Here is a 72089-nt window from a genome sequence, read left to right on the forward strand (position 1 = left end):
AGTTAGCTAATGAGTTAAATACTTGGGCAATAATCATGTGTAAATCTAATGTTTCATTTGATAACCACTTACCATCTAATCCTTTATTGTCTTTTTGGTCATTGCATCCTGTAATTTTTCCAAAAATGACAAGAAAAACACCTATCATGAATGCTCCAAATATATTCTCTGATGGGTCAAATAATGGTACAGCAGCAGTAGTTACCCCTGATCAAACTTTTACATTTTTAGTACCCAAACAATCAGCTCAAAAGGTAGAGCTTAATGCAGTTTTACAAGCTTTTGTGATGTTTAAAGATTCTGTATTTAATTTATTTTCTGATAGTCAGTATGTAGTTAATGCGATAGTATCTCTTGAAGATGCTGGTAGGATTTCCCCTTCTTCTACTGTTTTCTCTTTGCTTTCCACTATACAAAGTCTAATCTGGGACAGAAAAGATCCATTCTTTATAGGACATATCAGGGCACATACAGGATTGCCTGGAGCCCTTAGTTTGGGCAATGATTTAGCAGATAAAACTACACATGACATACATATTTTCTCTACACTAGAAGAAGCTATAAATTTTCATAAAAAGTTCCATGTCAATGCTAATACTTTACAAAAGCATTTTAAAATAACTAAGGAACAAGCTAGACAAATAATAAAACAATGTCAAAATTGTGTGACCTTTTTACCACAAGTTAATCTTGGAGTCAATCCTAGAGGATTGATACCTAACCATATTTGGCAGATGGACGTCACACACTTGCCAGAATTTGGAAAATTAAAATATTTGCATGTTACTGTTGATACTTCTTCTGGATTTTTGATGGGCTCCCTTCATGCCGGAGAAAAAACTAAAGATGTTATAGCTCATTGCTTACAAAATTTTGCCACTGTGGGTGTTCCAAAACAGTTAAAAACAGATAATGCCCCTGGTTATACTTCTACCTCTTTTAAACAATTTTGCTCAACATTTGGCATTACTCATATAACAGGAATCCCATACAATCCACAGGGACAAGGCATAGTTGAAAGAGCTCATCAAACTATTAAAATGTACTTATTAAAGCAAAAAGAAGGAATTGGGAAGGGGTATATATTCCCCAAAGATAAACTTAAAATAACCCTTTTTACTCTAAACTTTTTAAATTTGGATTCATCAGGACTTAGTGCTGCGGAAAGGCATATGTGTCCAAAAAATGTACATAAGCCCAAGGTACTTTGGAAGGATATTCTAACAGGACAATGGAAAGGTCCTGACCCAGTAATTGTCTGGAGTCGGGGGTCTGTTTGTGTGTTTCCACAGGGAGAACAGCAGCCGATTTGGATTCCAGAGAGATTAACCAAGGTCCTGACCCAGTGATTGTCTGGAGTCGGGGGTCTGTTTATGTGTTTCCACAGGGAGAACAGCAGCTGATTTGGATTCCAGAAAGATTAACTAAAGCGATTTCTACAGACCAAAAAGAAGATGATTTGGCTCAAATCCATAACAACTGATATCCAAAACTGCAGTTTGGCTATTCTTACATCTGCAACAGAACCAGGATGCGTTTTTCAATATCTATTTTATTATTGCCCTTTGCCATATCATGAAGTTCTATTTTGTTTTTTGAGCTCATACAGACCTAGGTTAATGTTTTGCCGATCAGTTCTATTTTTTGACTATAGAGTTTTTAAACATTGCAATGGAGATTTCACCTGTAAAAAGTTATAAGGCCTTTACTATAATGTTATGTGTTGTATGTATTATATTATGTGTGCACACTTGTGTTTTGTGTTATATGTTTGAATGTACGTATGTCCATATATCATATATGATGAGCGCTCATGATAAAATGGATCCAAATATTTTTTTCACGTGATTTATATGGTTCAATTTAAATTGGGTGAACAACTGTTGAGGATTGTTTTAATATGTAAACAAAAAAGAAGGTTAACAGATCTGTTTGTTTACTTTCACCTTTCCTTTTCATTATATTTAATAATTCTCTTAAAGATAATGTAAATTGTTAAGAAAATTGTTTTCTTTTAGTGCCTTCTGTAATGTTACATAATTTTTTCTTTAGCCATTATTGCCAGAATTCCTATCTTCATCCCAGTGCCGGTGAAGACAATGTAAATTGTTAAGAAAATTGTTTTCTTTTAGTGCCTTTTGTAATGTTACATAATTTTTTCTTTAGCCATTATTGCCAGAATTCCTATCTTCATCCCAGTTCTGGTGAAGTCAAAGATAAAACCAATCTACAGCTTCTACAATAGCCATCACTGAACTGCTTGCAGAACTTGCCTGGACACATTGTGAGCTCACCTGTATGCATTGTGAACTATCTGTTGGTACAGCGAATTGTGGTAGTGCTGGAGTATTTTTGCTGATGGTGTCACCGGTGGTACAATTTTTCAAAGGAGCCCTCAATTGGCTTAATGTCATGGCATTTTGCATCCTCCTCTACTAGTGATGGTCTAAAATTTGGGGGCCAACAGAGGTGAGGCAAAGAACCTCACCCCCCCCACAGGTGCAAAGGCCTATCCACAAGTATGGCTGTATGCTGGACCGGTAGTCAGTGACGGGTATGATCCAATTGCAGTGGTACCAACCTAAGACAGGAGGCTGATGCCTAGAGGTCAGTTCATCCGATGACGGGTAAGGACCATATGTTGAATTGGACTGCCTAACAGGCACGGTCCCTAAGCCACATGCTTGTTGTTTAAACAGAGAGGGGGAGATGTTGAGAGCCACAGCCAAAGGGGCCCCAGCAAACTTCCAGCTGCCAGCAAACTTCCAGCTGCTGGCTGATGATTGGCTCACAGCGGCCCCAGCAACATCTAGCTGATTGGCTCCTCGGCCCCAGCAACATCTAGCTGATTGGCTCCTCTGCGGTGATGCTCATTGGGCTGTTTCCCTGCCCTTTCAGACCACGGAGCTGCTCATTGGGGGACTTTTTTGGCTCCGCCCACGTGACCCAGCCAATCGGCCTCAAGAGCAGGAGGATTGTGGGAGGTGGGGAGAAGCTTGTGTGGGAGAGAGAGGCTTGTGGAAAGCTGGTGGTGGCAGTTGGGGCTCTGAGGGTTTTTCCTGAGAGGCTGTTTTGTTTGGCATGTGTGGTTCTAAAAATAAAGTTAGTTTCTTTTGACAAGTGGCTCCTGATTGTGCCCAGCCAGACTGCAGCAGCCAGGAAAATCCTTCCTTCATAGGTGAAAACAACTCCCTCCAGACATTGCAAATGGTCCCCAGGGGTGGAAAGTTCTGGCAGTAGGTGGGCTCTAGTGAGAACTTTGTTCTGTGACCTGATCCAACACAGGAAGGTCACTGGGTGGAGGGGGAAAGGGAAGGATTCATGGAAAGGGGACTGGGAAACACCTGAACAGGCAGAGAGTGAGATATGGTGTTAGGAGTTTGTAAAGTTCAGCAGGTGTGGGGAGCTCACCTGTAGACCCAGGGACATTTCAGGCTGAGGGAGGAGAATCATAACTTCAAGATCAGCCTGGGGATCTTTGGGAGAACCTGTCTCCAAATAAGACACATAAAACCTAGAATGGACGTCAAGGGTGGAGCACCCTGGATTCAATCCCCAATAAGGAAATGAAAAATCCATACAGTTCACTTACAGGCGCTGTTCAGGAAACGTCCCTGAAATTTACTCTTCATCTGCAAAATTGCCTGGTCTGTGCTGAGAGAATTCCAGACAAGCAAGACCTAGAGAAGAATCACCTCACAGAGGGTCTGGTGGAGGAGGGACCTCGAGAATCTGCAGGCAAGGGGGAGTCAGGGGGTGCTGGGTGGGCAGGGACCTCAGGGCGTGAGCTGAGCTGCTCCCTCCTCCCTCTGCACCTGCTCCTGGCTGACCTGAGCTCCCTGTGTACTGAGCGCTCCCTGCTGGCCCTGGGTACCCTGCAGGGAGGTTTGTGTCAGGCCTCACACTGAGGTCCCCTCACTGTGTCTCTGGCACAGTAATAGGTGGCAGTGTCCTCGACTCTCAGACTGCTCATTTGCAGGTACAGTGTGTTCTTGGAGTTGTCTCTGGAGATGGTGAATTGGCCCTTCACGGAGTTGGCATAGTTTATGTCACTGCTACCACCACTAATGTATGAGACCCACTCCAGCCCCTTCCCTGGAGCCTGGCAGACCCAGTGCATGTAGTAATCACTGAAGGTGAATCCAGAGGCTGCACAGGAGAGTCTCAGGGTTGGGCTCCTGTGCAGAGCTGCAGGGTCAGGTGCACCAGATTGCACCAGGCCTCCCCCAGACTCCACCAGCTGCACCACACACTGGACACCTGCAAACACAGAGGCAGCCTGATCAGGACAGTGTCACTCATCCACTCTTTCTCTCACTCCTGTCCACTCACACACTCAGGATCTCTGGTTCTCCATTCATTACCTTTGAAAACAGCCACCAGGAAAACCCAGCTGAGCACACTCTCCATGGTGAGCAGCTGTGTTCAGTCCTGATCACTGAGTGGGCTGAGCTGGGAGTCCAGGGCTGGGCTCCTGTGCAGAGCTTCAGGGTCAGGTGGGCTGGTTTTCATGAGCAGAGGGAGGCCCTATTTGCATGTCCTCCTGCTATATAGCAGCTCTGGGTGGAGGCCCAGGTAGAGCAGTTCTGAGAGTAGATGAGAGTGTCATGGGCAGCATGGTGGACAGAACAGCATTCAGGAGGGGAGAATTTCTTCTAATTTGATTTTAGAGTCCACTATCTTAGTTTATTTAATGTAATCACATAATCATATGGTGGAGGTGTCTGTGCTAACTCCCTGGGGCAGATGTAAAATCACACAGAAGCATGAGTGCTGGTTCACTGTCAAACAGCTCATGTGTGGTGAGAGTGACTGGTTACCTGGTCTTTTGCTCTCACCCTGGACACGACTGCTGCCCTGACCCTCCTCCAGCTCCCAGGTGCACACACCAGGTGAGGTCCTCAGAACCGTCCTGCATTGGAAATGTGCTGTGTGTCTTCTCCCCTCTGCTGCCACCTGCTCTCCAGGGAGGCGTCCAGCTGAGGGCCTCAGAGGCTCCCTACAGGGCAAAGGCTGTGCCTCCCTGTGAGGGCCTCCTTCAGCTCAGGAGCATCCAGTTGGCACAGAGCCCTCATCTGCACATGCTGCTGCCATCTATGGTGGGCACAGGGCACAAGTGTGGGCAGGGAGAAACCCAGTCTCTGTCCTCTCTTTCACTTGGATGAGCTGAGTCCACTGGGGGCCACATGTATCCACCTCTTGTAAGGGGCCTGGGAGAAGGACCAGCCACCATCCCCATGGGATGGTGCTGTGTCAAAGGTCAGAACTAATTTATTCTATTTCAATATTTACATGGTATCTATCTATCAATCTATCTAATCTATCACCTGTCATCTAGGCATCCTCTCCTCCTCCTGTGTCCTGTAGACCTGGGGGAGGCAGGGACTCTCTGTGTCTGGATCAAGTGTCTTGGAATCCTCCTGGAGGCACAGCCACATGCCCTCAGTACTGGTGCCCTGTCACTCTTCACATGTCCACGTGGTCCCAGAAGGTAGAGGACAGCTGACACCCTGGTCCTGGCCACCTGTGTTCCCCCAGGGCTGGTAGAGCCTTCCTGGCACCCTGAGCCCCAGTGGGACCCCAGTACCACTCAGGGGTCCAGCCCTGTCTGCCTCTCTTTGCCTCCTGCCTCCTGCCATGTGGTGCTGCAGCCTCAGGAGTCCTGGTCAGGAGCAGCACCTGGGTGTTTGCACCCTGGTCTCCAGAACCTGCTGCAGCACAGCTCTCTCCTTGTGAACCTTCAGCCTCAGGAGCTGCTCAGAGCAGCACAGACTGGACTCAACCACACTGGTGCTGGGGCCTGAGGTGGTCATAGTGAGCATCTAAAGAGGTGGACAAAGCCCTGGGACTGGGTCAAGGGTTGGTGTGTTCCAATTCTCATTTGGGAGCTGGATTAGTCACAAGGAGCTAACCTGGCAGCACCCATGAAGCTCACCCTGCAGGCACACAGGTGCCAGAGTGTGGAGGTGGGTCATCTCCTCCTGCCTTCCAGGGGATGCCCTGGGTAGGCCTCAGTTCAGGCAGAACTTTGTAGGTGTGGCCCCTACAGTACACATATGCAGTGCTAGAGGAGCATGGAAGCATGACCTTTAAGGCCCAGCAGTGTTGGTCTGCCAGCTGCAGGGCCAGTGTGGAGAGTAGCAGTCAGGGAGCCCACCATGTGCAGTGTGGCCTGAGGCCAGCAGAGACATGGTGTGGGACAGCCTGAGGCTTGGGGACAAGACCTCTGCCCAGTGTGCACATCAGGTAGGAAGTGGAGTTCATGAGTCTTGTCCTTAATTAAAGTTCCATGAGTGTTGAGGACCTTTTCATGATCACCACGTTGTCCTTTAAAGGAGATGTGGATAATATGCTGTCCACAGGGGAAGAATAAAGATAGTCAACAAGAATGGCATCCTCTCCCTGCTGGCCCTGGGCATGGCCCTGGAGCACATGGACCTAGCTGAAATGGGTCAGGCAGAGGGAGACCATCACCACACCATCCCTCATGTGGGGAAGCTGCTGCAGCAGGTCCTGGAAAGAGAGAGGACAGTGGCCCCTGGAGATGGGAAGGTACAGGGAGGGCTGGGGTGAAGGTGGGTGGTGAGGGCCACATGCAGAAAGGGCCTTGTCCTGGGGCTCTGCAGCTCACAGGGCACCTGTGGCCAACAGCCAGGCTGTGCTTCACAGTGACTGGGGCAGTGCAGCTGGTGGGCTCCCCACACCCAGGAGGGACAGGTGATGGACAGCTGGGTGTGCACAGCCTGGGACCCACCATGGGGCCTGGCACTCCTGTGTCAGGGTGCTGTCCTCTGCCCCAGAACATCTAGGTTTCACTGAAAGTATGAAAGTACAGTTGGAATGGCCAGCTGTGTGTCTGAATGTGTGGGCTTTCTTTCTCCAGCCATGGGGTCCAACGACCAAGCTAGAGGAGAGTGTGTCTTCAGAGTTGCTAATTAAGACCTCAGAACACCAAGCAGGAAGCAGGTCAGATTTTATTGTGCAGTTACTGTGTATATATATTCAGGCAGTACCTAAGCAGATTACAGGCAGCCACCAATGCAGTTTCTGCTAACTGTCCTTGCAGCGACCAATCAAGGAGTGGCCCATGGAGCAAGCACAGGGATTACACACAAGGTCTCAAGCCTCGGGCTGTGTCTATGGGGTAAGTGGCCAGCTGCCCACACTCCTAGCACAAGGGGAGTGGCCTGCCACTCAGACACCCTTAACATATGCCATGTATGCAGTACTCCATGCACCTGTCCCCACATCTCCCCCTCTGACTGTGCCACAAGGACTTCAGGCAGCATTGATTTTTTTCATTTGGTGGCCCTTACATGGCTACATAAACATATAAAAACACAAGAAAAATTATCGCTATTATAAACAGTAGGGCCAGGGTAATAGCATTATAAGGATTAGTTAATTTAGCTATCAGGGTTTCAGTTAATCCCTGGAAGAAAGTAGAGGTTGTCAAAATAGACACCTTAGTCTCACTGATTTGACAATGTCTTTTGCATAGCCATAACACAGTTAGCTTCCCAAGTGCCCATAATATACTGAGAAAAACTGGAGAAGTGTAATGTTACATTTTAAGATACAGCATATTGGGTGACACAAATTCCATGAAACTCAGGGTCACAGTGACCCTTGCACATAAACAGAATATCTAGTTGTTCCTGGTGGAGGTCTGTTTCTTGCTGATTGACTAAAATAGCACCTCAGGACATTTCACTTAAGTCATTTTGAATTACAAATGTTTCTGCTGTGGCAGTAGACACATTGTTCACAGTCTGAGCAGTCTGGATACTCTTAGTGAGTGAAGCAGTGGCAGTGGGCTGTGGCGGTGATGGTGGCTACCAGGTCGATAATTCCAGCAATGATGAGGCTAATTGCACACCTTGTCTGGCGCAGGATGTCATTCAGAAGACTCTTCATCTCCCTGGCCCAAGGTCTCTTCCACTCTCTGGACAGGATCACTGGAAGCCAGATTACTGGGGGCAGTTTAAGGGTAAAAAATACATTTAGCTTTCATATCAGGGGTTAGACAATTTGTGAGCCAGCAGGATGTGGTGACTGCACAAGGGACCTCTGTATGAATGCTATTTATGCCATCAGTATCATTGATTATAAGCATGGCAAAGGGTGGTGTAACACAAGCTTGTGCCTAGAGGGTATGGGCATAATTTGGAACGATGGCAAATCCATGGTCAGAGTCTGGACTCAATATTGACCCATTCATCCAGCCATCTGCTGCCCATTTGATGGGCCTAGCAGCCAGCAATATTGGCGTGATATCCATCATCCATACTGAGTTCCTGCATACCGGTTGGTAATGGCTTGTCCTGTGTAGCAGGTACTGCAGTGGCCCATGTGGTTTTTGGGCACATCAGTTACATTTCAGGGAGCTGCAGCCACCTAGGCACATAGGTGTTATTCTTCCCCAGAGAAATTCCTCTTATCAAGGAGATAAGGTATGGCAGTGACACATTATTCCATGGGATGATATCATTATCTGAGGGAGGCTTTCCAAAAAGCATTGTTGAGCATGTTGGTAGCAATGGTTTCTTGCATTACCATGGGGGAGTCTGTGGCTATAGGTAGTATTACCTAAACCTCTAAGGTCAGAGAGAGACAGCCCAACATATGACTTATTATACTTATCTACAATAGTTTCATTGGCAAGAGCAAAACAGAGTGGACTCTCTGAATTATAGGTTTTGTTGTCTACTATGCAGAAAAAAAATAGGCACAGTGTAAATGCTGATATTGTAGGGGACAGTTACCTCCTGGATGGATAAATCAGAATCAATAAGGTTGGAATTATTGGAAAAGAGCTTGGGTAAAGCCTGTCCCAATTAGCAATAGCCAGAAGGGGTGGTCTAGTGGTCAGGGCCCAATTTACCTGATGGGAGGCTTCACTGTTAGCAGTGAGCATTGCACACAGTAGGACCACCATCATAGGCCCAGGATGGAGTTGCCACCAGGCAAAGGGGCCAATATGGTGGCTTGGTCAACAAGACCTTTAAGGTCACCCCAGTTACTTTACGTGAGGTCTGCTTGTGTTGTTGAGGTCTTTGCCTGTGAGGTTTTTCCTCCAGAGTTAGTTCCTTCATCTCCTTGGTTGGTGGTTCTGGGGGTCCAGGGCTTGACTTTTTGGCAGGCACCAGCTGGGGTGAGGCTCCTTTAACATATGCAAACCCTCCACTCATGGTTAGGAGAGACCTCAGACCATCCCATGCACTTGTTATGGGATCCCTCCATGAGACCATAGGTAGAGGGAGGGCCCCGTGAGGGGGGCCTATGTTTATAGGCTGCTGTGTCTGTAGAATATTTTGAAATTGAAAGAAAATTTGAAGCAGTAAGATTCTTTTCAAGGCATCATGAGGTGACTTGGTATAGCTTCCCCCTCTGTTTTGTAGCATGGTCTTTAATTCCTTGTGTGTTATTTCTATGATGCCTTGAGCCTAAGTGTTGTAGGGGATCCCAGTTAAGTGCTGTATATGCCAATCACTGCAAACTGCCTGAAATGCCTTGCAAGTACAGTCTGGCCCATTGTCAGCTCTAATAGAAATGGGAACATTTGTGATTCCAAAACATTGAAGATGATGGGTGATGACCAATTTTTTTTTTTTTTGGTTTCTCCTGTGGGGACTTTGGCCATTACATAGCCTGAATAGATATCAATGATTATACAAATGTATTTTAAATTTTCAAAGGTGCATAATGAGAGACATCCATTTGCCATAATGCACTATATGTTAACCCTCAGGGATTCACTCCAGCAGGTTGTAAAGGGCCAATGGGGAGAAAAGGTGCACATTTCTTGCAATCTCTGACTAGCTGTCTGCAAGCCTCCTTAGTCCTGCTTTCATGTAACTGCCATGGCTGAAGCCAGCAAAGAGGCTTGAGCTGCTTGTGTCCCTGTATCCTGGGTGACCAAAATCCAGTCATCCAGTGTGCCATTATGTGCTGGTGCTACTCCTGCTCTGTGTTCCTTCTTTAGTCCATCCCAGATCAACTCCTTGGCTAAGGCTGCCCTAGGTCCTTCATGAGACACCTTCCCTTCTACACCTTGTTTACTCTCTCAATAAACTGGCAAGTCCTCCATGGCTCTCTGCCTTAAGCCCTGTATAGGGACAGTACCTGCCCCAGCTGGTGACTTCCCCAGGCTCTCAGAGCACAGAGCCACACCTGGTCACAATGCTTTTTTGGGACAATTTATTGATCTTCAAAAGGATCTCTGCCTCCTGGAATGGGTTTCTGGGAGACCATGGCTTGGGCCTGCCTGGTGGCCTGGTCATTTCTAAGCTGCCATAGTCCCTTGCTGGCTTGGACATTGCCCCATAAGGAGGCAGTTGCCATGGACTCAGGGAAGGATATAACCTTTGCCTGTCAGTAGAAGGTGCCCCTGCACATTTGTGGCCACCTCTTCCTGCACATGAAGGCCAGCAGCACCATGTCCTGCCTTTCTCCCTCCTGCAGCTGTGGGGTTGCTGGCTGTGAAGTAGATTCTCACCCCTTTCCTGTGCCTGCTGTGGGTGCTTGCTTTGAGGTAGATTGCCACCCCACCTTTTTCCTCTTGCCTGTGTGTTTTCTTGATCAGTCTCACCAAAGATTTGTCCATTTTATTGATCTTTAAAATGACAGAGATTTTTTTCATTGATATTTTGTACTGTTGGTTTTATTCTGTTTCATTTATGTCCACTTTATATCAACAAGACTTCTATATTTTTAATATTTTATTTGATCAGCTCAATTATATATAATTATTTGGCATATTAAAAATAAAAAATGCATAAACAAAATGTTATGAGTCATTTCTTCCTGCCTGTATTTTCCATATGAAATTTCTTTGTCATAACCCTCTCAAATTATTATCTGTTCTTCATACCAAATGCAAATACAGTGATTTTCCTTTGCCTTATGTCTCTAATATCATTATATATCTAATTAATAATCATATTGTGTAAAATACCTTTTCATAAGTGAACAAACATGATATTGCAACTGATAAACAGAGTTTTCCCAATTGTTTACTTTCCCAGTGGATTAGTTTCTGTCTCCTGTGCTTCACTGAAACCTCAGGACTTGCTCTGGGGGCCTCACTCAGCTCCTTCCAGAGCTCAGTTGGATGCTGGGATCTCTTTCCCTAAACATGATCCCTCACTTGCCCACAGTCTGTATTTGATTGCTTAGGCCTGCTTTATTTCTAGGGGTGGGTTTCAGGGGTTCTTGAGCACTGAGCCACATCCCCCACTGTTTTGTATGTTATTTAGAGGTAGGAACTTATTGAGTTTCTTAGTGCCTTGCCTTTTCTGAGGCTGGCTTTGCATTTACGATCCCCCTGCCTCAGTCTCCCTAGGCACTGGGAGTACAGGTATGTGCCATTGTACCCTGCGTATGCCTGCTTCTATGAGTACAATATTTGGACTTATTTATATGAATTAAATTCAGAGATTTGACAGTTGAAAACCTTTTATTATTTGTTTTTCTTCTAATTTGCTATATATGACAGCAAAATGAATGACAATTTATATTACAGATAGAGAACACAAGTTTTTCATATCTCTGGTTGTACTCAAAGTATAGTCACACCATTCATGTCTTTATACATGTACTTAGGATAATGATATCTGTCTCATTCCACTGCCTTTTCTACCCCCATAGGCCTCACTTCCCCTCCCACCTATTTGCCCTGCCTAGAGTCCCTCCAGTGCTCCAATGCAATTATGAACCAGCATCATTACATCACAGAAAACATTCAGCTTTTTGTATTTTGGGATAGACTAACTTCATGTAACATTGTATTCTCCAACTCCATCCATTTACCTGCAAATGCTATGATTCTATTCATTTTTAATGCTGAATAATATTCCATTGTGTATATATGTCATATTTTCTTTTTCCATTTACATACTGAAAGGTATCTATGTTAATGCCACCATTTAGCTATTGTGAATTGTGCTGCTATAAACAATGATGTGGCTGTGTCTCTGTAGTATGACATTTTTAAATCCTTTGTATACAGTCCAAAGTGAGGGATAGCTGGGTCAAATGGTGGTTCCATTCCCAGATTTCCAAGGAATCTCCATACTGCTTTCCATATTGGCTGCACCAATTTGCAGTCCCACCAGCAATGTATGAGTGTGACTTTCCCCCCACATGCTCCCCAACACTTAATGTTGTTTGTATTCTTGATAACTGCCATTCTGACTGGAGTGAGATGAAATCTTAGAGTAGTTTTGATTTGCATTTCTCTACTAGCTAGAGATGTGGAACATTTTTCCATGTTTGTTGATTGATTTTATATACTCTCCTGAGAAATGTCTGTTCACTTCCTGAGCCCCTTTATTGATTGGGTTATTTGTTTCTTTGGTGTTTAGATCTTTGGGTTCTTCATATATCCTAGGCATTTTATTATAATGTGTATTGCATGGATCTGTTGTGATTTGTACATTTGGCATTCTGTAAGTCTCTTGTATTTGGTTTTCCAATTCATTCTTCATGTTTGGAAACTTTCTCTTATTATTTTATTGAATAGATTGTTCATTCCTTTGTTTTGGAACTCTATGCCTTCCTCTATCCCAATAACTTTTAAATTCAGACTTTTTATGCTATCCATATTTCTTGAATGTTCTGCTCATGGTTTCTTACCATTTTCCCTGTGTGGTCTACATTCTTTACAAGATTATATATTTTGTCTTCATTGTCTGACATTCTGTCTTCCATGTGGTCTAACCTGTTGGTGATGCTTTCAATTGGAGGTTTAATTTGGTTTATTGTTTCTTTCATTTCAAGGATTTCTGTTTGGTAATTTCTTAGAACCTCTATCTCTCCATTGAAGTAATATTTTCTTCCTGTATTTGCTCATGTAACTCTCTATCAAAATGATCATATGCTTCCTGTAGTTGTTCTCTTATATTATCCATTAATCCACAGAACATTTTAATTATGTGCATCCTGAACTCCCTCACTGTGATTCTTCTGTGGTGCTGGCCATGGATTCTAATAATGTCATATCTTGATTTGTTTGGGTTACTTTCTTCCCTGCTCTTTTTATGTTGATTGTGTGTCTTCCCTTCTAGCACTGTGGATCTATGGCATTAACATTTTAACCCTATTGGTTTATAGTGCCCCTTCAGGGTTCCAATATCTCTTGTTTAAGGGGAAGGACAATGATAACAGATCCCATTAGGAACAGTATACAACATTAAGTTGTATTCAACCTCAAATTGTTGCTATTAAGATGTTAATAGTTTGGTCACCATGTACAGAAATGGTGAATTCTATTATTATCTACAATGTAATCAGTAGGTTTGCAAAAGGGCTTACAGGTTGTGATGGTGGACAAAGAACCAGAGGTGAGGTGTAGGATGTTATGCCTACAGGACTAATGAAACATTGTGGTTATTTTAGCAAGGATGTTCCTTCATTCCCAGGAGCTGCTGGGCCTGAGGAAGAGGTCAAGGCTGATAAGACTCTAGCATGGAGGACATTTCCATAGCAACCAGGCATTCTATGCCTTTGCACAGAAAATTCCCAATCACCAAGTATGCCACAGCCATGAAGTCATCAGGAACCCCAATATCAGAAACTGGTCTCCCAGTAACTGTTACCACTCCCCATGCTTTATCCTGGTGCTCTGCAGCTCACAGGGCACCTGTGGCCCACAGCCAGGCTGTGCTTCACAGTGACTGGGGCAGAGCAGCTGGTGGGCTCCCCACACCCAGGAGGGACAGGTGATGGACAGCTGGGTGTGCACAGCTGGCACCCCTGTGTCAGGGTGCTGACCTCTGCCTCACTAGAGCTAGGTTTCAGTGTAAGTATGAAATTATATCTGGAATTACCAGCTGAGTGTCTGATGGAGAGAGATGCTGACATTTTTAATCATATTAACAATGAAACACCATCACACATAAAAGAAAACAAAATACGACATATTAATTTATAATCTGTTTTTTAAAATATATTCAACTGTCAATTCCTAAATCTCATTTACTTACCTGAGTACAATTGTTATAGTCAGAAATCTGAGATTAAGCAATCAAACACAGGGTCTCTGCAAGTGAGGGGCACAGTGTTAGAGGAGATAATCCCTGCATCCACTGAGCTCAGGCATGGGCTAAACAAGGCCCCCAGAGCAAGTCCTGAGGTCTCAATGAGACAAAGCAGATAGAAAATAGAGCACTGCAGAAGATAGATATTGGGACAATTCTGTCTTTATTTAGATGAAATATCCCTTTTGTTCACTAAATTACAATAAATTGTACAATGTAAACTATTACTCAGGTTTGTCACAGGTCATCAGAGGTATACAACAAAGGAACATCAGTGTATTTGTACTTATTATGAAGAAAAATAGAGAGTAAATTGCAGAGATGATAACAGGCAGGAAAATTTCAGGTAGGAAATAGGGACAGGAAGCAAGTACTCTGCTATAAAATTTTGCTTATTTATCTATAAGTTTATCAAAATGAACCACACATTTTGCACAATTATATCCAAAATACAATATTAAAATATAGAGAAACTTGGAAGTATCATTGACAGAAATATAAGTGGCACAAGTTGTTATAAAACATAACACTCTAACTTGGCAAATTACAAATTTATTATGCAAAATCAATACTAAAGCTCTAAACACATATTTTGAAAATACACAAGTGATTAATTCTGTGGAGTGAACAAAGACTAATTTAGGACAGTCTGGGATATAAATATTGCCACTGCTCATCCTCACCCAGACTGTAGCTGGGATCTAGGACAGGGTGGGCACTTGATATGAGCTGGTACAGGACCCAGGTTGTCCCTGTCTGTGACCCTGCAATGCAGCCACAGGGGCTGGAAACCCAGGCAGGCTCCAAGCTGCCTCTCCCCAGCAGCCAGCTGTCCTGGGGCTTCTCAGGCTCAGGGTCACCTCACAGGAAGATGGGGTCAGAGTGGTCCTGGGCACAGCATTTCTTGAGAGTCCTTAGGCCAGGGGCAGAGCTGACCCACAGTCAGACCTAGAAAAGAAACACCTCCATGCACATCTGACCACCCTCTCTCCTGGGTCTTTGCAAATGGAGATCCTGTCTCTCCAAGACCTTGTTCAGGTCAACCCTGTCCACAGGGCATGCACAGCTTCATGATGAGTGGGAGTATCCACACTTTGGAGCCCTGGGTGTGAGGTGTGGGTGTCATAGAGGCTCAACATGAGGGGCAGACAGCTCCCACACACCAAGGTTCACTCTGAATATACACATTTCTATGCATTCTAATAAGTTTAAGATTTTTGGTCAACATTTCTAGCTCAGTCCATGGATATTTGTGTCAGATAATTCCTTTCTGTGGTCTCTAAAAACTAGAAGCCAGGACAATTCATCCTTAACATGTGAAAACAACTTCCTCCAGACATTGCCAATTGTCCCAAGGGGTAGAAAGTTATGGCACTAAGTGGGCTCCAATAAGAAGTGTACATGTGACCTGATCAAAGGAAGGACAGTAGAAGATGTGGGAATGGGAAGGAGTCATGGGAAGGGGACAGGGGATCCACCTGAACAGGCAGGGACCAAGACATGGCGTCAGGAGTTTGTAAAGTTCAGCAGGTGTGGGGGAACTCACCTGGAGCCCCAGGGACACTGAGGGCTGAGGCAGGAGAATCATAACTTCAAGGTCAGTCTGGGCATCTTAGGGAGAACCTATCTCAAAATAAGATACAAATAAGCCAGGAATGGAGCTCAAGGGTGGAGCTCCTTGGATTCAATACCCGGGTGCTGAAAAGAAAAATCTTTAAACTTCACTTGAAAGACACTGCTCAGGAAATGTCCCTGAAAATTAATCTCCATCTGCAAAATTGCCTGGTCTGTGCTGAGAGAATTCCAGAGAAGACTTAGAGACGAATCACCTCACAGAGGGTCTGGCAGAGGAGGGACCTTGAGAATCTGCAGGCAAGGTGGAGTCAGGAGGTGCTGGTGGGCAGGGACCTCAGGGCCTGAGCTGAGCTGCTCCCTCCTCCCTCTGCACCTGCTCCTGGGTGACCCTGAGTTCCCTGTGTGCTGAGCGCCCCCTGCTGGCCCTGAGGGCCCTGCAGAAGGTTTGTGTCTGGCTAAAACTGAGGTGAGCCCTGTGGGTAAAGCAGAGGATGCCAGGTGCCCAGGTGCTGGACACGGAGCTACAGGACCTGCTTGTTCAGCTGGACTTTGGTCTCACTTTGCTCCCATCCCTTTATTCTATGCCTCATTTCTAACTTTCAAATTGGAGATGTTGACTCTGCACCTTTAGGTATCAGACACCTGTAATTTGGTTTTGAACTTTACTCCCACAGTGAGGAGTTTCCATTGGGCCTCAGAAGAGATTTTGTGCCTGGACTTTGGGTGACCTTGGGGCTGTTAAGACAGTGCTGACCCTTGAAGGTGGGCTGAGTGAGTTTTGAAATGTGAGATGGGCATGAACATTGGGGGCCTGGGGAAGAACACTAAGATTTAGAAATGGAGTGTCCCCAAAAGATCCTGTGCCAATGCAATGATTTGTAGAGGTGGAAAGATTAGATCATGAGCATTGGAACCTAACAAGTGGACTCATGCACGTATGTGTATCACCTGGGTGGCAACCAAATGTAGGAAGGCTGTGTTGGTAGAGGTAGGTCACTGGGCGTGTGCTTTGGGGGTTGTAATTGTGTCCCTGGTAAGCAGAGCTCTCTCTAAGCTTCCTTGTTACCATATGCTGAGCTGATTACCCTTCTGCCATGATGGTCTCCCTAACCTAGGACCAGAGCTGTGGAGTCAGCTGACTGTGCACTGAGACATATGGAGGTCTTAAAGGACCTCAGGATGGACAGAGTGGGCTCCAGCTCCCACAGGAGTGTGGCCTTGCCCTGTTGGGCACCTGTGTCTGCTGTGGGCCCTCTACTCTTTCCCAGGTGCACACTCAGGTCACTCTCCCCACACTCCAGGGACACAGGGCTGAGGAGTGGAGCCAGTGCCCTCTGTGCACACTGAGGCCAGGTGAGCTGAGGGTGTCCAGGTCAGTTAGTGAGTCACAGCCAAGTCACTTTGTGGGGTGAACTGAGATGAGGCTTAAGGTGGGCACAGGGTTCCTGAGCCTGGCAGAACTGGCATTTGGGCTCTGAGATTGTGAGGTGGGAGGCAGCAGGGAGCTCTCTACCACCCAGGGCCAGGAGAGGCCCACTGACCTGCAGACACCCAGACTGACTCCAGACACTGCCATGGTCCCTGGGGTGGAGCCCAGCAGCAGCAGGACCCGTGGACACCACATCCACATGCAGGATGCCACCTGCCCAGGGAAAGGCTCAGGCAACCCATGAACCAGGGTGGAGAGGTCACCAGGGAGAGATGAGGAGGAGATGTGGCCAAGGGTGGAGGGCAGCTGTGCAGTCACCAGGAGAACCACTGTGTCAAAGGACATTTATATGATGACAGCTCAGGACACTGTGTGGTAGGATGAGTAGGAGACACAGGTTTCCATTGCAAGTGTGTGTGTGTGTGTTTGTGTGTGTGTGTGTGAGTATGTGTGAGTGTGTGTGTGTGTGTGTGCACGTGGGCTGAGGACTCTGGGGTCCAGTTCTCTGGTCTGGAAGAGGAGGCTGCAGCCTTGGTGTGAACTGACAGCTGCCTGCCCTGGGGAGGGTGAGCCCAGGTCAGTGTGTGAAGAGCCCCTGGCAGGGTCAGGCTCATGGCTGTGATGGGTGGGGGTGTCTGAGAGCCTGCTGAGCCTTCCCCATGTGAGTCCTCTGCAGCTGCCCAGGGACTGGCTGCTGGAGCAGGGGGCAGGCCTGGAGCTCAGGGACAGCAATGTGACAAGGTAGCAGAGTCTGCCTTCCAGGGGTCTCACCCATACAGTCTCACACAGAGAGACACACACAAAAAAACACTCCTGCACACACACACACATACACATAACATACAGATATATACACACATGGACACAGATTCACATATGTACTGTGCAGCCTGACCTGAGGTAGGTGGAGAGAGACACTCCTGACTCCATAAGAGAACAGCATGGGATGATCTGAGGCAGAAGAGACCTCCAGGTTCTCCATGATGGGATCCAGGGAGACACTGATCACCTGGAGAGAAAGCATCCACTCTCCTCTGCTGCTCTGAAGGGGGCACCTGAGCTCCTGTGTGCTGAGCGCCCCCTGCTGGTCCTGGGCACCCTGCAGGAGGTTTGTGTCTGGGCTCACCCTGAGGTCCCCTCACTGTGTCTCTGGCACAGTAATAGGTGGCTGTGTCCTCAGTGGTCAGGGAGCTCAGCTTCAGGGAGAACTGGTTCTTGGACGTGTCTCTGGAGATGGACACTCGGCTCTTGAGGGATGGGTTGTAGTAAGTGCTATCATCATGACCTATACACCATATCCACTCTAGCGCCTTCCCTGGGGACTGACGGATCCAGCTCCAGCAGTAACCACTGGTGATGGAGAAACCAGAGACAGCACAGGTGAGGGACAGGGTCTGCGAGGGCTTCACCAGGCCAGGTCCTGATTCCTGCAGCTGCACCTGGCACAGGACACCTGGGGAAAAGGACAATCAAACTCTGTCAGTCACCTGCAGCCACAACCTCCCCATGGACCTAGGTCTGACACTGGGGACACTCACCTTGGGGAGCTGTGACCAGGCACAGGACAAGACCCAGCAGCCTCATCTTCTAGACCACACCTGCCTTCCCAGAGACCTCAGCCCTGTCTGAGCAGAGAGCTGGGAGCTCCCACAGCCCAGAGGGCCTTTGAACCCAGAGCAGGAGGAGGGATTTGCATGTGGGTGAGGCTCTTCTGATATCTGGAGAGGCTGAGGTCAGGCTGCCCAGGTCCTCTGTGCTCCTGAGATGTGTCCCTGTCTTGAAGCCAGGTGTAGCTTTACCTGTGAGAGGAGAGCAGGTGGTTTCAGGGGAGCTGGAAGGCTGTCAGAGGGGGAGCCCACCCTCCTGAGCCCAGCCCTGCCTCCTCCAAGCCCTTCCTCCTGCACCTGGGAGGGTGTCAGAGTGGCAGGAACGTGCCCAGCATGCAAGAGGCCCAGGTCCACCTCCCAGCCCTGAAGGAGAAGCCCTCAGTGATGACTGAACAGAGCCCAGGGCTGAGGATGGGGTTCCCCACATCCAGGAGAAGAGCCCCCTTTGTTCTCAGGACGAGTTCTTCTCTTTCATCTCTGTGAGATTTGGGGGCTGCAGACTGAGCAGGAGAGGAGGGAGCAGGGTCTCAGGAGGGCAGGGGCTTCCTGCTGTGTGCCCACTGCCCTCCCCACCCTCTGCCCTGCTTGTCCTCCTGACTGTCCAGCCAATGCCTGTGGACAGCAGTGGGTGGGAATCTGCCCTGAGCTCCTCCCCTCACCTGTCCTGCCCTCTGGTCTCCACCAGGAGAGGACAGGATGGAGGTGCTGGGCCAGGGGAGAGTCCTGGGGGCAGAGGCAGGTCTCAGCTGCAGCCTGAGGCTGAGAGCCACTGAGTGCCCCAGAGCAGCAGAGCCAGGCTGACAGCAGACAGGACGGCATGCAGGGCAGGCTGGGTGAGGGAGGAGGCCCAGTCCCCTTCCCTGTGCAGCATCCCTGCAGTGAGACCTGCCTTGCCCACAGCCCAACATTTGGAGAGAACAGTGGACACTGTCTTTAGTGAGGTGGGGTCACTGAGAGGGCAGGTGTAGTTGCTGACCTCCTGATGAGGTTCAGGAATTGACCTCCTGCCTAACTGAGTGAGCACAGCACACTAATAAGACATGTGGCTCCTCTCCTTGTTCCCTGTGGTGTTGACCATGAGCTCCCTGCAAACACTGAGCCTGCAGCACCCACCTCCTGGTCCTGGGGTGGCTCAGGTAAGACCTGCTGGTCTCCATGTTTTCACTATCTGCAAATCCAGGTGAGCCACTGGGTGAATTTTCCAAGTTCTAGCAAATCATCTGATTAGAAAGCTGTTCTTCTAGGCATAACAAACAGGAGACACCTTCAGATGATCCCACTCTCTGACCTTGGGATCATGGAGCCCTCCCTGTGACAGTCTTCCCCACCTCAACTCTGCCATCTGTGCTAGGGCTTCAGTTTGCTTTCACCATTCAGCAAAAAGTGTTGGTGAAAATCAGAAAAAGTTACTGGAACTATGGTATGTCCATTAAAAAAACCTCCTAAAATCATATCAGAATTTTGACATTATTTTGTCACTTGACCAAAATTCACAGTGAAAACAGAGGAGGACAAACTTCCTTGGGTCATGACTTAGGAGGTTGGAGTGCATGGTGGCAAGTCCTTAGCTCTGGCCAGGGAGGGAGAACAGCATGGCAGAAGGGCGTGGAGGAGGAAAGCAGCTCAGGACATGGCCACCAGGAAGCAGGCGAGCTCCATCCACAGGGTCTCAGAGTGTCCCTCAAAATCACACCCCAGTGATCCAAGTATTCCAGCCACATTCCTCCTGCCTAGAGTTGATGCAAGTCAATCCATGTTAGTGGATTAATCTACTTTAGGTTTGAGCTCTGGTAATCTAGTCCTTTCACATTTGTCTCACACATGAGCTTGTGGGCCACCTCATATGTGAACCATGACAGCAAATTCCTGGTCCTGGTAATCCTTCCACCTGGCCAGGTTCCAGGGAATTTAATCTCCTCATTTCATATTGACATAAAGATCCCAGGGAAATAACCAATGGTGTGAGAGGCTCATGTGCAGGGAGGGGTGAGGCGTGTCCAGGCTGTTTCTGTCCATCACCAGCACAGTGTCTGCAAAGCATGTGGTCTCATGTGGAGCGTGCAGAATGCACCTCCTGTGTCCACACAGATGCAGGGTACAGAGGATTGGAAGACGTCACAGGGAGGACCATGTTGATGTGTTGGATGAGAGAAGAATTACCCAGGAACAAGGAGTGACTGTGGACAGAGATTGTGGACGTGTCCTCCAGGGAAGGCCAGGCCTGAGGGAAAGGCAGCAGGTGCTCCTCCTGGAAGGTCACTGCAGAATAGAGCCAGCAACAGCCACAGCAGCCACATCTCCTGGGCCAGCTCCTGGGGTGCTGGACCTGACCCACCCCTGACCTCAGGAGGTGGGAGGTGTGTGTCTCCCATATTTAAATTCCCTCTATGTACAATCCCCGTGCCCTGTGTTCCTCCTTGCAGCTCTGATGAGGCCTGAGGTAGAGACAGTGCAGAGGTTTCCATTCCCATGTGTCTGCATTGGCTGCAGCTCTGCTTCCTGAGAAGTGCACAGGCCCCTTGCCTCTGGGCACACACAGGGATTCTGGAACCTTCCAGGGAATGAGGAGATGTCTTTTTGTACCTGTGCATGGTCTCCATAGAGCTGCTCCTGACCTTCACAGTGTGGGCAGCTTGAGGTCAGCGAGGTCGCCCTGCAGTCCTGGGTCTCACTTTAGCTCCAGGTTCCTGACAGGATTTCAGAGGAGCAGAGCTACGGAGCTGGGGACACAGGGAAAACCAAAGGTGTCACATTCATGCAGCGAGCTCTTGACCTCTCCCTTAACGAGTTTTGTCATCTGCTCCTCTGAGTGAACTAAGGTGAGAGTGTGGGCTTGCAGTTGAGTTTGTGGGTGTGAGTGTGTGTTGCTGTGCAAAGTGACCCAGAAATGCTCTGTATGTTTGTGAGATTCCTAAATCACATCCTGCTGGAAATGTAATTAATCATATGTTTACTGATTTTAAATTAATGTTTGAAAAATTATTTTGTAAGTTAGTGGGCCTTTAGGATTTCAACTGTAGGAACATAAGACATGAAGAAATTGTTTGGAAATTGAGGACCATGGAATTCAAATAACACATTTCAATTGTCATAATTCTTTTAATTTCACTGTCACCTCTGCTATTTCTGGAATCATAACTGTAGAAACTTTCCTAGGAAGTGAGTAAAGTAAACAGAAAATGAAAAAAGTGCAGAAGTGTAGGTCACAGCTCTTTTCAGGAGCACAGAAATCATTCAAAGGTCATGACTTGAGCACTCAGTGCTTGCTAGGAAAACAAGGATTCTGCAAGACTTCCTCACTCTGGAGGGTTGCAAGTTCTTGCTTATCAAATTTTAATTTCATGCATTGTATTCTTGAGTTATATGTGAAAATTTGCTGTCTGAGACATTGAAAAATTATCTAAAACGTCCACATACTTAGCACATGTGAAATTTGCACTTTAGTTTACACGGCCAGGTCCCTGGAGGCTGCCTTAGTGGATGAGGGAGCTGCAGAGGCCCCTGCTCTTCTCCCTGCCCATAGGCCTGGGTCAGTCTATGGCCACTGTGCAGGACAGAGCACTGTGGAGGGCGGGAGTGCTCATCCTGCCCCCACCACACAGAGCACATGGGTGCCAGGCAGGACCTCTGTTGAAGCCACACTCAGTGGGGCCCCTTGTGCATGGGCTGCCTCTGCCCCTGCCACACAAGGACCTGTCAATCATCCTTCACCCCTGAAAGGGGGCACTTGTGCTACTGGAGCCAGGGATCCCCACAGCCCTCAGCACAGTTTGGGAACTTCTGGGAAACAGGCCCCAGTAGTGCTGGAGACAGAGCAGAGACAGCCTGGGCTCCACACCAGGCTCCTCTGCACAGAGCCATGCAGGGATGGCATCCAGGGTCCTGGGAAGCAGCTGGCTGGATGCTCCCTGCAGCCTCCCTACCCAGCTGTGTGCTGGTCAGGGAGGAACTGTGCATCCACCTGCAGACACAGGACACAGCTGGCATAAGTCCACACTTGTACAAAGGAGGGAAGAGCCTTGGGCCCTCCCTGAGTGGCAGGGCTGCTGAGAGCAGGACCAGCTCTAAGGGCCACACACCTTTCCCAGGACCCCAGGTGGCATTGCAGGAGCCTGTAACCCCTAACAAGGTCCCCAAGGCAGCTGAGCAGGCCCTGAGCAGCCACTGCACAGAATCTCTGTGGAGGTGCAAAGCCAGCCCTGGGTGCTGAGAGCATCTCGTCCTTGTCCCCAGGTGCTGCCTGCCCTGTGCTGTCCTCTAATCTGACAGCCACCTCTCCACTCATGGGGCCTGCTGAACTGCTGACCTGGGCCTGGTGAAAGGCCACCCCAGGCAACCCTTGGGAACAGATGGACACTGCATCTCTGCTGCTCTGCCAACAGCCCCTCAGCTGTCCAGTCTGCCAGAGTGGCCCCAGCACCATGTAGCCCCCAGAACTGTGAGGCCCAGCTGCTCCAAGAACACCTGACCAAGGTGCAGGGAATGCACTCCTCAGGTGGAAAGAACAAGGAGCTATGGGACTCTTCAGCCACCATTTAGGAAAGAATTATTTGCATTAGGTGACACGGTAGTGGGAGCAGAATGCAAAGTTATAACACCTGCTCAAATGAGATATTTCTGAGGATTTAGAAATACAATAATCATGAGGACTCCTGGACATAATCCCTGACAGTGGGACATGCAGAAGCAGATGCATGAATTTCCAGAACTGTGCACCTTTCCCAGCTGAGCCTAGGAGCAGCCTGAGAATAGCAGTGACAGTTACAGCACATGAGTCAAAACCCAGGAGAGACAAGGTCAAGGGCAGATGCTTCACAGGAGAATTGTACCACATATTTGAGATCAGCCAATGCCACATTCACTAATTATTTTAATTCATTTTATACAGCCATCTTCACCTAGACATTATGACTGGGGACTTCCCCATCCCCTGTGGCCCCACGTCTGGTCACAGTGCTGAGAAAGCCCCTGGGGGCCTCTTCCTCTGGTGCTGGTTAACCTTAAACATCCAGGTGGAACTTTCTCTGAAGATCCCTGACACTGGGGGCTCAGCTCTGTCCCCTGCTCCCCAGGACAGCTGCGTCCTGCTGCACCCACCCAGCTCTCCTGGGCATCACTGTTGGGATAGCTGCGTCCTGCTGCACCCACCCAGCTCTCCTGGGCATCACTGTTGGGGACTCAATGTGACCCTCCATTTCTCTGTATCTGTAGAAGGTCCCCAGCCTGGATATCACAGTGGACTGTCATGAAAATGTCCCTCCTGGTTTTGAAGGAAGGTCCTAACACAGAGCCCCTACAGCCCTGGGGACCTTCTTCTCCTCCTCTGGCTGCTAAAGGGCTCTTCTCTCTGGAGGGATCAGGCTCCGTGAGCTCTGCCTGTGCACACTTGTGATGAGGGCCACGCTGCCCTGTGCTGGACTGTGGAGCTGTCCTGAGTCTCTGTGACCTGAGGACAGCAGATTTTCTGATGAACAGTTGACATCAGGCATGCGATAAGGGATCAGGTCCTCCTCCCTCAGTGGCCCTTGGTGGCATGACTGGCTAGAATCATCTGTGTCCTGAGCCCACTGTCTTTTTGTCTGACTCTGAGTCCTGAGGAGCAAGTCTACGTGGTGACTGAATATGTGTCTCAGAATGTTCTATCTCCAGTTCTGGAGAGGGCTAAGGAGCCATGTGGCCTACTTTGAGATCACTCACAGGAGCAAGTGTGGCCTCACCCTGTGTTTGTGCCTGGTGAATCTCTGCTCCCTTGCAGTGGTGACTATTGATTGTAGAATTTCGAGCAGAGGCCCTGCGTCCTAAGTCTGGAAAGAATCCACAGAGAATCTCTGAATGGAGGGGAAGCCCCAGTGGCATAGCAGGAAACCATCTGAACCTCCCTCTGCAAGTGTTTTACCTGGGGCCTGTGACATGGGGCTCTGAATGGCCCTGGTGTTTCAGACACCCTGAAAAATCAAGGAACAGTTCTGTCAAAGACATCAGAGAAACATACAAACTGAATTAAAAAGTATTACTTGCCTAGAGGGAAATGGATGGCATTAGAGCAGATTATGCTAAGTGAAGCTAGCCAATCCCTAAAAAACAAATGCAGAATGCCTTCTTTGATATAAAGGGGGTGACTCAAAACAGTGCAGGGAGGAAGAGAATGAAAAGAAGATTACCATTAAATAGGGACAAGAAGTGCATGGGAATGGGAGAGAAAAGGGGAATCGCACAGAAGATGGTAGGAGACAATCATTGTTATGCAAAATTACATATAAGATGGTGTGAGGGGGAAGAAAAAGAAAAAGAAATGTGTCATATTAGATTGGGTAGAAAGAGGTGATGGCATTAGATTGGATAGAAAGAAAGGATGGGAAGGAGAGGAGGAGTCGGAGGATAGGAAGGGCAGCAGAATAGAATAGACAATATGATTGATGTATGTACATTCCATGCATGTATTATATATCAAAATGCATTCTACTGTCATGTATGACTAAAAAAATAAATAAATAAAAATTAAAAACAAAAAAAAAAACAACCAAAAAAATACATCATTATTAAAAAGCAACCCACTCCATATCCCTCCCAGGCAAAAATAAAAGAATTATCCTTTGCTAAACAAACAAGAAAAAAAAAAAGAAAGAGGTGATGGGAGGCGAGGGGAGGGGAGGGGAGGGGGGGATAGGAAGGGCAGCAGAATACAATAGACACTAGTATGGCCCTATGTATAAACGTGGCTGTATAACCAATGTGATCCTGCAAACTGTACATGTGGAAAAATAAGATTACGTACCTCATTTGAATCAAATGTATGATATGTCAAGATCATGCCTTGGACCCAGGGGGATACAGAAAATGCCTCAATATCTAACAGGAAACCAGCCCTCAGCTCCTCTCTGCACCTGCTCCTGGGCTGAACTGAGCTCCCTGTGTGCTGAGCGCCCCCTGCTGGCGCTGTGCTCCCTGCAGGGAGGTGTGTGTCTGGGCTCACACTAAGGTCCCCACACTGTCTGTGGCACAGAAATAGGTGGCCATGTCCTCAGATCTCAGACTGCTCATTTGCCGGCACAGCATGTTCTTGGCATTTTCTCCAGAGATGATGAGTCGACCCTAAAAGGGGATGGCATAGTTTATGGTACCACTACCCCTACTAATGTATGAGACCCACTCCAGCCCCTTCCCTGCAGCCTGGAAAGCCCAGTAGACACTGAAGGTGAATCCAGAGGTTGCACAGGAGAGTCGCAGGGAACCCCCAGGCTGCACCAGGCCTCCCCCAGACTCCACCAGCTGCACCTCACACTGGACACCTGCAAACACAGAGGCAGCCTGGTCAGGACACTGTCACTCATCCACTCTTCCTCTCACTCCTGTCCACTCACACACTGAGTGTCTCTGGTTCTCCATTCATTACCTTTGAAAACAGCCACCAGGAAAACCCAGCTGAGCACACTCTCCATGGTGAGCAGCTGTGTTCAGTCCTGGTCACTGAGTGGGCTGAGCTGGGAGTCCAGGGCTGGGCTCCTGTGCAGAGCTGCAGGGTCAGGTGGGCTGGTTTTCATGAGCAGAAGGAGGCTCTATTTGCATTTGCTCCTGCTATATAACAGCTCTGAGTGGAGGCCCAGGTAGAGCAGCACTGAGGGCAGATGAGAGTGTCATTGGTTAGAATGCTGTACATAGTAGCGTTAAGGGAACATGATTACTTTTGCCTATTTTTCTGCTTGGCATTTATCAACCATTAATTTCTTTCATACATGCACAAAATCATGATCCAGGACAGTGTTAACCCCATGGTACAAATGTAAAATCACACACAGCAGCATGAGATGTGGTCACTGTGTCCAAGAGCACGTATCTGGCAAGAGTTAGAGGAGTATTTGTGCTGTTGCTCTCACCTTGGACATCAGTGCCCCACAGACCTTCCTCCAACTCGCAGGCAGACATACCTGGTGACAACCTCAGGGCACTGTTTTGTGGATGATCCCACACTTGGTGGGAGCTGGGCTCACTCAGGCTAAAGCAGACTGTGGGCTGGACAATGTCAAGGGCACAGGTGAGGCCCTGGCGTGTGACCCCCTGACTGATGTCAGGCCATGTGCAGGACAGGGAGGGGCAGAGAGGGGCAGTGCAGGCAGAGCTGGGGCTTTGCACTTTGGCCAGGAGAGCAGCACACCTGTGGTGCTGCCCAGGAGCTGTGGCCAGGAGGGGGAGGCCACAGCTCCACTGGGAGCAGCCCAGGGCTTTGCACCCAGAGGATGGAGGGTGTTTCAGGATCCCAGGGATCAACAAGGCCCAGCTTCCCCAGCTCAGAGGCAGACATGAAGACCTGAAAGACCCCCCAGGGCAGGGCCTGTGGGAGAGAGCTCTGGGCTCCTGACCCAGGACTGCCCAGGGCATGGTTTCCCCTGTTCAGCCAGCAAGGGGCCCAGAGGTTCCCAGCCCTGGTTCAAGGGCATCCAGGACCTGCTCCTTGGTAAGGGTGACCTTGTCCTCAGCCACACCATGCTGGCTTTGCAGGTGGCATTCTGTGAGAGCTTCAGAGTCAGGGAGGCTTACATGATCACTTGAAAGGAAGGGCTGGGAGGTCAGATGGGGGTCAGGGGTCAGAGTCCCTGCTGGCAGCCCTGGCAGGTGATGCATGGGGCTCTGAGATGAAGCCAGGGCTGTGGAGGAGACCTTAGTAGCAGAGGAGCCAGCAGTGAGGAGCACTTGCTCAGAAAGCTGCAGGCTAGGCTCACTGAGCATGGGGCCAGGGGGTATGTCCACCTGGGCTGTGTGGTGGGGCTGCCAATAGCCCTCCCATAAAACTTGAGTGCATAGAAGCTCTCTTTGGTTTTAAGGCACACAGTACGGTTTCCCTGAAATTTTTGGAGTCTTTTCACTGGGCTTCTGAGCTAAGCTGAAGTATTTGTGCCTTTAGGGACTCAAGGATGAGGACTGAATGTGTCTGCATTATGAGATGGATGTGAGAGCTTTGTGTCCAGGCATAGAATGATTAGTGTGCGTATTGTCTTTCAAAATTCCATGTGGTAAAGTTGTTCATCAGCCACTTGGACTGCAGGGAAGTAGTGGATACATTAGGACACATGGAATTTATGTCAGTCACTGTGGACAGGCCCTGCAAAGGGATTTTTAGACCCCACAACTTCTTCTTTCTCTTTGGAGCCCTTCAAACTAGGTGAGTGGCTGTCCCCACAGTGGGCTCTCTGCATTGCCCCTGGCACACCCAGGAAAGGTGTGAATGCAGTGGACTCCTCTCTTCATGGACTAGAGCACTGGAAGTCAGGAGCCAAAGGAAAGCTCCTCTTCATGTGTTGATGGCCTCAGGCATTTGCCACAGGGGTGCACATCTGAGGAGCCCAATTTAGGTTACAGTGCTAGGAGAAAAGGCCAGGCCTGAAGGACAGCCTCTTCCTGGTCTCAGTCTCCTGTCAATGTAAGAATCTGGCCTCAGAGGAGCAGAGCTGGACAGTGGCTGTGGTGGTGAGCAAGGTCAGGAGAGGGAGGGGCTGAGAAAAGAGGCACATGGACATGGCTGACCCAGGAGCAGTTGTCTGTCTTCACCCAGAGGGTGGCTGTGGGCAGCACGCTCACCCTGCAGACCCAGCAGAGCCAGCAGGAGGGATCAGGAGGGCTCTCCTCCCAGGAGGGAGAGTGTGGGGTGATGGGGGCAACACGTGTCCTGAGCAGACCAACAGGCCATGCTCAGGCACCTGGACCTCTGCACCTGCCTCCCCAGGATGTGCAGCTGTTTTTAAAATCTGAATTGACAGCCCTGGGGTGTGGTCACAGGTAGAACAGGGTCCACCTTGCACAGGGCCCTGCAGTCCAGCTGGAATCACAAAGTCATAAAGTCATTTGATTAGGATGTTGGGATCTGCAATGAAAATATCCCCAGGCCCCAGGATGAGGAAGTTAGCAGAAGCTGGAGATGGAAACTGAGAGACAGAAGCCAACAGAAATGCAGCACAGGGAAGCACCAGAGGGGCACAGTGAGTATCAGGTGCACCAGGACAGGGAGCAGGTCCCCAGAAGTTTCCACACAGTGACCAAGACTCAGTCAGTGACCATGTCCCTGGGAGTTACCTGAACAAATTCAAAGAGGAAACTCCATACGTTCAGCAGAGGAGAGCTGAGGAGAATGATGCTGTTGCCCACTCCTCCCCTGAGCAAAGCCTCCTGGGCCTGAGGATCCTGGACTCTGCCCTGAGTCCAGTCAGGCTCCCCTCCCTGCTCTCTCCAGGCAGAGGGGCTGTCCATGCTGGTGGGGTGAAGACAGGGGACCAGGACTGTTGGTGGTGCAGCAGAAGGTTTGGAAGTCCTCAGACCACAAGGTGAGGCATGAAGCCCTCATTCTTAATCAGAGACACAGAGTCCTGCATGCAGCTGCACCTCTTAAAGACAACACAGCAGACTGAGCTTCAGATGAGGGCAATGACTCTGATGCTTCCATTCTCCAAAGGCCCTTGAGTTGTGCAGACTGCAGTCTACTTTCAGTTGTGTACAAGGTGTGTTTGCCTCTCAGAGAAATTCATAAGAATGAAATGAAGATAACATGTACTTATAAATGCAGGAAAATTTAACAAAGAGTCTGCTCCATGCCAGGAGCTTGGACATTCCCCAGGTCCTCTACAGCAGGTGCATTGCAGGGTCTTTGAGGTTCTATAAGGTACAGAAGGAGAGGAAACCACACAGGCCTACAGGAAGCCCCTCACTCCCAGATTCCTCTCTGTACCTGCATCTTGGTCCCTTCAGGTTCCTCAGTGCACCTGCTTGTCCTGAGCTGAGCTTCCTGGTCTGAGCTCCCTGCTGCTCCTAATGTCCCTGTTTGTTTTTAGCCACCATGCAGGGAGCCTTGTGTCTGAGGTCATCCTGAAGGCCCCTCACTGTGGGTCCTGAACAGTCATACACAGCCACATCCTTGTTGGTCACAGATCTCAAATGTAGAACTGGTTCTTCCATGGTCTCTGGACATGGTGACTCAACTCTTCAGGGAGGGGTTATAAATTGTGCCTCCATTACTATCAGTGAGCCCCATTTACTGCAGCCCCACCACATGAGGCTGATGGATGCACCTCCAGGGGTAACCACTGGTGACAGAATATTCTGAGACATTGCAGGTTACGGGCTTCGCTACCCAGGTCACCACTCTGGCAACTGCACCAGGGAGAAGACACTGGGGTCAAAGAACCAGAGTGAGTTATGAACTGAGATGTAGCTGCCCCAAGTCTTCTTTTCTGAGTCCCTGAGACCTCACATCTGGGAGCCTCCAGTAAAAGGAAGAAGAACCAGGATGTCTGCACGTTCCCCAGAGCAGGTTACCATCCTAGAAAACCCCTTTCAGATGGAGAAGACCCTGAATGTGAGTGAGCAGGTCTGTGGTTTAACCTGGGGCCTCATTGTGAATCTTCCTGTGGTGAGGCTTGTATCAAGGAAGTGGAGGGAGGGCAGACAACTTTCTCTGGGGGAGGCAGCTGGCTGTGCCCTCAGGAAGGTCCATCCCCTGCCTGGGGTGCATGTCACCAGGCCCAAGGAGCCCTCATTCCAGATGGACCATATGGTGGGACTTTCCAGGGTGCAGGATGTATCCACACATGACAGAGGGCTTTGGGAACTGGTGACCAAGCTCACCTCCCAGAGTGCTGCAGTCTGGCTGGGCACAAAATCACGAGCCACTCAAGCAGGAACAAACTTTATTTCCAAAACTCCCACGAAATGCCATGCACGTGGCGTTCTCCTGGGACACGCTCGACTAACAGAAAATCCCTCCTCTGGAATTCCCTCCTACCGCACTTCCCCAACCAATGGGAACTTTCCTGAAGTCCCGCAGGAGCTCCAAAGTAGCAGGCCTAGGCAGACAGCAGGGGTCTAATCTCCAATTGAGTGTGCATCTTAACATAATCATTGTCATCTCAATGACTTGCTGGGGTCACCTTTCAACCAAAAATGCCATGCGACATTCCTACTTGGTTATGGCTCTCAGGATCTCCCCCCTTCTGTTTAATTAAACAACAAGCAATGTGGCTTAGGGACTGTGCCTGTTAGGTTGTCCAATACAACATATGGTCCTTACCCGTCATCAGATGAGCTGACCTCTAGGCATCAGCCTCCTGTTTTAGGTTGGTACCACTGCAATTGGATCATACCCGTCACTTACTACTGGTCCAGCATACAGCCATACTTGTGGATAGGCTTATGCACCAGTGGGGGGAGGGGTGAGGTTCTTTGCCTCACCTCTGTTGGCCCCCAAATTTTATACCATCACTAGCAGAAGGGAGGAGGATACAGAAATGCCACGACACCAAGCCAACTGATAGCTCCTTTGGAAAAATTGTATCACCGGTGACACCATCAGCAAAGATACTCCAGCACTACCACAATTCGCTGCACCAACAGATAGTTCACAATGCATACAAGTGATACATAGTCCAGGCAAGTTCTGCAAGCAGTTCAAAGCGGAGGAATCTATCAATATGTCCATTTTCTCCCAAAGTAAATTGACTCCTTGATTGAGCATTACTTGTTGAGTTATTATTCATTGATGCATCAGTTTATACAGTTTGTTGTGATAACTATCGAAGAAGCTGTAGTTTGGTTTTATCTTTGTCTTCACCGGCACTGGGATGAAGATAGGAATTCTTGCAATGATGGCTAAAAAAAATATGTAACGTTCCAACAGGTACTAAGAAAACAATTTTCTGAACAATTTACATTATCCTGAACAGAATTATTAAATATAATGAAGAGGAAAGGTGAAAGTAAATAAACAGATCTGTTAACCTCCTTATTTGTACACATATTAAAACAATCCTCAACAGCTGTTTACCCAATTTAAATTAAACCATTAAAATCACGTGAATAAAAAAAAATCGGATCCATTTTTTTCATGAGCGCTCCTCATATATGATATATGGACATAGGCACACACAGGCATACAACACAAAACACAAGTGTGCACACATAATGTACAACACATAAGACAATAGTAAGCCTTGTAGCTTTACCCAGGTGAAATCTCCATTGCAATGTTTAAAAACTCCACAGTCAAAAAATAAAACTAATCAGAAAAACATTAACCTAGGTCTGTATGAGGTCAAAAAATAAAATAGAACTTTATGATGTGGGAAAAGGCAATAATAAAATAGATATTGAAAAAAGCATCCTGGTTAATCACTGTCGCAGATGTAAGAATAGCCAAGCTGGAGCTATGGATATCAGCTGTTATGGATTTGAGTCAAATCATCTTCTTTTTGGTCTATAGAAATTGCTTTGGTTAGTCTCTCTGGAATTCAAATCAGCTGCTGTTCTCTCTGTGGAAACACACAAACAGAACCCCGACTCCAGACAATCACTGGGTCGGGACCTTTCCATTGTCCTGTTAGAATATCCTTCCAAAGTACCTTAGGCTGATGTACATTTTTTGGATACATATGCCTTTCCACAGCACTAAGCCCTGATGAATCCAAATTTAAAAAGTTTAGAGTATAAAGGGATATTTTAAGTTTATCTTTGGGGGATATATACCCTTTGCCAATTCCCTCTTTTTGCTTTAATAAGTACATTTTAATAGTTGGATGAGCTCTTTCAACTATGCCTTGTCCTTGTGGATTGTATGGAATTCCTGTTATGTAAGTAATGCCAAATGATGAGCAAAATTGTTTAAAAGAGGTAGAAGTATAACCAGGACCATTATCTATTTTTAACTGTTTTGGAACGCCCACAGTGGCAAAATTTTGTAAGCAATGAGCTATAATATCTTTAGTTTTTTTCTCTGGCATGAAGGGAGCCCATCAAAAATCCGGAAGAAGTATCAACTGTAACATGCAAATATTTTAATTTTCCAAATTCTGGCAAGTGTGTGACATCCATCTGACAAATATGGTTAGGTATCAATCCTCTAGGATTGACTCCAAGATTAACTTGTGGTAAAAAGGTCACACAATTTTTACATTGTTTTATTATATGTCTGGCTTGTTCCTTAGTTATTTTAAAGCACTTTTGTAAAGTATTAGCATTGACATGGAACCTTTTATGAAAATTTGTAGCTTCTTCTAGTGTAGAAAAAATATGTATGTCATGTGTAGTTTTATCTGCTAAATCATTGCCCAAAATAAGGGCTCCAGGCAATCCTGAATGTGCCCTGATATGTCCTATAAAGAATGGATCTTTTCTGTCCCAGATTAGACTTTGTATAGTGGAAAGCAAAGAGAAAACAGTAGAGGAAGGGGAAATCCTACCAGCATCTTCAAGGGATACTATAGCATTAACTATATACTGACTATCAGAAAATAAATTAAATACAGAATCTTAAAACATCACAAAAGCTTGTAATACAGCTTTAAGCTCTACCTTTTGAGCTGATTGTTTGGGTACTAAAAATGTAAATGTTTGATCAGGAGTAACTACTGCTGCTGTACCATTATTTGGCCCATCAGTGAATATATTTGGAGCATTCATGATAGGTGTTTTTCTTGTCATTTTTGGAAAAACTACAGGATGCAAAGACCAAAAAGACAACAAAGGATTAGACGGTAAGTGGTTATCAAATGAAACATTAGATTTGCACATGATTATTGCCCAAGTATTTAACTCATTAGCTAACTCATCAATTTGATCCATAGTAATGAGTAATAATTTTATTGGGAGAAATTCCAAACACTTCCTTTGCTGCTTTTATTCCTTTGAGTATTAATTGTCCTACAGCCTCAGGATACCTAGTAAGAATAGTGTTAGGAGAATAAGATAAATGTATCCATAATAATGGACCTTCTTGCCAAAATAATCCTGTAGGAATATTTTTTGTTGGTAGTACAATAAATAATAAGGGCAAACTTATATCAATTCTATCCAAATGCATATTTTCCATGTATGTTTTGATGGCTTTTAATGCCTTTCTTGCTTCAGGCATTAACATGTGGGGTGAATTTGGATCTGATGGACCTTTTAGGATATCAAATAAAGGTCCCAAGGGTCCTTTTGGTATGCCTAGATAGGCCTTATCCAATTTATGTCTCCCAATAACTTTTGAAAATTGTTAAGTGATTTGAGTTGATCTACTCGTATTTGAATTTTTGGTGGACAGACCATGGTTGAGGATAATAGAACTCCTAAATAATTAATTGGAAAATTTAATTGTAATTTATCTATTGCTATCTCTAGATTATATTTTTTTAATAAATTTGTAAGTGTGGCATAACATTCTAACAATGTGTTTTTATCTTTATGTGCTAGTAATACATTATCCATATAGTGAAATATTTGTAGTTCAGGATTTTGATTTCTAAGTGGCTGGATTGCTTTGTTAACATAAATTTGACACATAGTTGGGCTGTTAGCCATCCATTGAGGGAGTAATTTCCATTCATATCTCTGATCAGGACCTTCATGATTCAGTGCAGGGATAGTAAATGCAAAATGTGGACTATCCTCAGGATGAATTGGAATTGAAAAAAAAAAAAAACAACAACAATCATTAATATCTATAGCTAAAACATACCAGGTTTTTGGCAAAGCAGACAATTGAGGAATCCCTGATTGTGCAGGTCCCATAATAACCATCTCATTATTAATAGCTCTTAAATCTTGCAATAATCTCCGTTTACCAGATTTCTTTTTGATGACAAAAATGGGAGTATTATGGGGAGATACTGAAGGTTGTATATGTCCCTCTGCTAATCGTTGTTTGACCCGGTCATGGGCTACTTGTACCTTTTCTTTAGTCAGGGGCCACTGAGGAACCCATATTGGTCTTTTTGATTTCCAAGTAATTTTTATTGTCCCAGTGGCCCCTTCTGAAAACCCAATCCATGTCTATTTATTCCTTGGTCTATTTGAATTGGTGCTGCTATACCTTGTTGTTGTTCTCCTAATCTTTTTTCTTTCCTAAAACCTTGTCTAGCCCTAGTAGTGGGCGCATTAGGATTGATGTTATTTGTTAATGTCAAACTTAATTGATCTAGGACATCTCATCCCCATAAATTTATAGGAAGATGATCCAATACATATGGCTGTATATTTCCTTCACATCCTTCAGGATCCTTCCAATCTAATACCATTGCACTTCTATGGGGATTAGTCGCCACTCCTAGGCCTCGAAGCGTTTGAGTGGCTTGTTATAATGGCCAATGTTTTGGCCATTCTTGACGAGATATGATGCTAAGGTCAGCACCTGTGTCCAGAAGTCCATTAAATTCATGTCCTTGAATATTTAGTTTTAGCATTGGGCGAGAATCTAAATTTAAAGACAGCATAGCCCAATCTACACCTGTGGAGCCTAATTCCCTGGAACCTCTTTCTATAGTACGACTGGAAATTTTATCATGCAGGCTGGGTATTATTAATAACTGTGCTATTCTATCTCCTGGTGAAATTACTGATATACCTCTTGGAGAACTTGCTATAATTTTTGTTTCACCTACATAATCAGGATCAATTACCCCAGAACTTATCATAAGTCCTTTTAGTGTATAAGAACTGTGTCCCAATAATAAGCCTACTGTTCCTTGGGGAAGAGGTCCTTTTACTCCTGTGGGAATGATTTGAACCCCCATCTCTGGAGTTAGTGCTGCTCTGGCGGAGGTGCAGATGTCCAACCCTGCACTCCCTCTGGTTTATCTGATGAGGGATTTTATGTATAATGTGTCCTGGGCACTACCCTGATGGTGTTGCTGGGTTCCTCTATTGCCCCGTCTATTTGTGGTTGTGGGCCCCGGGGCATTGGGCCCCCCAGTCTGTTTTTTGGCAATGGAGCCTGATGCCTTTCTCCACGATATCATGGGTAAACACCTGATTCTTGTCTCTGTTTTGATAACAGAGTACTCTCTATGGTGGTTAGAGAATGGCATTCATTAGCCCAATGTCTCCCTCTACGGCATTGTGGGCAAATACCTGGTATTCTATTCCTTTGATACCTAGTTTTGTTAAACCCTTTTCATATGGTGCAATTCCTTTTAAAATGTCCTGTTTGTTCACAATTGTAGCATGTTTTTGGTCTGGCATCTAAAGCCTGTTGTACTGTAGCTACCAAGACTTGCCCTTGTTCATTAATGTCTCTACATAATTCAATATATGTGTTTAAATCTTCATGTTTCCATGGTCTAATAACCTCTCTACAGCAACGATTTGTGTGGTCATAAGCCAGTTGTTTTATTAATGGCATTGCTTGTTCTGTATCCCCAAAAACTCTGGCATCTTTTTGAATAAGCCTATCTACAAATTCAGTGTAAGTTTCATTAGCTCTCTGTATTACCTTAGATAATTGACCTTGTAAATCTCCATGTCCTTGTAAAGTCTTCCATGCTCTAACTGCATCTGCAGCAATTTGTGCATATATAGCAGGATCATATTCAATTTGTTGCCGTTGACCCTCATAAGGTCCTTTTCCTAACAACATATCTAGATTTCTTTGAGGGTAACCGGCTTCTGCATTTTGCCTAGCTGTGTTCGTGCAAAATTCCTCATTGGCAACCTTCCATAACAAATATTGTCCTCCATTTAGCACAGATTTGCACATGGTATCCCAATCTGCTAGCGTCATGTCCAAGCTGGTAATGGATTCGACCATGCTTACGGTGAAGGGTGCTTAGGGACCATAGGTTGTTACAGCCTCCTTTAACTGCTTCACTGTTTTGAATTCTAAAGCATGGTGAATTCACTACCCTCCTGCCTGCTCAAGTTCAGGGCATGCTAATCTTTGAGGTCCTGTCTCAGGATCCCATCTATCAACTACAGGGGTTGAGGGCCACTCAGCTGTCTCCACAGGTGGACCTCTTGGTTGAATTACACCCTCTGGTAATAGAACGGAGTTAGTCACAGCCTCCTGTTGTAGCTTCCCCCCAATAGCTGTTTCTCCTCTAAGCTTTTTTCCTTTAAATTTTCTTCCTCTATCTGACTATCAGGAGAGACTTTATCTTTTGCTTGATCTAACATGTTTTCTACCATAGTCTGGACCTCTAACAATTTACTTAACACTCATTCAGTTTGTTTTTTACTAATTTCTAATCTACTATAAAGATAACACAATCCAACAAGATAACACAAAACAAAACCGAAACAGAATGAAACAAAAACGGAATAAAAAAATCATTGTATCAATTTTCTCTTCCTCAGGGCCAAAAAACTTCTAACCTTGAACCAACCATTTTATCCAGTTTGCCTGAGAAAGTTTTAGGGTTAGGCAGCTTGAAACAAAAACAAAATAAATCAAAACAAGAACACATTGTTTTTTGAAATGGTCACCAATTCTCTCGCCTTCCCTCAGGGACGAGCAATTTCACTTACCTCCTAGCTTCAGGCGTTCCCCGTACAGGCAACCAAATGCCGCAGTCTGGCTGGGCACAAAATCACGAGCCACTCAAGCAGGAACAAACTTTATTTCCAAAACTCCCGTGAAATTCCACGCATGTGGCCTTCTTCCGGGACATGCTGCACCAACAGGAAATCCCTCCTCCAGAATTCCCTCCTACCACACTTCCCCAACCAATGGGAACTCTCCTGGAGTCCTGCAAGAGCTCCAAAGTAGCAGGCCTAGGCAGACAGCAGAGGTCTAACCTCCAATTGAGTGTGCATCTTAACATAATCATTGTCATCTCAATGACTTGCTGGGGTCAACTTTCAACCAAAAATGCCATGCATCATTCCTACGTGGCTATGGCTCTCAGCACCAGAGGACATAGGACTAATGGCAGTGTGTATGTGTGTGTGTGTGTGTGTGTGTGTGTGTGTGAGAGAGAGAGAGAGAGAGAGAGAGAGAGAGAGAGAGAGAGAGAGAGAGACAGAGAGAGAGAACAGATCACAGAAGTGCAGTCTATACACACCTATATCTTACCCTAAGTTACAGAATAATGATTCTAATACATGTGCAGTCACCATAAGCTCATGTTCAGCTTTGGAGTTACAGAGTTTGATGGAACATATGAATGTTGCAAACTATGTCATTCAGAGCAGATTCCCTTAGACCCAAAGCTCTTCAGGTGCTGGAAGACTTTGGGTGACACATGACTGAGATTCACATTTCTCCATGGACCCTGATTTGGACTGTGTAGTGACCAGGATGTCCCTGGGAGGGTTGGTGCTCAACAAGCTGCACACACTGTGATTCAGTGGGGTGTAGACCCTGCTCACCTGGGTTCACTCCTAGCACTGTTGGCAGAGCCCTCAGGCCTGGTTCTTGCCTTTTCCTGTGGACAGACGAGGTCCTGCAGGAGCAGCTGGTCCTGTGGATTCTGCCCTTGGTGGAGAGCAGTGAGGAGCCAGGGCCTTCTCCAGAGGGAAGCAGAGGCCTCTGGTGAGAGACCCTCAGCTCAGGGATGTGGGCTCAGTGTCCTGCAGGAGCCTTCCCAGCTCCTCAGGAGGGGCAGACCTTGTTCTCTGTCTCTGTCTTTCTCCTTCACTGCAGTGTCCCCACCATGTTGGAGAGAGGACCTTCCTGGTGGCTCAGTCCATCTGCACAGCCAAAGCTTCTCAGAAGGAACAAGCTCACCTGGACCCAGTAGGCTACTGGTGTCATGGCAGGTCTCTCTGTAAATGGTCCCATCAAGTTCATGTGGCCGAGGGGCTACATGTGCCCAGACTCAGGTCTCTGTAAACAATACCCTGTGAATTGCCCTCCATGGCCATGAGTAACTGAGTTCTGGTCTGTGGTGAGATATCCTGAGAGTGGTGTGGCACGCAGAGCCCAGCCCAGCCCTTCTCACCATGAGACCCTGAGGATATGGACTGCACATGTGACCTCCAGTCTGGAAAGGCACACATTGGGGATTGTAGCAGGAACTGTATGTGTGATCTCTATAGCAGGGACCTTAGGAAAACAATATTGTCATCTACTTTTAGTGCCATAATTCTCTTTTGGACATTTAAATTGCCTCTTTGACCTTCATCATGGAGCCCACAACGTCACTTGCTATGCTGTTGCCCTGACATGCCACAGCTGTCATTTGGGAAGGTCACAGAACCCCAGCCCTGTCCCCTCTCACATGCACCTACTGATATAGGTCCAGGACTCTCTGAAGATCCCCTTCCTATCACTTCTTTCAAAGAGCCATGTTGGAAAAAGCTGAGTATCAGCTTTAGTTTAGATCCGAGGTGCTCCAAACCCTCTTGTGTGAGACATTGGAAGAATTTGCAGAGGTGACAGTGTCAGACTCTGAAGGTTGGGACAACAATCAGCGGACAAGAAAGAGGTCACTAATAGTGAGGGAGGAGGGACAGGAAAAGGGAGAATCCAGGAGCGAACTGAGCAGATGTGAATGGCCACTTCTGCACATGTGTGAGTCCTGCACATGTAGCTTGTTCCATGGTGAGTTTCTCATGTAGATATGCATACACATAGTATTAATTTAATTAAAACAGTATAAAAACATGGAATAAAACTCAGTGAGGTAAAGTAACTGAGGAGTAAGAGAAGAAGGACAGAGGTGGTACTGGGACAGACCAAGAGCTTTTATATTCAACTAATGAATGTAATAATGTCAAAATGTATCGCAATCAATATATGTAAGATACACTATTTTAAAAGAAAAACTACATCACAAAAACAAAATAATGATCTTCAAACAAATCAAAAATAAGCCTAGAGCACAAGGCCACAGAGCTCCCCTGGAAAGCAGGCACAGGGAGAGGCTCTCAGATTCAGGAAATCAGCCCTCAAACCCATTCTGCACCTGCTCCTGGATGACCCTGAGCTCCCTGTGTGCTGAGCACCCCCTGCAGGCCCTGGGCACCCTGCAGGAGGTTTGTGTCTGGGCTCAGACTGAGGTTCCCTCACTGTGTCTCTAGCACAATAATAGGTGGCTGTGTCCTCGACTCTCAGACTGCTCATTTGCAGGTACAGCGTGTTCTTGGAGTTGTCTCTGGAGATGGTCAATTGGCCCTTCAATGAGTCAGCATACAAAGTATTACTTCCACTAGTACTAATGGATGAGATCCACTCCAGCCCCTTCCCTGGAGCCTGGTGGACCCAAGGCATGTAGTAGTCACTGAAGGTGAACCAGAGGCTGCACAGGAGAGTCGCAGGGAACCCCCAAGCTGCACCAGGCCTCCCCCAGACTCCACCAGCTGCACCTCACACTGGACACCTGCAAACACAGAGGCAGCCTGGTCAGGACACTGTCACTCACCCACTCTTCCTCTCACTCCTGTCCACTCACACACTCAGGATCTCTGGTTCTCCATTCATTACCTTTGAAAACAGCCACCAGGAAAACACAGCTGAGCACACTCTCCATGGTGAGTAGCTGTGTTCAGTCTTGATCACTGAGTGGGCTGAGCTGGGAGTCCAGGGCTGGGCTCCTGTGCAGAGCTTCAGGGTCAGATGGGCTGGTTTTCATGAGCAGAGGGAGGCCCTATTTGCATGTCCTCCTGCTATATAGCAGCTCTGGGTGGAGGCCCAGGTAGAGCAGCTCTGAGAGCAGATGGGAGGGTCGTCATGAGCAGCATAGTGGACAGAGGAGCATTCAGGAAGGGAGAATTTCTTCTAATTTTATTTTACAGCCCACTATCTTAGTTTATTTAATATAAACACATAGTCATATGATGGAAGTGTCTGTTCTAAGCTAACTCACTGCTGCAGATGTAAAATCACACACAGAAGCATGAGTACTGGTTCACTGTGTCCAACAGCTCTTGTGTGGCAAGAGTGATTGGTTATCTGATCTTTTGCTCTCACCCTGGTTATGACTGCTGCCCTGACCCTCTTCTAGCTCCCAGGTGCACACACTCTCGAGGCCCTCAGAACCATCCTGCATTGGAAATGTGCTGTGTGTCTTCTCCCCTCTGCTGCCACTTGCTCTCCAGGGAGGCATCCAGCTGAGGGCCTCAGAGGCTCCCTGCAGGGGGAAGTCTGTGCCTCCCTGTGAGGGCCTCCTTCAGCTCAGGAGCAACCAGTTGGCACAGAGCCCTCAGGACCACATGCTGCTACCATCTGTGGTGGGCACAAGGCACAAGTGTGGGTAGGGAGAAACCCAGGCTGTGTCCTCTCTTTCAGTTATCATGGGCTGAGTCCACAGGGGGCCACATGAATCTACTTCCTGTGAGGGGCCTGGGAGAAGAACACACCAGTGTCCCCATGGGCTTGGTCTACTTAATCTGTCATCTGTGATCCAGGCCTCCTGTCCTCCTCTTGTGCACAAAGATGTGGGGGAAGCAGGGATTCTCTGTGTGAATCAAGTGCCTTGGAATCCTCCTGGAGGCACAGCCACATGCCCTCAGTACTGCTGCCCTGTCACTCTTCACATGTCCACATGGTCCCAGAATGGGGAGGACAACTGACACCCTGGTCCTGGTCACCTGCATTTTCCCAGGGCTGATAGAGCCTTCCTGTCACCCTGAGCCCCAGTGGGACCCCAGCACCACTGAGGGGTCCAGCCCTATCTGCCTCTCTTTGCCTCCTGCCTCCTGCCATGTGGTGCTGCAGCCTCATGGCCCTGGTCAGGAGCAGTACCTGGGTGTTTGCACCCTGATCTCTAGAACCTGCTGCAGCACAGCTCTATCCTTGTGAAGTGTCAGCCTCAGGAGCTGCTCAGAGCAGCACAGACTGCATTCAGCCACCCTGGTGCTGGGGCCTGAGGTGGTCATAGTGAGCATCTAAAGAGGTGGACACAGCTCTGGGACTGGGTAAAGCTTTGGTCTGTGTTAACTCTGATCTGGGAGCTGGAGTAGGCACCAAGGACTCAACCTGGAAGCACTCATGATGCTCACTCTGCAGGCACACAGGGTGCCAGAGTGTGGAGGTGGGTCATCTCCACTTGCATTCCAGGGGATGCCCTGGGTAGGCCTTACCTCAGGCAGAGCTTTATAGGTGTGGCCCCTGCAGTCCCCATACACCATGCTAGTGGAGTCTGGGAGCATGACCATTAAGGCCCAACAGTGTTGGTCTGCCAGCTGCAGGGCCAGTGTGGAGAGCAGCAGTCAGGAAGCCCACCCTGTGCAGTGTGGCCTGAGGCCAACAGAGACATGGTGTGGGACAGCCTGAGGCTTGAGGACATGACCTCTGCCCAGTGTGCACATCAAGTGGGAAGTAGAGTTCATGAGGCCTGCCCTTAACTAAAGTTCCATGAGTGTTGAGGACCTTTTCATGATCACCATATTTCCTTTAAAGGAGATGTGGAAAATCTGCTGTCCACAGGGGAAGAATAAAGATAGTCAACAAGAATGGCATCCTGTCCTGCTGGCCCTGGGCATGGCCCTGGAGCACATGGACCTAGCTGAAATGGGTCAAGCAGAGAGAGACCATCAGCACATCATCACTCATGTGGGGAAGCTACTGCATCAGATCCTGGAAAGAGAGAGGACAGTGGCCCCTGGAGATGGGAAGGTGCAGGGAGGGAGAGGGTGAGGGTGGTGGTGAGGGCCATGTGCAGAGAGGGCCTTGTCCTGGGGCTCTGCAGCTCACAGGGCACCTGTGGCCCACATCCAGCCTGTGCTTCACAGTGACTGGGGCAGAGCAGCTGGTGGGCTCCCCACACCCAAGAGGGATAGGTGGTGGACAGCTGGGTGTGTACAGCCTGGCACCCATCATGGTGCCTGGCACCCCTGTGTCAGGGTGCTGTCCTCTGCCTCACTGGGGCTTGTTTTCAGTGTAAGTATGAAAATACAGTTTGAATGGCCAGCTGTTGTCTGATGAAGAGAGATGCTGACACTCTTAGTTGATCATCACATACCATCAGGTGTGAAAGAGAAGAACACACAACACATCGTTGTGTATTCATGTCCTTCAAAATATATTCATAGGTCAATCCCCCAAATCTACTTTACATAACTAAGTGTAAATTTAATAACCAGAAAGCATGCTTAAGCAGTCACGTACAGAGTCTGTGCAAATGGCAGGTGTCCTGTTTATGGAAAGTGATACCAGCATCCACCAAAACAGAGGCAGGAGCTGAGCAAGGCCCTCAGTGCAAGTACCGAGGTTTCAATGAGGCAAAGGAGCCAAGAGTTAAAGCACTGGGTGAAATCCTCAGTTTTTTGATGGGATATCATTTTGTTGATTATAGGTTAAAAACCTTGTAGTGACCAGAGAAGGACGCCCGGCACCCAGCCAGAGCACAAGAGGAAGCTCGACCCTGCTAGTCCAGAGGAAGCCCATCAACACTTAAATCCAATCAAAGAGGGCGTGGCTACCAGCATGGTTCTGTGGCTGATCCAGGTACCCGGTTTCCAACTTCCCCACCCTGAGCTGTGATTTCTCAAAATATTTCCCACAAGATTTTGGGGGGTGTAGCTATCAAAGCAAAACAACAACTCTACAGGCACCTTGTTTCCACCTCAGAGACTAGAGTAGGGAGGATACTGGTGGAAGCATATGTCCATTCACACTGGCTACATCCACCACCCTGAACACAGAGGCTCAAGCTAGGAAAAGACAATGCCTCCTACTGGAAGAAAGGAAAACAGAGTTCTGAGAGACTTTTATTTTCTCTTTTTTTTTCTTCTCTCTCTTTCACAACCTCAACATATGTGAAACGAAGAACTGTGCATGAACAACCAAATCACCAAAATAATATAATATAGAGGAATTACGTATACCCCACCTTTCCCCCATTTTTTTCTTATTTCTTTATTACTTTCTTTTTCCTTCTCTCTTTTTTCTCTTTTCTTCCTTGTTATCTTTTTTTATTTTCTTCATTCTTATTCCCTCTATCCCGCTTTCAACCCCATAACTTTTACTATCTATACAAAGGGTAACTATCTAAATACAGATAGGAGGTTGAATCTATACATTCTTCCATAAATTACCAGTCTATTGGTTAGAGTTCTCCAAAGTTGCTAAGTTAGTTTAATCTCATACCTCACTCCTTTCCCTCTAAGTATTACATCCTTCGTCTGAAATTCAGCTTTCTATATGCCACCAGATATGCTATGCCTTTTATGAAACTAATGACTATATTTTTAAATAATAATTGAAACCAATGTCTGTAGACTTAGATTTTAACTATAAATGTATTAATAATGAAAACTTGTGCTTAGATGATGTACTGATGATATTGGGAACTGTTAACATTGTCTTTCTCTGCAAAAGAGGGATTTTGGAGCTATACAAGAACAATATAAATATATAAGGAGAAAATCACTAACACAACAGTTTCACAAAGCTAGAAAGAAACATGAGCAGTATGAAAAGACAAGGAAAGAAAGGACCACAAACAATGCAAGTCAATTCAACATTAGAAGAGGTAATATCTGCAGCTGATTGAATGTCAGATAAAGAGTTCAGGATATACATGCTTCAGATGATCTGGAGTCTCAAGGAAGACATTATACAGCAAATCCAGACAATGAAAGATCACTTTGACAATGAATTACATAAACAAATACAAGAAGCAAAAGATCAACTCTACAGGGAGATAGAGGATATATATATATATATATATATATATATATATATATATATATATATATATATCAGAAATCTTCAAAATGCAGGAAACAATAAACCAAATTAAAAACTCAAATGAGAGTATTACCAGCAGAGTAGAACACTTAGAAGATAGAACATCAAACAACGAAGACAAAGTTTTTCAACTTGAAAAGAACATACACAGCTCAGCAAGAATGTTAAGAAATCATGAGCAGAACTTCCAAGAATTATGGGATAACATAAAGAAACCAAACTTAAGAGTTATTGGGATACAAGAGGGTATAGAGGTCCAAATCAAAGGAATGAGCAATCTATTCAATGAAATAATACTAGAAAAGTTCCCAGACTTAAAGAATGAAAAAGAAATGCAAATACTAGAAGCCTACAGGATCCCAAACGTACAAAATCATAAGAGATCCACAACAAGACACATACAAATGAAGACATCCAACATACAGAATAAGGAGAGAATCTTAAAAGCCACAAGAGAGAGGAAGCAGATTACATTTAGGGGTAAACCAATCAGGATAACAGCTGATCTTTCAACACAGACTCTGAAAGCTAGAAGACCCTGGAACAACATATTTCAAACACTGAAAGAAAAGGGTTCCAACCACGAATCATGTATCTAGTGAAATTAAGCTTCAGGATTGAAGATGAAATAAAAATCTTCCACGATAAACAAAAGTTTAAAGAATTTGTAGCTAGAAAACCTACTCTTCAAAACATCCTTGGCAAAACATTACAGGAAGAGGAAATGGAAAATAACAATGAAAACCAACAGTGAGAGGGAGTACAGTAAAGGAAAAATTAATCAAAGAGGAAAAACAAATCATGTTAAGTAACATAAATAACCAAATATGGCTGGAAGTACAAACCATATCTCAATAGTAACCCTAAATGTTAATGGCTTAAATGCACCAATCAAAAGACATAGGCTAGTAGACTGGATTGAAAAAAAGATCCAACAATATGCTGCCTACAGGAGACTCATCTGATAGGAAAAGACATACATAGACTGAAGGTGAAAGGTTGGGAAAATTTTTACCACTCATATGGACCTCGGAAGCAAGCAGGGGTGTCCATACTTGTATCAAATAAAATAGACTTCAAGCCAAAGTTAATCAAAAGGGATAAAAAAGGACTCTACATACTGCTCAAGGGAACCATACACCAACAAGACTTAATGATCATTAATATATATGCCCCAAACAATGGTGTAGCTACATTCATCAAACAAACTCTTCTCAAGTTCAAGAGTCAAATAGACCACAGCACAATAATCATGGGAGATTTGTACACTCCTCTCTCACTACTGGACAGATCTTCCAAACAAAAGTTGAATAAAGAAACCATAGAGCTCAATAATACAATTAATAACTTAGACTTAATTGATATATACAGAATATACAACCCAACATCAAGCAGATACACTTTCTTCTCAGTAGCACATGGATCCTACTCAAAAATAGAACATATATTATGTCACAGGGCAAATCTTTGCAATTACAAAGGAGTAGAGATACTACCATGCATTTTATCTGATCATAATGGAATGAAATTGGAAATCAATAATAAAATAAGAAAGAAAAAATTCTACATCACATGGAGAATAAACAATATGCTACTGAATGAACAAAGGGTTACATAAGACATCAAAGAGGAAATTTAAAAATTCTTAGAGGTAAATAAAAACTCAGACATAACATATCAAAATCTCTGGGACACTATGAAAGCAGTACTAAGAGGAAAATTCATTTCATGGAGTTCATTCCTTCTTTTAAGAAGGAAAATCCAACAAATAAATGACCTCACACTACACCTCGAAGCCCTAGAAAAAAAAAAGAACAAATCAGCAGCAAAAGCCATAGAAGGCAAGAAATAATTAAAATCAGAGCTGAAATCAATGAAATTGAAACAAAAGAAACAATCAAAAAAATTGACAAAACTAAAAGTTGGTTCTTTGAAAAACTAAATAAGATTGATGGGCCACTAGCCTTGCTAACAAAGAGAATAAAAGAGAGAACCCAAATTACTAGCTTAAGGGATGAAAAAGACAACATCAAAACAGACGCTTCAGAAGTACAGAAGATAATTAGAAATTATTTTGAAACCCTTTATTCTAATAAAATAGAGGATACTAAAGGCATCGATAAATTCCTTAAGGCATATGAGCTACCCAGATTGAGTCAGGATGATATAAAAAACCTAAACAGACCAATATCAAGTGAGGAAATAGAAGAAGCCATCAAAAGAACACCAACCAAGAAAAGACCAGACCAGATGGATATACAGCAGAATTTTACAAGAATTTTAAAGAAGAACTAATACCAATACTCTTCAATGTATTTCAGGAGATAGAAAAAGAGGGAGTATTTCCAAATTGATTCTGTTAGGGCAACACCACTCTGACTCCAAAACCAGATAAAGACACTTCAAAGAAAGAAAACTTCAGACCAATATCCCCAATGAATTTAGATGCAAAAATCCTCAATAAAATTCTGGCAAATCAGATACAAAAACATATCAAAAAGATTGTGCACCATGACCAAGTGGGATTCATCGCTGGGATGCAAGGCTGGTTCAATATACGGAAATCAATAAATGTAATTCACCACATCAATAGACTTAAAGATAAGAACCACATGATGATCTTGATAGATGCTGAAAAAGTATTTGACAAAATACAGCATCGCTTTATGTTCAAAACTCTAGAAAAATTAGGGATAACAGGAAATTACCTCAACATGGTAAAAGCTATATATGCTACGCCTCAGGCCAGCATCATTCTAAATGGAGAAAAATTGAAGGCATTCCCTCTAAATTCTGGAACAAGACAGGGATGCCCTCTCTCATTGCTTCTATTCAACATAGTTCTTGAAACACTACCCAGAGAAGTTAGACAGATGAAAGAAATTAAAGGTATAATTATAGGAAAAGAAGAACTTAAATTAGCACTATATGCTGATGACATGATCCTATACCTAGCAGACCCAAAAAGTTCAACCAAGAAACTTCTAGAACTAGTAAGTGAATTCATCAAAGTGGCAGGATATAAAATCAATACCAATAAATCAAAGGCATTCCTGTATATCAGTGACAAATTCTCTGAAATGGAAATGAGGACAACTACTCCATTCACAATATCCTCAAAAATAATAAAATACCTGGGAATCAACTTAACAAAAGAGGTGAAAGAGCTATACAATGAAAACTACAGAACCCTGAAGAAATAAATAGACGAAGACCTTAGAAGATTGAAGGATTTACCTTGCTCATGGATTGATAGAATTAATATTATTACGATGGCCATACTACCAAAAGCACTTTACAGATTCAATGTAATTCCCATCAAAATTCCAATGACATTCCTTGCAGAAATAGAAAAAGCAATCATGAAATTCATCTGGAAAAACAAGAGACCCAGAATAGCTAAAGTAATTCTAAGTAGGAAGAGTGAAATTGGTGGTATCGTGATTCCAGATTTTAAACTATACTATAGGGCAATAGTAACAAAAACAGCATGATACTGGCACCAAAACAGGCTGGTAGACCAATGGTACAAAATAGAGGTCACAGAGACAAATCCACAAAATTACAACTATCTTATATTAGACAAAGGTGCTAAAACCATGCAATGGAGAAATATAGCATCTTCAATAAATGGTGCTGGGAGAAGTGGAAATCCATATGCAACAAAATGAAATTGAATCCCTTTCTCTCACCATGCTCAAAAGTTAACTCAAAATGGATCAAGGAGCTAGGAATCAGACCAGAGACTCTGTCTAATAGAAGATAAAGTTGTCCCTAATCTTCATTACATGGGGGCAGGCCCCAAATTTCTTAATAGGACACCTATAGTACAAGAGTTAAATCCAAGAATCAACAAGTGAGACGTATTCAAACCAAAAGTTTTTTCTCAGCAAGAGAAATAATATGCGAGGTGAATAGGGAGCCTACATCCTGGGAACAAATTTTTACCCCTCAAACATCAGATGGTGCTCTAACCTCTAGAGTATACAAAGAATTCAAAAAGTTAAACAAAAAGGAAATAACCCAATCAACAAATGGGCCAAGGACTTGAACAGAAACTTCTCAGAAGAGGATATACAATCAATCAACAAATACATGAAAAAGTGCTCACCATCTCTAGCAGTCAGAGAAGTGCAAATTAAAATTACTCTAAGATACCATCTCACTCAAATAAGAATGGCAGACATTATGAAGTCAAACAACAATAAGTGCTGGTGAGGATGCGGGGGAAAAGATACTCTCATACACTGCTGGTGGGACTGCAAATTGGTGCAGCCAATTTGGAAAGCAGTATGGAGATTCCTTGGAAAGCTGCGAATGGAACCACTATTTGACCCAGCTATTCCCCTTCTCAGACTATACCCAAAAGACCTAAAAAGAGCATATTATAGGGACACAGCCACATCAATGTTTATAGCAGCACAATTCACAATAGCTAGAATGTGGAACCAATCTAGATGCCCTTCAATAGATGAATGGATTTTAAATGTGGCATTTATACACAATGGAATATTACTCAGCACTAAAAAATAACAAGATCATGTCATTTTCAGGCAAATGGATGGCATTAGAGCAGATTATGCTAAGTGAAGTTAGCCAATCCCTAAAAAATAAATGCCGAATGTCTTCTCTGATATAAGGGGGGTGACTCAAACTGGGGTAGGGAGGAAGAGCATGAGAAGAAGACTACCACTAAATAGAGAAGAGAGGTGGGAGGGAAAAAGAGGGATAAGAGGAGTTGCACAGAAGATGGAAGGAGAGCCTCATTGTTATAAAGAATATATATATGATGTTGTAATGAGAAAAAGAAATAAAAGTGTATCACATTTGATTGAATAGAGATAAAGGATGGGAGAGGAGGATGGGAGGAGTAGGGGGGGATAGGAAGGGTAGCAGAATAGAATAGAAAATATGATTGGTGTATGTACATTCCATGTATGTATTATATGCCAAAATACATTCTGCTGTCATGTATGACTAAAAAAAAATAAAATAAAAATTTAAAAAAAGGTGCTACCTATACCTACTTAAAAAAAAACCTTGTAGTTATTAATAATGTAATTGTTTTCCAGGCATGACCAGGCCCCCCTCTGATCACAGCTCCTCAGGATTTGACATAGGAGGATTGCAGATTTGAGGCCAGCTGGGCTTCTTAGCAAGACCATGTTTCAAAAGCAAAGTCCCTTGTGAGAGACCTTGGAATTCAGCTCATTGTAAAGTCCTTCTGGATTCAATCCCAAGTAGCAGAAATAATCAGGGAATTAACAGATGATAATTGTGGGTGTGATGGAGAGCTGAGACAATGGAGAAGAGTCATATTTATGTCACAGGAAGGAAAATGGGTAGTAGATTGAACAGCAAGATACCACCACCCAGTGAGGACCCAAATGTACCTCTGTAGGAAGCACTTGCTCTACTCTGAGACTTAGTTTATTGACATAAAACCAAAGTGTGTGAGTCCTCCTCTTGTTTGACTTTTCCTGGGGACTTATCATGAGTCCAGAACCACGTCTACAGCACTTTTTGTTTTCATTTTGGGAAAGGGAGGAGGGAGAGCATAGGGGAAGAGCAGTGGAATGAATCTTAGCAGTCTTTCTTATTTACATATTAGTACAGGTAAGTGATGACCCCAAGCAGTAAATCCAGAAAACACTAATAAAAAAATCTATCCTTAAGTTGCAGAAAGATCAGTAGAGTTAAGGGGAGGTGACAAGAGAAGGGGAGAGGGGGGGAAAAGGGACATATTGGGGCCTGAATTATACAACTTATGTTAAATGCTTTTATCACTTTGTCAAAAAGAATGCAAAAGTTACAAATAAAAATAAAGGACAAATAGAAATAAAATGAATAATGATATAATATTGGGGACAATATAATATAATAATGGATTAGCCAGGTGTTGGAAGGAGGCCCTGGAGATCCATGTGATGTAGAGGGGGAATGAAATGTCACAGATTTGCATAAATGGCACCAGGTTGCAGACACTATAGTAATCAAAGTATTCATCAGAAAACTTATATTTGAGCCTTTCTTTCTTATGGAAAACTTGATGGAAGAACTATAAAGTTTGTGGTGTCCTGAGACACGGGCATCTCCAGAAGACTATTGATGGTCGTGCCCCAGAAGGAGCTGCCTGGAGAGAGAGTAGGTGACTGAGGTGAAGGGACCCCACCTCCCTCTGCACCTGCTCCTGGGCTGACCTGAGCTCCTGTGTGCTGAGCGCCACCTGCTGGCCCTGGGTGCCCTGCAGGAGGTTTGTGTCTGGGCTCACCCTGAGGTCCCCTCACTGTGTCTCTGGCACAGTAATAGGTGGCTGTGTCCTGGGTGGTCAGGGAGCTCAGCTGCAGGGAGAACTGGTTCTTGGATGTGTCTCTGGATATGGACACTCGGCTCTTGAGTGATGAGCTGTACCTAGTATCACCATCATACCATATGCAACCTAACCACTCCAGCCCCTTCCCTGGGGGTTGCCGGATCCAGCTCCAGCAGGAACTACTGGTGATGGAGTAACCAGAGACAGCACAGGTGAGGGACAGGGTCTGTGAGGGCTTCACCAGGCCAGGTCCTGACTCCTGTAGCTGCACCTGGCACAGGACACCTGGGGACAAAGACAGTAACACCCTATTAGTCACCTGCAGTCACAACGTCCCCATGGACCCAGGTCTAACACTGGAGGACACTCACCTTGGGGGGCTGTGACCAGGCACAGGACAAGACCCACCAGCCTCATCTTCTAGACCACACCTGCCTTCCCAGAGACCTCAGCCCTGTCTGAGCAGAGAGCTGGGAGCTCCCACAGCCCAGAGGGCATTTGAACCCAGAGCAGGAGGAGGGATTTGCATGTGGGTGAGGCTCTTCTGATATCTGGAGAGGCTGAGGTCAGGCTGCCCAGGTCCTCTGTGCTCCTGAGATGTGTCCCTGTCTTGAGCCCAAGTGGAGCTTTACCTGTGAGAGGAGAGCAGGTAGTTTCAGGGGAGCTGGAGGGCTGTCAGAGGGGGAGCCCACCCTCCTGAGCCCAGCCCTGCCTCCTCCAAGCCCTTCCTCCCTGCACCTGGGAGGGTGTCAGAGTGGCAGGAACGTGCCCAGCATGCAAGAGGCCCAGGTCCACCTCCCAGCCCTGAAGGAGAAGCCCTCAGTGATGACTGAACAGAGCCCAGGGCTGAGGACGGGGTTCCCCACATCCAGGAGAAGAGCCCCCTTTGTTCTCAGGACTAGTTCTTCTCTCATCTCTGTGAGATTTGGGGGCTACAGACTGAGCAGGAGAGGAGGGAGCAGGGTCTCAGGAGGGGAGGGGCTTCCTGCTGTGTGCCCACTGCCCTCCCCACCCTGTGCCCTGCTTGTCCTCCTGACTGTCCAGCCAATGCCTGTGGACAGCAGTGGGTGGGAATCTGCCCTGAGCTCCTCCCCTCACCTGTCCTGCCCTCTGGTCTCCACCAGGAGAGGACAGGATGGAGGTGCTGGGCCAGGGGTGAGTCCTGGGAGCAGAGGCAGCTCTCAGCTGCAGCCTGAGGCTGAGAGCCCCTGAGTGCCCCAGAGCAGCAGAGCCAGGCTGACAGCAGACAGGACGGCATGCAGGGCAGGCTAGTGAGGGAGGAGGCCCAGGTCCCTTCCCTGTGCAGCATCCCTGCAGTGAGACCTGCCTTGCCCACAGCCCAGCATTTGGAGAGAACAGTGGACACTGTCTTTAGTGAGGTGGGGTCACTGAGAGGGCAGGTGTAGTTGCTGACCTCCTGATGAGGTTCAGGAATTGACCTCCTGCCTAACTGAGTGAGCACAGCACACTAATAAGACATGTGGCTCCTCTCCTTGTTCCCTGTGGTGTTGACCATGAGCTCCCTGCAACCACTGAGCCTACAGCACCCACCTCCTGGTCCTGGGGTGACCCAGGTATATCCTTGCTGATCCCTATGATTTTGCCATCTGCAAATGCACATGTCCCATTGTGTCTTGTCTCCATTCCTAGCAAATCATTTGATTTAGAAAGCTGTTCTTCCATGTGTACTAATGGAGAGATTTCTATATGCCTCCTCTTCCTCACCTGGGGAATCTGGAGCCTCCTCTATGATAGATTTCTCAAACTTTCTTGGGCCAGGGGTAACCCAGTGGGCTCCAGCAAGCATGAGCTGCACTTGGGTTTGCTTCATGTAACTTCTCCTTCCACTCCATTGACCAACAGCCTCCCTGGAGACTTCCCATTCATTTCTGTGTTGATCAAGATTTCATGGATCCAACATCTTGGTCTCTTCAGTCTCCTCAATGACTTCCGCACCAGTGATGCTTGTTTCTTGGGAATTTTCCTGAGCGCCCTTTATCTCAGTTCAGATGATTACTCCTCCAGTTCATGGGTGATTCCCCTGGTAGACCAACAACACAGGACCCATGGCCAAAATTGCTGTCAGTTATATTTAGAAGAAAATTTCCTGTAACTCACCTGCTTCCTTTCTAAGCACATCCACCTTGCACCAGGGACAGACTTGGGGATCATTGCAAACACAGAAATCACAATGCACAGACATTGCAGGGACTGTGACCTTCCTTAGCTGCTCAGATGAACTTGTATTCACAGCAGGAGACAGACACAAGAGGATGGGGGGAGAAACTCTTCAGGTAATTGGGCCTTGGGAGGGAATCACTTTCTCAAGTAGCTTGGGTCCATGAACAACTGCAGAAATACAAGAGCTTTGAATTTGAGATTTGGCCTTGCTCCCAGGGCTGAGGAGTGTGACATGGCCTCCAGGTGTGGGACACTCTTGCTGTAGAAGTCTGGAGCAGGACAAGCTTCACATTCTTTTTCATGTTCCTGTGGTGCACTGATGGTCACTCAGGTGTGAACATCATGTGCACAGCTGAGAGTGTCTTGCACCTGAGTGTGTGGATCTGAGTGTGTGTTATTTTGCAAAGTGACCCAGAAATGCTCTCCGTGTTTGGGAGATTCCTCAATTCACCTCCTGCTGGAAATGTAACTAATTGTACTTTTTATGATTTTACATTACTGTTTGAGGACATAGGTTGTAAGTTAGTTGATTTTTAGCATTTTAACTTTGGGCTATCAAACATGAAATTACTCTTGTTTGCAAGTTAATTTGGGGACCATGGAATTCAGTATTATGGCATTAACACAGCTCAATCCACTTCAGTCAGTCTTTATTATTCTTTTAACTTCACAGTTACCTATGCTATGCCCAGAATTATAACTGCATAAACGTTCCTAGGAAGGGACTAAAGTCACAGAGAAGTGAAAATCATAATGGGAACAGCCCAGGAGCATCAGTCAGAGCTCCTTGCAGAAGCAGAGAAATCATGGAAAGGCCCTGCCTGGGGCCCTAAGGGCCGGCCGGGGAGAGCACTATTCTTTAAGTTCTTCCTCATCTCGGAGGGTTCCAGTTCATGTCTGTTAGACTATAATTTTGGGCATTGGATTCTAGAGCTGTATGTGAAAATTCACTGTCAGATTGAGGTATTCAAAGATCATTTTCTTTTCTTCTAAAAAATGTGGGCTTGTGCTTCAAATGTAAATCTGTAATCCAGTTACAGTTCAGGATTTTAAAAGGTCTCTCCATTTTGTTGCAGTGTAAGTTTTCAAAACACTTTCTAACTATCTCTGTATTTCAGACCTGGTGAGGGTGTGGAGCCTGTGGAGCAGTGACCAGGCCTGGTGCCCAGCTTCAGGGGGAGCCAGTGTGTGGTGGTGTCTCTTGTTCTGTGGTCATGGCCCCCAGGTGTGCACTTCTCCCCTCCCACCCCATCCTCCCTTCTCTGTTCTGGAGGCTGTTAGGAAACTCCATTTCCCACGTCCTCCCCATCTGAGCTGCTGCCAGGGAGGCCCAGGGAGTCCTGGGAAGCAGTAAGAGAGTAAGAGCTGCTGCTGCCTGTGAGCAGGCCTTCACTGCCTTTCCCCAAAATCATGATTGAAGACTTAAAAGGGCCACTATTTGTTGCAAATGAGCTTTCTCCTGTGAAGATGGCCTCGCTTCATAGCCATGATTTAACCCAGAAATTCCCCAAGTAAAAGAAAACCACCTCATCTATTCCAAGATTTCTCTGATGCCCCACTTCCAGGGCAGGTGATTCCCTATGACACCAAACACCTCCTAGAATCTCAAAGCTGGTACTAACATTTTCTTTGTATTTTTAAAATCACAAAATTGACGTAACACAGGGATCTGAGGTCCACCTGCCACACCACAATGTCCAGGTCTGTGACTGAGCATCAGCTGGTGGTTCTGTGAGCACATGGCATCCCATGACCACAGATGCCCTCCATGTAGGAAGCTCACCCTACAGGGCCTGGCTGGGCAGCTGCAGTCAGAGGAGAGCTGCAGAGGACACAGTCCTGAGGCCCAGCCCCCACTCCTGCCTGAGTGTGTCAGGGTGGCCATGCAGACAGCCTGCCCAGCAGCACTCAGGTCCAGTCCACGTCCTCACCTGCCTTCCCCAGAGAGGTCACCCTGCCCACGGCTTCCCTTCTGCCCCTCTGCCCACAGCCATGATGCCACAGCCAACTACAGGACAGGGGGATGGCCAGGTCCCACCAGGTCTGCCAGGACTGCACCTGGGAGAAGTAAACAGCAGGCACAGAGACATGGCAGGATGCACTGATGGTGACTAACAATGAATGGAGGAGCAGAGCCAGGGCCGGGGACCTTGGGATGGTCCTGCAACACATGAGAGGAGAACTGATTGGAAACCACCTTAGGAGGCCAGACACAGGCTGGTCCAAAACCCAGATGAGCACAGTGAGGCCAACTGCAGTCCAACAGCCATGATGAACTAGGGGCTGGAACTCTGCAGAGAAGTCCTGGCAGGCTGGAGCTGAAGGGCAGGGCACAGTGAGAGAGCAGCACGTTGACAGGGGCCACCTGCCTGGGGTGCAGGGACAGCTAAAGGAGCAGCCCACTGTGGTTCCCTCCTCAGCACAGCAGAGGCCAATGTCACAAGAGCATCTCAACTAACCTAGAGTATACCACTGGGCGAAATCCAGCACTTTCCATGATGAAAGGAACCAGCACCAGACTCAGAGGAAGAACAGCAGAGGGAGGCTAAGTGTGAGGTCAGGGGGCTGCGTCCAGCTGGACTGTGTAGTGGGGCTGCCTAGAGCCCTCACCCCTGTCCCCCACAGTGGCCCTGAGGACAGAATTGGAGCACTGGGTTTACTGTCAGGCCTGCTGGGTTTCAGTCCCCTTCAACATGTCTCTGTCTTTTTCCTTCTCAATGGGAGTACTCACCCCTGCCATAGGACTTGGGAGTATGGGACCCCTCTTTGATTTTAAGGCACATGGTAGAGAGTTCCCTGAATCTTGTAGAATCTTGTAGTGGTCAGACACGCTGACCTCTGCTCCTTTCTCCCCACATTGTGCAGCTGTTTTTCACAAACTAAAACCACAGGCCTGGGGTGTGGCTACTGTAGAGTAGGCTCCAGCATGCACAGGGCCCTGGGGTCCACCTGGATTTCTGGGCTCTGCTGGAGGATTTGTGACTTTAGGGACTCCAGGATGAGGCCTGAATGTGCTCTGCCTTATGAGACAGATGTGACAGCTTTGTGGTCAGGGATAGAATGACTAGTGTGCATAATTGACCTCCCAAAATGATGTATGCTAAGGTTGTTCTGCAACCCCATGGGCTGTTGGGGAGTGGGAGATCACTTAGGACCTGGAGACTTTGAAATTTATGTCAATCACTGTGAACATGCGCTGCGAGTGGGTGGTCAGACCCCATCTCTTCCTCCCTCAAGTTTGATTCCTAGAAACAGGGTGAGTGGATTTCCCCACAGTGGGCTCTCTGCTTTGCACTCAGCACACCCAGGAAAGGTGTGAATGCAGTGGACTCCTCTCTTCATGGACTAGAGCACTGGAAGTCAGGAGCCAAAGGAAAGCTCCTCTTCATGTGTTGGTGGCCTCAGGCACTTGCCACAGGGGTGCACATCTGAGGAGCCCAATTTAGGTTACAGTGCTAGGAGAAAAGGCCAGGCCTGAAGGACAGCCTCTTCCTGGCCTCATTCTCCTGTCCATGTAAGAAGCTGGCCTCACAGGGGCAGAGCTGGACAGTGGCTGTGGTGGTGAGCAAGGTCAGGAGAGGGAGGGGCTGAGACAAGAGACACATGACCATGGCTGACACAGGAGCACTTGTCTGTCCTCACCCAGAGGGTGGCTGTAGGCAGCACGCTCACCCTGCAGACCAGCACAGCCAGTGGGAGGGATCAGGAGGGCTCTCCTCCCAAGAGGGAGAGTGTTGGATGATGGGTGGACCATGTGTCCTGAGCTGACCAACAGGCCATGCTCAGGCACCCATACAACTGCTCCTGCCTCTCCAAGATGTGCAGCTGATTTTCACCATCTACAATGACAGCTGTGCAGAGTGACCACAGGTAGAACAGGCTCCAGCTAGCACAGGGCACTGGTGTCCACCTTGTGCCTCCAATGATTATAAAATAATTTAATTTTTAGGCTGAAATCTGCAAGGAAATTTTTCCCAGGTCCCAGGATCAGGCAGTTAGCAGAAGCTGGAGATGGAAACTGAGAGACAGAAGCCAACAGAAATGCAGCACAGGGAAGCACCAGAGGGGCCCAGTGAGTATCAGGTGCACCAGGACAGGGAGCAGGTCCCGAGCAGTTCCCACACAGCCACCAAGAATCAGTCAGTGACCATGTCCCTGGGGGTTACCTGAATAAATACCAAGTGCTATCTATAGAGGATGAAAAAGATTTAGCCAACAAGAATGGCATGTTCTCTCTCCTGGCCCTGGGCATGGCCCTGGAGCACATGGACCCAGCTGACATGAGTCAGACAGAGGGAGACCATCACCACACCATCACTCATGTGGGGAAGCTGCTGCATCAGGTACTGGAAAGGGAGAGGACAGTGGCCCCTGGAGATGGGAAGGTGCACAGAGGGCAGAGGTGAGGGTGGGTGGTGAGGGCCACGTGCAGAGAGGGCCTTGTCCTGGGGCTCTGCAGCTCACAGGGCACCTGTGGCCCACAGCCAGGCTGTGCTTCACAGTGACTGGGGCAGAGCAGCTGGTGGGCTCCCCACACCCAGGAGGGACAGGTGAAGGACAGCTGGGTGTGCACAGCCTGGGACCCATCATGGAGCCTGGCACCCCTGTGTCAGGGTGCTGTCCTCTGCCTCACTAGAGCTAGGTTTCAGTGTAAGTGTGAAAATACAGATGGAATGGCCAGCTGTTGTCTGATGGAGAGAGATGCTGATGCTTTTAGTTGATCATCACACACCATCAGGTGTGAAAGACAAGGACACACAGCACATCATTGCGTATCCATGTCTTTTTAAATGTATTCGTATGTCGATCCCCAAAATCTAATTTACATAACTAAGTGTAAATTTAATAACCACAAAGCATGCTTAAGCAGTCAAATACAGAGTCTGCACAAATGGCAGGTGTCCTGTTTATGGAAGGTGATGCCAGCATCCACCAAGGCAGAGGCAGGACCTGAGCAAGGCCCTCAGAGCAAGTAACGAGGTTTCAATGAGGCAAAGGAGACAAGACTTAAAGCATCAGGTGAAATCCTCAGTTTTCAGGTGGGATATCATTGTGTTGATTATAGGTTAAAAAACCTTGTAGTTCTTAATAATATAATTCTTTTCCAGGCATGACCAGGCACCCCACTGATCACAGCTCCTCAGGATTTGAGGCAGGAGGATTGCAGGTGTGAAGCCAGCTGGGCTTCTTAGCAAGACCATGTTTCAAAAGCAAAGTCCCTTGTGAGGGACCTCGGGATGCAACTCATTGTAAAGTGCTCCTGGATTCAATCCCAAGTAGCAGAAATAATCAGGGAATTAACAGATGATAATTGTGGGTATGATGGAGAGCTGAGACAATGGAGAAGAGTCACATTTATGTCACAGGAAGGAAAATGGGTAGTAGGTTGAACAGGAAGATACCACCACCCAGTGAGGACACAAATGTACCTCTGTAGGAAGCACTTGCTCTGCTCTGAGAATCGAGTTTACTGACATAAAACCAAAGAGCTTGAGTCCTCCTCTTGTTTGACTTTTTCCTGGGGACTTATCATGAGCCCAGAACCATGTCCCCAGCACTTTTTGTTTTTCATTTTGGGAAAGGGAGTAGGGAGAGCATAAGGGAAGAACAGTGGAATGAATCTTAACAGTCTTTCTTATTTACATATTAGTACAGGTAAGTGATGACCACCATCAGTATATCCAGAAAACACTAATAAAAAAAATCTATCATTAAATTGCAGAAAGATCAGTAGAGTTGAGGGGAGGTGACTGGAGGAGGGGTGAGAAGAGGGAAAATGGACTTATTGGGGCCTGAATGAGACAAATTATATTTCATGCTTCTACTATTTTGTCAAAAAGAATGCAAAAGTTACAAATAAATAAAAAGGACAATAAAATAAAATGAATAGTGATAAAATAATGGGGACAATATAATACACTAATGGAATAGTCAGCTGTTGGAAGGGAGGCCCTGGAGATCCATGTGATGTACAAGGAGAAATGAAATGTCACAGATTTGCATAAATGGCACCAGGTTGCAGACACTATGGTAACCAAAGTCCTCATCAGAAAACTTATATTTGAGACATTCTTCCTTATGGAAAACTTGATGGAGGAACTTAAAAGTTTGTGGTGTCCTGAGACACAGGCATCCCCAGACGACTATGGATGGTCGCTACCCAGAAGGAATTGCCTGGAGAGAGAGTAAAGTGACTGAGGTGAAGGGACCTCACCTCCCTCTGCACCTGCTCCTGGCTGACCTGAGCTCCTGTGTGCTGAGCGCCCCCTGCTGGCCCTGGGTGCCCTGCAGGAGGTTTGTGTCTGGGCTCACCCTGAGGTCCCCTCACTGTGTCTCTGGCACAGTAATAGGTGGCTGTGTCCTCAGTGGTCAGGGAGCTCAGCTGCAGGGAGAACTGGTTCTTGGACGTGTCTCTGGAGATTGACACTCAGCTCTTGAGGGATGGGTTGTAGTTAGTATCACCATCATACCATATGAGTCCTATCCACTCCAGCCCCTTCCCTGGGGGCTGACGGATCCACCTCCAGTAACCACTGGTTGTGATGGAGTAACCAGAGACAGCACAGGTGAGGGACAGGGTCTGCAAGGGCTTCACCAGGCCAGGTCCCAACTCCTGCAGCTGCACTTGGCACAGGACACCTGGGGACAAGGACAGCCACACCCTGTTAGTCACCATTAGTCACAACCTCCCCATGGACCCAGGTCTGACACTGGGGACACTCACCTTGGGGAGCTGTGACCAGGCACAGGACAAGACCCAGCAGCCTCATCTTCTAGACCACACCTGCCTTCCCAGAGACCTCAGCCCTGTCTGAGCAGAGAGCTGGGAGCTCCCACAGCCCAGAGGGCCTTTGAACCCAGAGCAGGAGGAGGGATTTGCATGTGAGTGAGGCTCTTCTGATATCTGGAGAGGCTGAGGTCAGGCTGCCCAGGTCCTCTGTGCTCCTGAGATGTGTCCCTGTCTTGAACCCAGGTGGAGCTTTACCTGTGAGAGGAGAGCAGGTGGTTTCAGGGGAGCTGGAGGGCTGTCAGAGGGGGAGCCCACCCTCCTGAGCCCAGCCCTGCCTCCTCCAAGCCCTTCCTCCCTGCACCTGGGAGGGTGTCAGAGTGGCAGGAACGTGCCCAGCATGCAAGAGGCCCAGGTCCACCTCCCAGCCCTGAAGGAGAAGCCCTCAGTGATGACTGAACAGAGCCCAGGGCTGAGGATGGGGTTCCCCACATCCAGGAGAAGAGCCCCCTTTGTTCTCAGGACTAGTTCTTCTCTTTCATCTCTGTGAGATTTGGGGGCTGCAGACTGAGCAGGAGAGGAGGGAGCAGGGTCTCAGGAGGGGAGGGGCTTCCTGCTGTGTGCCCACTGCCCTCCCCACCCTCTGCCCTGCTTGTCCTCCTGACTGTCCAGCCAATGCCTGTGGACAGCAGTGGGTGGGAATCTGCCCTGAGCTCCTCCCCTCACCTGTCCTGCCCTCTGGTCTCCACCAGGAGAGGACAGGATGGAGGTGCTGGGCCAGGGGTGAGTCCTGGGAGCAGAGGCAGCTCTCAGCTGCAGCCTGAGGCTGAGAGCCCCTGAGTGCCCCAGAGCAGCAGAGCCAGGCTGACAGCAGACAGGACGGCATGCAGGGCAGGCTGGGTGAGGGAGGAGGCCCAGTCCCCTTCCCTGTGCAGCATCCCTGCAGTGAGACCTGCCTTGCCCACAGCCCAGCATTTGGAGAGAACAGTGGACACTGTCTTTAGTGAGGTGGGGTCACTGAGAGGGCAGGTGTAGTTGCTGACCTCCTGATGAGGTTCAGGAATTGACCTCCTGCCTAACTGAGTGAGCACAGCACACTAATAAGACATGTGGCTCCTCTCCGTGTTCCCTGTGGTGTTGACCATGAACTCCCTGCAAACACTGAGCCTGCAGCACCCACCTCCTGGTCCTGGGGTGGCTCAGGTAAGACCTGCTGGTCTCCATGTTTTCACCACCTGCAAATCCAGGTGAGCCCCTGAGTGAAGTTTCCTATTCCTAGCAAATCATCTGATTTATATTACTGTTCTTCCAGATACGTGAAAGTAGAGACATTTTTTATTGTATCTGCTCTTCACCCGGGGACCTTGGGCCTTTCATGTGATTCTTTCTTACGTGACCTGTGCTGGGTGTGAGCCAGTGAGCTCCAGCGAGTCTATGCTTCATATGGCCCTACCTGATGTATGTCTAGCTCCTCCCTCACTGAGGCTGTGTCCTGCATTACTATTCTGATCAAGATTTTATGGTTCTACTAGTGTTAGGGTTAGGATTAGGGTTAAGGATAGGGTTAGGTTTGCTGGCTTTCCTGGATGTGCCTGTTCTTGATTGGACATCAAGTGGATACTAGCTTTATATAATGTCTTTTCAGTGTTTTCTCTTTTTCCTTCTTATATAGTAATATGAGGAATTTTGCCTTAGATCTTTTCAACTCATAATCCACTGATCCTGGGCTTTTCTGTCTTCAAATGACTTTAATGGCTGGTCTCCTTCATTCTTTGATATTTTTCTCGTTTAGATTTGTATACTCTTGTGTGTCCATTTCTGTAGGTCACAAGAGTTTAGAATTTTGTCTCTATTTTGAATTTTTTCTAGTTTACTAGAGGATACATTTTCAAAAAATTTCCAATAATCTTCTCAACTTCAGAAGTGTCTCTCACAATTCCTTCTATTTTATGTCTCATTTTGTTGATTTTGTTCAGAGTTGAAGTGATTGGTTTAAGAGAATGTTAACTCATCAGTGAATTAATTCCCTGTAATGGATTAACTGGGTGGTGACTGAAGGTGGGCAGGTAAGGCTGGAGGAGGTGGGGCACGGGGGTTGGCTTTGGGGTATATATTTGTATCTGGTGAGGGTCTCTCTCTGCTTCCTGATCATCATGTGAGCAGCTTCCCTCCTCCACAGTCTTCCACCATGATGTTCATCCTCACCTTGAGATCTGAGGAATGGAGCCTGCTGTCCATGGACTGAGACCTCTGACACTGTGAGCCCTCCAATAAACTTTTCTTCCCCTAAAATTTTTCTGGCTAGAAATTTTTATCACAGCAGCAAACAAGCTGACTACTACACCAACATATGACTCAGGTTTTCCACAATTTGCTACAGATACAAAGGATAAAACTAAGCATTCTGTAGTGACACAGCCACAGTGATGTTTACTGAAGCAAACCCACAGCAACCAAGTGATGGAACCAGCCCAGATACCCATCACCAGACTAATGGATAGAGAAAATATGGTTTATATAGAGAGCACAGTATTTCCATAAGGAGGAATTAATTGGGAATATTTCTGGTAAATCATCAGTATTGAAAACCTCATGGGAAATGGAATAACTCAGACTCAGAGAATCAAGGGCTGAAGCTTTCTCTTAAACATGGAGGCTACAGCAAAATAAGGGAAAAGAGGGACATCAAAATAGAATGGAGAGCAGAGGGGTAGAGGAAGGGAATGGAGCGTGAATTAGAAGGGAGGGAAAGGAGGAAGGTGGAGGGAAATTTACCCAAACAGTCCACGTGCAGTTATGAACACACTGCAGTAAATTTCATGTAAATAGTTGTCACCAGTGTAAAGAAAAACTTTAAACAAACAGAAGTAAGATCAGCACAATAGAAGGAAAATGTAAAGGTAAAGAGGAGGGCAAGAAGTACTACAAACAAAAATGCAGTATATTATAATGTAAGATTATGAAATTATGTTAAAATAAACCCAATATTATGTACGAGACATGAAGAAAAAAGGGAAAAATACATCATGAAAACAAAGAGTTTTACTTTCAGAGACATCATGGAATAGTAGAGACAAGAAGTCCACAGAGATCCCTGGGGAAGCTGGTTTATGAAGAGGCCCCCAGATGCAGGAATCCAGCCCTCCCCACCCCCCAGCTCTGCTCCTGCTCCTGGATGACCTGAGCTCCCTGTGTGATGAGCGCCCTCTGCTGGCCCTCAGCACCCTGCAGGAGGTTTGTGTCTGGGCTCACACTGAGGTCCCCTCACTGTGTCTCTAGCACAGTAATAGGTGGCTGTGTCCTCTGCTCTCAGACTGCTCATTTGCAGGTACAGCATGTTCTTGGAGTTGTCTCTGGAGATGGTGAATCGGCCCTTCACAGAGTCAGCATAGTATTTCTGACTTGCACCATACCATATAACTGCAATCCACTCCAGCCCCTTCCCTGGAGCCTGGCGGACCCAGTGCATATCATAGCTACTGAAGGTGAATCCAGAGGCTGCACAGGAGAGTTGCAGGGAAGCCCCAGGCTGCACCAGGCCTCCCCCAGACTCCACCAGCTGCACCTCACACTGGACACCTGCAAACACAGAGGGAGCCTGGTCAGGACACTGTCACTCACCCACTCTTCCTCTCACTCCTGTCCACTCACACACTCAGGATCTCTGGTTCTCCATTCATTACCTTTGAAAACAGCCACCAGGAAAACCCAGCTGAGCACACTCTCCATGGTGAGCAGCTGTGTTCAGTCCTGATCACTGAGTGGGCTGAGCTGGGAGTCCAGGGCTGGGCTCCTGTGCAGAGCTGCAGGGTCAGGTGGGCTGGTTTTCATGAGCAGGGGGAGGCCCTATTTGCATGTCCTCCTGCTATATAGCAGCCCTGGGTGGAGGCCTTATAGAGCAGCACTAAGTGGAGTTGGGAAAGCCTTGGAGCTGCATGAGGCTGCTTTAAGGAAGGTAGAACTTTTTTGTGATCTTTTCCTATTTCAATTAATTTCTCTTGATTTATTTTTACAAGCCCACTAAAATATATAATTGAGGTGTTAACTCCCTGGTGCAAATGTAAAATAACACAGAAGCATAAGTGTTGGTTGACTCTGTCCAACAACTCATGTGTGGCAAGAGTGACTGGTTACCTGGTCTTTTGCTCTCACCCTGGACATGACTGCTGCCCTGACGCTCCTCCAACTCCCAGGTGCACACACCTGGTGAGGTGCTCAGAACCGTCCTGCATTGGAAATGTGCTGTGTGTCTTCTCCCCTCTGCTGCCACCTGCTTTCCAGGGAGGGGTCCAGCTGAGGGCCTCAGAGGCTGCCTGCAGTGGGAAGGCTGTGCCTCCCTGTGAGGGCCTCCTTCAGCTCAGGAGCATCCCATTGGCACAGAGCCCTCAGGTCCACATGCTACTGCCATCTGTGGTGGGCACAAGGCCCAAGTGTGGGTAGGGAGAAACCCAGGCTGTGTCCTCACTTTCAGTTGTGATGGGCTGAGTCCACAGGGCCATGTGTAGTGCCCACTTGTGAGGGGCCTGGGAAAAAGACCAGCCAGGGTGCCAATGGACTTGGTGCTATGTCAGGGGTCAGGCTTAACTTCCACCACTGCACCATTGCTCTGCACATGGTCACCTTTAAGAAAGTTATAACTTCTGTGATCTTTTCTCTTTGCAATATATCTCTCTGGATTTCCTCTACAAGTCCAATACAATATATAATGGAGGTATCAGTGTTAACTCTATGGTGCAAATGTGAATTCACACATAGAAACATGAGTGCTGGTTCACTGTGTCCAACAGCTCATGTCTGCCAGAGTGACAATTATGTAACAATCTCTGTTTGGAGGCCTGAAATAGAGCAAAGCCCCAGCAAACATGAGCTTATTGGTTACCTGGTAGCAACCATCACATTCCATTCAACATGATGCCCAGCATAGCATGGGCCTTTGGAGACAGACCATTCCTAACGTTTCATTGCTGCATATGCACAAATCACCTGATGGAAGGTCTATTGTGCCCTCTGTTATTCTATGTAAAAGTGCAGCCTGGGGAGATTCCAAGATGGTGGGCTGTGTTGCTTCATGACCTGGGATTCAAGTAATAAGTATACTGCTTCTCTGTGAGTGATATTCCTTTTCCTGCACAGGAATCACAGTCACCATGCCTGTTCAGGGCTCCAGGTCTCAGTGTCAGAGTAGGTCTCCCAGTTCCTCACCCAAGCAGGACTACTGGGTATGCAAGCAAGACCATCCACACAGCAGCACCTACAAATAATTCTTGGCCACCCACCTTAGCAGAAATCACAGATGCCACTCTCATGCAGGACACCCATAAGCTTCCCATGAATAGAAGCTCTGTCTGCCACTCCAATGTGGACCCTCATCTATCAATGTGGTGCTCACCTGGTTGCTGCCATCTTGGGACTCTGCAGTAGTGGAGACAGTCCCCTAATTGCAGGGACCTGCCTGCACCTGGGAGCTTCCCAAAGGCTCTGAAGTCAGCCAACTGCCACACACTGCACTCCACAGAGCTTGAATCTGAACTCATCATCCAACACTATCCCTCGGCTCCCCCACCCAACCCGACACTCCACCACTGAAAGCAGGACTTCCATCTTGGGCCACCTTCATCACATCTTCAGTGGGAGCAGCTCCCAGGTTGGAACTCCAGCCGGCCAGGTTCCAAGTTTCCAACTCCCCACTCTCCCCATCAGCTGCTACCCTGGCACAGTGACACCCTGGTTACTTTCACCATCCTGGGGCAGAGACACCAGCTAACAACCAATGACCCACCTACTGGATAAGAAGGGAAGCAGGGAAGATGCTGATCTCCAACCAAACCAACCCTGTTTCTTCCTTCAAGAATTTTCCCCCTCTCCCTCTGTATCTTCACACACTCACATCGCCAACATATGTGAAGCTAAGTACTTTGCATAAATTAGCATTTTGAGAACTGGGGGACATCTGAATAGTATACTACAACTGTCTTGTATATTCTTTTGTTTTACTTTTTTCCCACCAATTTCTATTATTTTTACATTTTTTATTTTCATTTTTCTTTTCTATATTTTAGGAAATGTTTGGAGGCCTTTTTAGGAATTTAACCTTTGTTTATTTGTTTGTTATTGTTTGTTTGTATGTGGTGCTGAGGATCGAATACAGGGGCTCACCTATCCAAGCAAGCATTCTACCACTGAGCCCCAACCTCAGCCCTATTTTATTTTTCTTAATATATATGTGTGTTTGTTTTATGTCTTCCTACTTACTTGTCTACCCAAAATTACTTCCTCTCCCTTCTATTGCTACTAATCTTCCTCTTTAGATTTCTCTTTCCCATTTCCTAAGATATAATAACTCTACATCCTCACCTCCTACCTCCTCAGCATATCATCCTACTCCTCACCCCTGGTTCTTTGTCCAACATAAGAAACTGTAAACCCTTTTACAAACCTACTGAGTATATTGTAGATAATCATTGAATTCGCCATTTTTGTAAATTGTGACCAAACTGTAGATGTCTTAATAGCAAATATTTGATTTTTAGAGTGTATATTGTTTATATTGGGATCTGGTAACATTGTTCTTCCCCTCAAAAAAATAGGTATTGGATCCCTTCAGGGATGACTATAAGCCTATGTGGTAAAAATGATAAAGCCTCTGATCCACAGAGATAAAAGGAAAGAGAAACAAGCAATATGAAAATACAAGGGGAGAAAGTGCCCCAAACAAATCAGGATACCACATTATTAAAATCCATGGCCAGCACAAATTACAGAGAAGAAGGATGTACATAATTAAAATGTTCTGTGAATTAAAGGGTGATATAAGACAGCAAATAGAGGCAGCAAGAGATCATTTTGACAAAGAGCTACGTAAACTAATACAGGAAGCAAAAGATTACTTTAATAGGGAGATAGAGGTTCTTAAAAAAAAACAGAAATCCTTGAAATGAAAAAAACAATAAACCAAATTAAAAGTTCAATTAATAGCATCAACAACAGATTAGTCTATTTGGAAGATAGGACCTCAGACAATGAAGACAAAATATATAATCTTGAAAAGAAATAGGCCACACAGTGAAAATGGTAGGAAACCATGAGCAGAACATTCAAGAAATATGGGATAGCATGAAAAGACCAAATTGAAGAGTTATTGTGATAGAGGAAGGCATAGAGGTCCAAACCAAAGGAATGAGCAATCTATTCAATAAAATGATATCAGAAACTTTTCCAAACATGAATAATGAATTAGAAAATCAAATTCAGGAAGCTTACACAACACCAAATGTATAAAATTACAACAGATCCACACCAAGGCAAATTACAATGAAATTGCCTAACATACAGAATAGGGAGAAAATATTAAAAGCCATGAGAGAAAGGAATATTACATATAGGGAAAAAAAACAATTAGATTATGTGCAGATTTTTCAATCCAGACTCTGAAAGCTAGAAAATCCCAGAACAACATCTATCAAGTTCTGAAGTAAAATGGATGCCAACAAAGAATCTTGTATCCAGCAAAATTAAGCTTTAGATTTGATGATGAAATGAAAACCTTTCATGATAAACAAAAGTTAAACAAATTTACAACTTGAAATCCTGCACTAAAAAACAACCTCAGCAAAATATTCCATGAAGAGGAATGGAAAAACAACACTGAAAATCAGCAAAGGGAGGAATTACACTAAATGAAAAATTAATCAAAGTAGAAACCAAGTCAAGTTAAATACCAAAATTAAACTAAAATGGCTGGAAATATAAACCATGTCTCAATAATAACTCTGAATGTTAATGGCCTAAACTCACAAATCAAAAGACACAGAATGGCATATTTGATTTAAAAAGAATACCCAACAGTATGCTTCCTCCAAGAGACTCATCTCATAAAGAAAGACTGAAGGTGAAAGGTGGAGAAAAATCATACCACTCACATGGACTGTGGGAGCAAGAAGGGGTTTCCATCCTCACATCAAATAATGTAGACTTCAAGCCAAAGTTAACCAAAAGGGATAAAGAAGGGCATTTTTGCTGGGAGCCATTAGCCAAGTAAGTATGACAATTTCCTTGCCAGCGTACCCCATGTTGCAGTGACATTGAATGTACTTAACCTTGCTCAAGGACCAAGGCAGATTAGGGTGTTCCCGGTTTTAAGATAATCTTGTTTAGGGCGTTCCCAGTTTAGGTTCCAGGTTTAAGGTTTAAGATTATTCCTGCTGGGAATAGGGCGTATCCTGCTGCCTGAGTTCCCCTTGAGTTCTCACGGGATTCAGACAGTATATTTTGGAGATAGAAGCCCAGTGGAGGTGAATTTGGGAGAGAAGGAGGATTTGGGAAGAGAACGTGGATTTCCCCAGAACGTGATTGTAGACGGCTGGTGTGAGTTCGGGAATAAAGAGTTGCTGTTTGAATCTACAAGCTGTGTGGTGGCTCGTGATTGTGTGCCCAGCCAGACTGCGGCATTTGTGCCCAGCCAGACTGTGGCATTTGGTGGCCCGTACGGGGAACTTCTGAATCTTAGAGGTAAGTGAAATTTCTCACCCTTGAGGAAGAGAGAAAGAATGGGTGAACATTTCAAAAAACAATGTGTTATTGTTTTGATTTATTTTGTTTTTATTTCAAGTTGCCTGTTCCTAGAACTTTCTCAGGCAAACTGGGGAAAATGGTTGACTCAAGGTTTGAAGTTATTCGCCTCCGAGCAAGAGAAATTGTTAGAGGAAGGAAGCACCCCAGTGAGACCAAGAACAATTAGGGCATATGTTGATACAATACAAAAATGTAGCCAATGGCTTTTTAAAGATGAGTTATTAAGTATATTAATGAGACCATCATGGTATCCTGTAGAAGGATTTTTCTTCAACAAGAAAGAGATGGCTAGTTCTGTTTACTACATTTGTCTAAGATCTTGGTTTTTACAGACATCTGATTAATTTACAAAGCTAAAGTGTTAAAATATCAACCACTAAATATGAAATCAAGTACTCTTTACTTATTAAGTTCCATAAGGTAATATATTTAAACATTATGTGTGTTTTCATAAATTGGTGAATGGAAAATGTTTAATATTGCTTTGTGTCTGTGTCTTTGCTAAAACAAGGTTACTAAGTGTTAAGATTCTATCATGTGTAATTTATATACAAAGTAAAAAAATTTTCAGTTGGGTTTCAATTATAGTATTGTAGTATAAAAAACATGAAAGTCTTTCATCTTATTAAAGTGGAGTAATCTGTCTAAATCAGAAATTTTATGAGTTGTTTCAAAATGTGAATTTATAAAAAGGGTTAACGGTTAAAAAAGAGATAGAAAAAGATTCAAGATGTGGAAATATATTTTAATATAAAAGGTTAAAGGAAAAAGAAATGTTTCTAGATGAGATAATCTCTGTGTGGTAAAGTAAAAAGTTGTAAATGCCATTTAAAAAGAATTTGAGGAAACTAGACTTACTTTAAAAGCTTGAGAAAGGAAGAAAGAAGAAAAAGGTATTTGTACATGGCAGATTGAGACAAAGCTTCTCAATGGAGTTAAAAAAAAAAAAAAGCCTTTGGTTGAAGGGCAGCCATGTAAACTAACATTAAAGCAATTTAAACAAAATCTAAGCCTCGTTTAAAAGAGTGAAGTTGTAGGTGGTGAAAAAGTACATTTAAAAGTACAGTATAGATGATAATTAAAAGGTTAAATTGAAGGTGGTCGAGATACCTTCATGGCGGAAAAAAGATTGCTTTATTGTATCATTCGAAGCCTAATTAATCTTAAAGGCATTACTTTAAAAAATGGGAAGATAATAGGATAAAAGATATTTAGATAAAGAAGATTAAAAATTTGAAGTGAAAAACTTTAAAGACAGAAGTATAGAAAGTTAAAAAGAAAAAAGATAAAAAAGATAGGAAGATAGAAAAGATGTAGGAAGACAATAATAAACCCACAAAATAGAAAAAAAAAAAAACTAGGAGGAAAATAAGCAACTAAGGGTAAAAATACAAAGCTTAGGGAAAAAAAAACAACTAGAAGATAGAAATAAGATAGAAAATGGTTGAAAATGTCAAGTAAGGTATTACACAGATAGAAAATGCAAAAAGCTAAGACAACTATTAGATACAGACATATACTTATTAAAGCAAAAAGAGGGAATTGGAAGGGGGTATATATCCCCCAAAGATAAACTTAAAATAACGCTTTTTACTCTAAACTTTTTAAATTTGGATTCATCAGGACTTAGTGCTGCGGAAAGGCATATGTATCCAAAAAATGTACATAAGCCTAAAGTACTTTGGAAAGATATTCTAACAGGACAATGGAAAGGTCCTGACCCAGTGATTGTCTGGAGTCGGGGGTCTGTTTGTGTTTTTCCACAGGGAGAACAGCAGCCCATTTGGATTCCAGAGAGATTAACTAAAACAGTTTCTACAGATCGAAAAGAAGATGATTTGACTCAAATCCATAACAGCTGATATCCAGAACTCCAGCTTGGCCATTCTTACATCTGCGACAGTGATTAACCAGGATGCTTTTTTCAATAGCTATTTTATTATTGCATTTTTCCACATCATAAGGTTCTATTTTTATTTTTTGAGCTCATACAAACCTAGGTTAATGTTTTTCTGATCAGTTTTATTTTTTGACTGTGGAGTTTTTAAACATTGCAATGGAGATTTCACCCAGGTAAAGCTACAAGGCCTTTACTATTTTCTTATGTGTTGTATGTTTGTGTACACTCTTGTGTTTTGTGTTGTATGTCTGTATGTGCATATGTCCATATTTCTTATATGAGGAGCGCTCATGAAAAAATGGATCCGAATTATTATTATTTTTTTTATTCACGTGATTTAAATGGTTTAATTTAAATTATGTAAACAGCTGTTAAGGATTGTTTTTAAAGGTGGTTAACAGATCTGTTTGTTTACTAATTTAAATTAGGTAAAAAGCTGTTAAGCATTGTTTTTAAAGTAGGTTAACAGATCTGTTTGTTTACTTTCACCTTTCCTTTTCATTATATTTAATAATTCTTTTCAGGATAATGTCTCTTTAGCATCATTGCCAGAATTCCTATCTCCATCCCAGTGCCGGTGAAGAACTCAACAAGTAATGCTCAATCAAAGAGTCAACTTACTTTGGGGAGGAAACGGATTTTGGGAGGAAATGGACATATTGATAGATTCCTCTGCTTTGAACTGCTTGCAGAACTTGCCTGGACTATGTAACTATCGTTTGGTGCAGCGAATTGTGGTAATGCTGGCATATCTTTGCTGATGGTGTCACTAGTGATGCAATTTTTATTTCCTTGCCAACGCACCCCATGTTAATTGTGGTAGTGCTGACATATCTTTGCTGATGGTGTCACCAGTGATGCAATTTTTCCCAAGGAGCCGTCAATTGGCTTGGTGTCGTGGCATTTCTGTATCCTCCTCCCTTCTGCTAGTGATGGTCTAAAATTTGGGGGCCAATGGCTTATGCTGGACCGGTAGTCAGTGACGGGTATGATCCAATTGCAGTGGTATCAACCTAAGACAGGAGGCTGACGCCTAAAGGTCAGTTTTCCGATGACGGGTAAGAACCATATGTTGAATTGGACAACCTACCAGGCACGGTCCATAAGCCACATTAACCTCACTCCCCCACTGGCACCAAGGCCAAATTTGGGGGCCAACAGAGGTGAGGCAAAGAACCTCACCCCCCCACTGGTGCATAGACCTATCCACAAGTATGGCTGTATGCTGGACCGGTAGTCAGTGACGGGTATGATTCAATTGCAGTGGTATCAACCTAAGACAGGAGGCTGACGCCTAAAGGTCAGTTTTCCGATGACGGGTAAGAACCATATGTTGAATTGGACAACCTACCAGGCACGGTCCTTAAGCCGCATTGCTTGTTGTTTAATTAATCAGAAGGGGGGAGATGCTGGGAGCCATTAGCCAAGTAAGTATGACAATTTCCTTGCCAGCGTACCCCATGTTGCAGTGACATTGAATGTACTTAACCTTGCTCAAGGACCAAGGCAGATTAGGGTGTTCCCGGTTTTAAGATAATCTTGTTTAGGGCGTTCCCAGTTTAGGTTCCAGGTTTAAGGTTTAAGATTATTCCTGCTGGGAATAGGGCGTATCCTGCTGCCTGAGTTCCCCTTGAGTTCTCACGGGATTCAGACAGTATATTTTGGAGATAGAAGCCCAGTGGAGGTGAATTTGGGAGAGAAGGAGGATTTGGGAAGAGAACGTGGATTTCCCCAGAACGTGATTGTAGACGGCTGGTGTGAGTTCGGGAATAAAGAGTTGCTGTTTGAATCTACAAGCTGTGTGGTGGCTCGTGATTGTGTGCCCAGCCAGACTGCGGCATTTGTGCCCAGCCAGACTGTGGCACATTTTATACTGCTTAAAGTAAGCATTCATCAACAAGACATAATAATAATAAATTTATATACCCCAAACAATGGAGTACCTACATTCATCAAACAAACTCTTTTCAAGTTCAGGAGTCAAATTGACCACACCACAATAATTCTGGGTGACTTCAACACATCTCTTTCACCACTGGATAGATCATCCAAACAAAAGCTGAACACAGAAAATATAGAACTCAAGATTACAATCAATAACTTAGACTTAATAGAATATTTCACCCTTCAAGAAATGAATGAATACACTTCCTTTTCAGCAGTATATGAATTCTTCTCTAAAATAGACCATATATTATGCCACAAAGCAACTCTTAGAAAATATAAAAGAGTAGAGATACTACCCTGCATTTTATCAGATCACAATGGAATGAAATTAGAAATCAAGGATAAAATTTAAAAAAAAATAAATAAAAGCTTCTTCAACACCTGGAGACTAAATAATGAGCTACTGATTGAACAATGGGTTGCAAAAGACATCA

At 45.8% G+C, this 72089-nt stretch overlaps 1 pseudogene and 4 gene segments (V, D, J or C); all 5 read right to left on the bottom strand.

The window, feature by feature from the left end:
- Positions 1 to 3892: 3892 nt before the first annotated feature.
- LOC124098415 (immunoglobulin heavy variable 3-11-like) lies at positions 3893 to 4475 on the bottom strand. The segment is given in 2 exon segments: positions 3893 to 4260; positions 4365 to 4475. Coding segments are annotated over 2 exon segments (414 nt in total).
- Positions 4476 to 6438: 1963 nt separating this feature from the next.
- LOC124098388 (immunoglobulin heavy variable 4-38-2-like) lies at positions 6439 to 18708 on the bottom strand. The segment is given in 3 exon segments: positions 6439 to 6513; positions 18186 to 18496; positions 18582 to 18708. Coding segments are annotated over 3 exon segments (432 nt in total).
- Positions 18709 to 29258: 10550 nt separating this feature from the next.
- On the bottom strand, positions 29259 to 39882 carry LOC124098389 (immunoglobulin heavy variable 3-23-like; annotated as a pseudogene).
- A 10418-nt stretch (positions 39883 to 50300) lies between these two features.
- On the bottom strand, positions 50301 to 50812 carry LOC124098382 (immunoglobulin heavy variable 4-28-like; the record flags this gene model as incomplete). The annotated part of the segment is given in 2 exon segments: positions 50301 to 50614; positions 50701 to 50812. Coding segments are annotated over 2 exon segments (360 nt in total), but the record flags the coding sequence as incomplete, so codon positions are not given.
- Positions 50813 to 62432: 11620 nt separating this feature from the next.
- On the bottom strand, positions 62433 to 63017 carry LOC124098381 (immunoglobulin heavy variable 3-33-like). The segment is given in 2 exon segments: positions 62433 to 62816; positions 62921 to 63017. Coding segments are annotated over 2 exon segments (408 nt in total).
- Positions 63018 to 72089: the final 9072 nt, after the last annotated feature.

Source organism: Marmota monax, unplaced genomic scaffold, assembly GCF_021218885.2.
Source record: "Marmota monax isolate L192 unplaced genomic scaffold, Marmota_monax_Labrador192_F-V1.1 WCK01_AAM20220418_F8-fsc00395, whole genome shotgun sequence".
NCBI lineage: Eukaryota > Metazoa > Chordata > Mammalia > Rodentia > Sciuridae > Marmota > Marmota monax.